This window comes from Papaver somniferum, chromosome 6 (assembly GCF_003573695.1).
Source record: "Papaver somniferum cultivar HN1 chromosome 6, ASM357369v1, whole genome shotgun sequence".
Lineage (NCBI taxonomy): Eukaryota > Viridiplantae > Streptophyta > Magnoliopsida > Ranunculales > Papaveraceae > Papaver > Papaver somniferum.
The window spans coordinates 147,389,084-147,461,172 of record NC_039363.1 but is presented as its reverse complement, the minus strand read 5'-3'; the positions used below and the strand labels follow the sequence as shown (position 1 = coordinate 147,461,172).

General features: G+C 39.3%; 3 protein-coding genes across 5 annotated transcripts; 1 reads left to right on the top strand and 2 right to left on the bottom strand.

Annotated features, from left to right (window-relative positions):
- The first annotated feature begins 33,289 nt into the window (after nucleotides 1-33,289).
- Nucleotides 33,290-52,163, top strand: LOC113289729 (callose synthase 7-like). Its single transcript, XM_026539088.1, has 42 exons — nucleotides 33,290-33,521; nucleotides 34,292-34,392; nucleotides 35,710-35,822; nucleotides 35,948-36,035; nucleotides 36,140-36,250; nucleotides 36,344-36,502; nucleotides 36,989-37,078; nucleotides 37,196-37,287; nucleotides 37,392-37,515; nucleotides 38,403-38,537; nucleotides 38,636-38,712; nucleotides 38,795-38,882; nucleotides 39,517-39,642; nucleotides 39,730-39,847; nucleotides 39,939-40,267; nucleotides 40,369-40,421; nucleotides 40,510-40,570; nucleotides 40,926-41,007; nucleotides 41,094-41,143; nucleotides 41,840-41,926; nucleotides 42,073-42,177; nucleotides 42,280-42,374; nucleotides 42,467-42,548; nucleotides 42,632-42,795; nucleotides 42,954-43,077; nucleotides 43,180-43,283; nucleotides 43,364-43,448; nucleotides 43,585-43,736; nucleotides 44,767-44,876; nucleotides 44,955-45,074; nucleotides 45,180-45,248; nucleotides 45,459-45,651; nucleotides 45,923-46,034; nucleotides 47,669-47,791; nucleotides 47,869-47,987; nucleotides 48,117-48,200; nucleotides 48,793-48,905; nucleotides 48,981-49,210; nucleotides 50,138-50,935; nucleotides 51,052-51,102; nucleotides 51,251-51,436; nucleotides 51,764-52,163. The coding sequence occupies exons 1-42, from the start codon at nucleotides 33,290-33,292 to the stop codon at nucleotides 52,001-52,003; spliced, it is 5,775 nt and encodes a 1,924-aa protein (XP_026394873.1). The 3' UTR covers nucleotides 52,004-52,163.
- A 617-nt stretch (nucleotides 52,164-52,780) lies between these two features.
- LOC113289730 (60S ribosomal protein L18a-like protein) lies at nucleotides 52,781-54,770 on the bottom strand. The gene is made up of 4 exons (XM_026539089.1): nucleotides 54,383-54,770; nucleotides 54,122-54,203; nucleotides 53,894-54,008; nucleotides 52,781-53,101 (listed from the first exon to the last, which is right to left on the bottom strand). The coding sequence occupies exons 1-4, from the start codon at nucleotides 54,594-54,596 to the stop codon at nucleotides 53,054-53,056; spliced, it is 459 nt and encodes a 152-aa protein (XP_026394874.1). The 5' UTR covers nucleotides 54,597-54,770; the 3' UTR covers nucleotides 52,781-53,053.
- Nucleotides 54,771-61,424: 6,654 nt separating this feature from the next.
- LOC113289727 lies at nucleotides 61,425-64,156 on the bottom strand. Of its 3 annotated transcripts, none has more exons than XM_026539087.1 (3): nucleotides 63,835-64,155; nucleotides 62,483-63,010; nucleotides 61,425-61,441 (listed from the first exon to the last, which is right to left on the bottom strand). In XM_026539087.1, the coding sequence occupies exon 2, from the start codon at nucleotides 62,830-62,832 to the stop codon at nucleotides 62,485-62,487; it is 348 nt and encodes a 115-aa protein (XP_026394872.1). In that variant the 5' UTR covers nucleotides 62,833-63,010; nucleotides 63,835-64,155; the 3' UTR covers nucleotides 61,425-61,441; nucleotides 62,483-62,484. The 3 variants fall into 3 exon arrangements, with proteins under 3 accessions (XP_026394872.1, XP_026394870.1, XP_026394871.1); XM_026539085.1 differs by lacking the exon at nucleotides 61,425-61,441 and adding an exon at nucleotides 63,099-63,224 and having other exon boundaries at nucleotides 62,142-63,010; nucleotides 63,835-64,156; XM_026539086.1 differs by lacking the exon at nucleotides 61,425-61,441 and adding an exon at nucleotides 62,142-62,400.
- Nucleotides 64,157-72,089: the final 7,933 nt, after the last annotated feature.

Genomic DNA, 72,089 nt, shown 5'->3' with positions numbered 1-72,089 from the left:
AACGAAGGTGTGCGACGACCAACGACCACCCTTCCACCTTAGAGGAAAATCTTAGCCGTCCAAGGTAGCCAACCAACGCATTGTAACCTTTGGCCCAAAACCCTAGTTTTGGCCACGCCAAACCGTGCCACGGCATGCCATGCTACATGTGCCAATGGCATGCCAACCACCTTGGCGCATCATACCATGCCGGCCTTCCCTATGCGGCTACCAAAACGAAGGCGTGCGACGATCAACGGCTACACTTCCACCTTAGATGCAAATCTTAGCCATCCAAGGTTACCAACTAACGCATGACAACTTTTGTCCCTAGTTTGGTCGCGCCTAAACAAAGCCAAAACTATAACTTTTGGTCGCGCCTAAACCAGGCCATATTAAAGCCATACTGAGCATGCTTTCATGCCACTGGCTACCAAACGAAGGGTTGCAATAATCAACGACTACCTTTCCTCTTAGATGCAAAATCTCGACCGTCGAAGGTAACCACTGAGCCGGCAAGTCTCCCAAGCTCAACTTGCCAGACAACAACAACATGCTACTTGTTTTCCACGAAAACACTCGAGACATCAACACATGTCACAAACTGGGGGATGCTCATGGGGTATTGGTTTGGCGGTTTACATCGTGCTGCGTACACTACGCCCGTTATAAGACAGTGTCATAAGGATGAGGCGGTTAGTAAATACAGAGGGTAATTGTGAAACGCTTTCTTTTATGGAATATCAATTCTAAGCGTTACCGGTTACCACCTCCTCCCATTTACTCATCCGTTTTCCATTTCTTAATGAGACCAGAGTACGTTTCACTTCGGCTTGTATAAATAAGTCTTACCTATTTCCACCGAACAACAAGTTCAGGTCAGGAAGATACAACACTCAGAAAATATTTGCTAGCTTTCCATATGTTAGCTTCCCACTTTCTGATACAAGTCGTGAAACAACTACTCTTCCAGAATCAACTATTCTGGTCTTAATACTCTCTTCGCTTCCCTCCCCAAAACCAACCCTTGTCCTTCACTTTGTGACCGAAGCAAGTCTGGAACGGCCATTTCTTGGTTTAGACCGGATTTGTACAGATTGATCTCTCGAATCTAAAGTACTCACTTGCAGTACATTGTTTAGGGTTTAAACTCGTTTCTCACCCACACACCCGAAATTACCAAAATCAGCAGAAATCGTTTTCACCTTCAAACAATTGGCGACCACAGTGAGAGATTGATATTTCGGTTACGATGTCAACTTTCAATCCTCGATCTCATATTTCGACCCAGATGTCAGGACGGTAGAATCAAACGATCCTCTCAGGAATCGACGACTCAGCTACCAGACAGCCCGGTTACCAGTCATGACACGGCAAGGGGCGACTGGGGACTTCCCAGAGGTCAAAATCAAACGATCCGCCTAGGGATCGACGACTCGATTACCAAGTGACTCGGGGACAACTGGGGACTTTTCATAATCGCGGTGCTTCCCACAAAACCTGGACTTGCACCTGACTCATTTTTCGTTAGCAGATCCAAAAAATAGAGTAAGTCCTGCCTAGACAAAATACATGGTTAATATTTCAAGATTTCACAGGAATGATAAAACCGATAGCCATGTTATGTTTCATCCCATGTCATCTACCGACACGCAATGTTCACGTTTCCACATCTTCCCTGGGATGTTTGTGTTACTTACAATCATAACCAAAACATCATTATTCTAAAACAGTTCATTCCAAATAATAATACAAAACCCTCAGGGGTAATACTTGTCTATCAACCCAAATCCAGAAAATCAAAACCGTAAACTAGGCGTTTCATTTGCCTTTCAAAAAAAAAAAACTGAGATAAGAAGTTCAGAAGACAGAAATGCATTCAAGGAAAGTTTTTCAACAACAGCTTGCTCTTCTTAGCGAAATCCTCCTTCATACTTAGGAGAGCCTCCCGTTTCAACTTCAACTTCCTGGACAACTTTTCGACTTCCGCTTCCTGCTGTTTGACCGTATCTGCAGAAGGACCTTCGGTTGTTTCGACCAGCAAATTTTCAACCTCAGAGAAACCCTCGACGAACCAGGAAGCATTGAACTCGAAATTTATGCACATGTCACGATGGAACCTCTAGCTTGAGATTACATCCTCAGAAACGGTACATCCAGTCACGTTGCACATGTCGTCAATTGAAGACAACGCTTCCTCCACACGCTTAACCAATGCAAATCGCCTAGTAATTTTCTTGGTCGTGGCGATATGTATGTAGCTCTCCCTATCTTAATATACAGCGCCGCATATTTGGCTGGCACGCTAAATCCCCCGACCAACACATGATCCGGATGAGGAACCAGGTATGGAGGGTTGAAGGTGGTGCCCGCGACTGCATCAGCGACCGGCAAGGGATTCCTAACGACAATTGCACCTGCGGCCATTGGGGTGCACTCCATTGTCTGAGTCACAACGACGTCTTCACCTCGATCAACCTCCATTTCAAGGTCGCCCAGTGCAGCTGCCAGAGTTGGAGACAAAGTTGTATCTCCACCAACCTCCGTCTCGGGTTCATCTTCAGAAACGGCTTCCCCCTGTGATATTACGTATTAGATGCTTTTCCAAAGAGAAGAAAGAAAGAAGGAAGAAGGAAAAACATGTAGATGACTCACTGATCCGCTTTCAGACCGGCCAGAAGAAGATTCAGCGCTACTGTTGGAAGAACTATTCTCGTCATCACTAGACTCTGAACTTTCTCCCTTCTTGGATTCCCCCTCACCACAGACAGGTTCAGCACCGCAACTTCCTTCCTCGAGAAACGTTGTTTTCTGCTACTAGCAAATTTGGTAAAGGCGTTCACGCTGCTGAGACCCTGGGTAAGACACGAAGACATACGCTTAGAAAAGAGACGAGGATATACACAATCCAATTAAAATCAAAGAGAAAATCATACATACTCGCATATTAGACGAACTAAAAGTCGGAAAAGCCGTCGAATCTGACTGGGAACCATCTGCACGGCTTTTAGACCTTCTCTCCTTCATTTGGGGACTGTCCGCGTCCAGGCTAACGGATTTTTGCTTGGTTGAAGAAGGATCCCTCAGCAATGGGTGCTCCATTAAAACCGCAGGAGAAGGCTTACCGTGACGATTTTCTACCACATCATTCACAAACCCATGAACAGCAAGAAACTCATCCTGCCAGTATATGTTATATTTGGAGGTTGTTGATGGATTTCGTTCCACGAGCAAAAAAGGGAGGATTTTACCCGACACAAGAACACTAGCATCGAGAACAGTTGGCAACGAGTTTTCTGGAACCACTGGATGACGAACGAGCGAGACCCCTTGGTCAATACCCATATGCCGAGCCGCCCTATCGATATTGTAAGAGACTGTTTTACAAGATCCCTGAAAGAATGACGGCACATGACCAGGCGTGCAGCTTCGCATGAACACCATCTCTCCAACACTCATATCCTCTTTATCACAAGACAAGGACATGCTCGGAGCAGGAGCAAAGGTATTGATCTGAGTTATGGACGCATGCACTAGAGACCATGGGTGAAAGTTTATCGTGTGCGAGTTGTTAAGGAATCCAACCAGGTTTGAACCAACCTTTGGGCGCATATTCGACCAACGCAGTATCCTAGAGCCACCCCAAGACTCGGGAAGTAAGGCCAACGTTTTTGGAGCATACTTTTCGAAGTGCTCCCACAACCACGCTTGGAGAAAGGCTGCATGAATATACGAATCCACTTTCATGTAGCCATTTGAAGCGCACATGTCCGCGACCAGCTGATCCAAGTGTGTGTACAGAGAACCAAGAAACAAGACGCCAATAGGGAGAACGACACCTTTTGCCAATTTTATGGCAAACTTGATAAGTTCCCGTCTTATATCTTTCTTACTAGAGCCGTCATCTAAAATATCCCTGGATAACCAAAGAGCCAAGAACGCCGCGACATGAAGCGTATTATTCTTCTGATTTGGCTCCAACTCATCAGGAAACCACTGAGATACCCACCATCCATAGAAGCACCTCGTCTCGTTTTCTTTCTGGAGAAAACCTTTTGATTTCGCAACCAGAGCGGCGCGCATTTCTTCTTCATCTGCAGACAATTTGACATCGAGGTTTCCTATTACGGGAAGGTTCGGCAGTACGGCCACGCTCTATAAGGAAATAGTCATTTCACCCCTCCTGCATATGGTCGTGTGAGTGTCCGGACACCATCTGGAAATAAAGGCAACCAAGCCTGAAATATCTTTCCTAATTTGAAGCACTGCGGAGCCGCGACAACATCAATAATCTGCGCCTTGGTCAAACTGGCTTTTACACATTCCTGGCTCATCATCAATCGCATCCATTGCTCAAAGGGACGCAACGGACTCACACAGATTTCAAAGTCGATGGGAGAAGCAGAATACTCTTTCCTCTGAAGACAAAACCTTATTACACCTCCTAGACGAACCGACCGGGCCTCTCCTTCACTTTACAGACCAGTCAGAAGAATCGTCACATACTTATGATGATTCTTCCTAATTGTGGCGGATGTTGTAAAGAACTCATCGTCTATGTTTGGCTTGGAATTGCCAACATCTTTCGGTACGGCAGAAAGTGACATCCTAACGAAAATTCTCTCACGCTACTTTCACCTTCGAAATAACTACAATGGAACAATATGAAGAGAAATTATTACGATAAGCGCATGGAAATTATTTTATCAGACATAGGAGATCCATCCTGAACTTAAGCCAATTTGTTGCAAAGTTATAATACGCGTAGACAAAGAAACGAGGACTGATAGACCATGCATCACCACCTCATGCCATGGACGTACCCCGCAGCGGGAAGTTGGCGCCCGACCGAGAAGGCGCGCCCCACTATAGGAACCATGCACACGGCCACACGAGGAAAAAGGAGAAAACCCTAGAAGCTAGGTTTTCACGGGAAGGGAATGACAGTTACTAGCTCATGCATGCCTACTTTGCACAGTAATTGGGGAGGCCAACATTACTACGGTATTCACACCTAAATGTTACTATAAGTTCATGCAAAGCATATCTACGGCTATGATTCATACTAACACAGAAGAACAATATTTCTACAAGTTCATGAAAAGGTACGACTACGGCTAGGGTTTGCACTAACACGAGAAAACAAGAAAAACAAGTTAAAAAGGAAGTGCTGGAAGACATACCTGGGATTCGCTCGTCCGCTTTACTACTACCACACGGCCAGAATAAAAAAAAACAAAATACAAAAAGGTGTGAAATAAAAGGAGAGGCCGACCCCTTTTATAGGCGTAATACTTAGGAGTTTGAATAAGGAAAGGACTTCATATCTGAGTCAAGTAAGGAAAAGAGGCAATCGGGCCCGTAGAGACAAATCACCACCGTGCCAAGACGTCCGTGCATGCCTTGCCAAGCTGTCCGCGCCATTTCCTTGGCCCCACCATGCCAAGTCGTCTGCACCATTGCCTTGGACCCCACCATGCCAAGCCGTCCGAGCCATTTCCTTGGCCCCACCATGCAAAGCCGTCCCCGCCATTTTCCTTGGCCCCACCATGCAAATCCGTCTGCGCCATTGCCTTGGCCCCACCATGCCAAGTTTTCCGCGCCATGCCTGCCTCACCGAGCCGTGTCATTCCTTGCACCACCGTTCCGCGCCATGACTTGCCGAGCCAACACCAACAACTCGCCAAGTTAGCGTCACGATGTTCCCTACCCCGACCAAGGTGATACATGGCCAGACTAAGCCGACAATCTTCACCTCACCACTTCGCGGTCTACACTACAAATATAATCTATGCAAGGCCGCCATACACGAGGATCATGAACTCTTCATACCTCTCGTAAAAGGTTAGTCGGACCTTCCTGACCATCATTTCACGACTTTTCGTTTCGATTTTGTCATGGCCTGTTACCATCTTATGCCTACCTCGCAACAATGCTCCCGTTCTGAGCTAAGCAGGGGACTTAATGTTGATGGTGGTTTTTAGCTTAGGGTTAAAATCGTAAAACCTCACATCTGACATGACGTCACTATGACCATTAGAAAATTTATCGAATCGATCAACATGCCTACGTAAGAATTACCAGGGTACCTTTTTTTATGTGTCGTGTTCCACGGAAGAACCCTTAACATTGACCGACATCATCTATGCCAAACCCTAATTCACATGCTACCGCGCCAAGGCATGCCAACCATTCAGCCGCACCATTGTGCCAATGGCATGCCATGCCAGCCACGTCTACAGCGCCAAGGCATGCCAACCATGTCAGCGCACCACTGTGCCAATGGCATGCCATGCCAGCCACGTCTATCGCTCCAAGGCATGCCAACCATGTCATCCGCACCACTGTGCCAATGGCATGCCATGCCAGCCACTCTACCGCGCCAAGGCATGCCAACCATGCCAGCCGCACCACTGTGCCAATGACATGCCAATGACATGCCATGCCAGCCACGTCTACCGCGCCAAGGCATGCTAACCATGCCAGCCGCACCATTGTGTAAATGGCATGCCATGCCAGCCATTTCTACCGCGCCAAGGCATGCCAACCATGCCAGCCGCACCACTGTGCCAATGGCATGCCATGCCAGCCACGTCTACCGCGCAAAGGCATGCCAACCATGCCAGCCGCACCACTGTGCCAATGGCATGCCATGCCAGCCACGTCTACCGCGCCAAGGCATGCCAACCATGCCAGCCGCACCACTGTTCCAATGGCATGCCATGCCAGCCACGCCGCACCATACCATTCCGGCCGTCCCTATGCGGCTACCAAAACGAAGGCGTCCGACGATCAACGGCCACCCTTCCACCTTAGATGCAAATCTTAGCCGTCCAAGGTCGCCAACCAACGCATGGTAACCTTTGTCCCAAAATCCTAGTTTTGGTCACGCCAAACCGCGCCAAGGCATACCATGCCGCATGTGCCAATGGCATGCCAACCACCTTGCCGCACCATACCATGCCGGCCTTCTCTATGCGGCTACAAAAATGAAGGCGTCCGACGATCAATGGCCACCCTTCCACCTTAGATGCAAATATTAGCCGTCCAAGGTCGCCAATCAACGGATGGTAACCTTTGGCCCAAAACCCTAGTTTTGGCCACGCCAAACCGTGCCAAGGCATGCCATGCCACATGTGCCAATGGCATGCCAACCACCTCGCCGCGCCATACCATGCCGGCCTTCCCTATGCGGCTACCAAAACGAAGGCGTGCGACGATCAACGGCCACCCTTCCACCTTAGATGCAAATCTTAGCCGTCCGAGGTCGCCAACCAACACATGGTAACCTTTGGCCCAAAACCCTAGTTTTGGCTACGCCAAGGCATGCCATGCCACATGTGCCAATGGCATGCCAACCGCCTTGCCACACCATACCATGCCGACCTTCCCTATGCGATTACCAAAACGAATGCGTGCGACGATCAACGGCCACCCTTCCAACTTAGATGCAAATCTTAGCCGTCCAAGGTCGCCAACCAACGGATGGTAACCTTTGGACCAAAACCCTAGTTTTGGCCACGCCAAACCGTGCCAAGGCATGCCATGCCACATGTGCCAATGGCATGCCAACCACCTCGCCACGCCATACCATGCCAGCCTTCCCTATGCGGCTACCAAAACGAACGCGTGCGACGATCAACGGACACCCTTCCACCTTAGATGCAAATCTTAGCCGTCCAACGTGGCCAACCAACGCATGGTAACCTTTGGCCCAAAACCCTAGTTTTGGCAAAGCCAAACCGTGCCAAGGCATGCCATGCCGCATGTGCCAATTTGCATGCCAACCACCTCGCCGCGTCATACCATGCCGGCCTACCCTATGAGGTTACCAAAACAAAGGCTTGCGACGATCAACGGCCACGCTTCCACCTTAGATGCAAATCTTAGCCGTCCGAGGTCGCCAACCAACACATGATAACCTTTTGCCCAAAACCTTAGTTTTGGCCACGCCAAACTGTGCCAAGGCATGCCATGCCACATGTGCCAATGGCATGCCAACCACCTTGCCGACCTTCCATATGCGGTTACCAAAACGAAGGCGTGCGACAATCAACGGCCACCCTTCCACCTTAGATGTAAATCTTAGCCGTCCAAGGTCACCAACCAATGCATGGTAACCTTTGGCCCAAAACCCTAGTTTTGGCCATGCCATGCCACATGTGCCAAGGCATGCCAACCACCTTGCCGCACCATACCATGCCGGCCTTCCCTATGCGGCTACCAAAACGAAGGCGTGCGACGACCAACGACCACCCTTCCACCTTAGAGGCAAATCTTAGCCGTCCAAGGTCACCAACCAACGCATGGTAACCTTTGGCCCAAAACCCTAGTTTTATCCACGCCAAACTGTGTCAAGGCATGCCATGCCACATGTGCCAATGGCATGCCAACCACCTTGCCGCACCATACCATGCTGGCCTTCCCTATGCGGCTACCAAAAGGAAGGCGTGCGAAGGTCAACGACCACCCTTCCACCTTAGATGCAAATCTTAGCCGTCCAAGGTTACCAGCTAACGCATGGCAACTTTTGGCCCTAGTTTGGTCGCGCCTAAACAAAGCCAAAACCCTAACTTTTGGCCGCGGCTAAACCAGGCCATATTAAAGCCATACCGAGCATGCTTTCATGCCACTGGCTACCAAACGAAGGGTTGTAATAATCAACGGCTACCTTTCCTTTTAAGATGCAAAATCTCGACCGTCGAAGGTCACCACCGAGCCGGCAAGTCTCCCAAGCTCAACTTGCCAGACGACAACAACATGCTACATGTTTTCCACGAAAACACTCGAGACATCAACACATGTCACAAAATGGGGGATGCTCATGGGGTATTGATTTTGCGGTTTACAGCGTGCGGCGTATACGCCCGTTATAAGACAGTGTCATAAGGATGATGCGGTTAGTAAATACAGTGGGTAATGGTGAAACGCTTTATTTTATGGAGCATCAATTCCAGGCGTTACCGGTTACCACCTCCTCTCATTTACTCATCCGTTTTCCATTTCTTAATGAGACCAGAGTACGTTTCACTTCGACTTGTATAAATAGGTCTTACCTATTTCCACCGAACAACAAGTTCAGGTCAGGAGGATACAACACTCAGAAAATATTTGCTAGCTTTCCATATGTTAGCTTTCCATTTTCCGAAACAAGTCGTGAAACAACTACTCTTCCAGAATCAACTATTATGGTCTCAACACTCTCTTTGCTTCCCTCCCCAAAACCAACCCTTCTCCTTCACTTTGTGACCGAAGCAAGTCTGGAACGACCATTTCTTGGTTTAGGCCGGATTTGTACAGATTGATATCTCGAATCTAAAGTACTCCCTTGCAGTACATTGTTTAGGGTTTAAACTAGTTTCTCACCCACACACCCGAAATTACCAAAATCAGCAGAAATCGTTTTCACCCTCAAACACCTGTGTATTTCTTTCGATTTGGACACTCATTTGCAAAATGGCCAAAACCTTTACACTTAAAGCACTGAGGCATATCCTCGTCATCAGTTTCATCAATATCCTTATTTTTAGGAGGAACACGATTATGAGGTTTATCTGACGACTTGGATTTATCTCTGGAAAACCGTTTACTTCTCTTCAAAAGAAGATCCCTAAACTGTCTTGTGATCAACGAGACTGACTTGTCAAGATCTTCATCTGATGAATCATCCTCAGAAAGATCATCTTCAGAGATATAAACACTTTTACTTTTATCAAGTAATGTAGTGTTCTTTAGTGCTTTGAAAGCAATATCCTTACTAGACTTGGACGTATGCTCATGATCAAAGATCTTTAGCTTCCCAACCAGATTATTTCTGGAAAGCGTTGCGAGATTATTTCCTTCAACGATGGAATGCTTCTTAGAATCGTATCTGGATGGTAGCGATCTGAGAATTTTCATCATAATGTCCTTTTCAGGAATAGTCTTACCCAATGCAAAAGATGCATTCACAATTTCAGACACTTTGTGATTCAACTTATCAAACGTTTCTTCATCTTCCATACAAAGGTTTTCCCAATCATAACTAAGGTTTTGAATCCTAACTTCTTTCTCATTGGTATTTCCTTCAAATACGGTTTCTAAGATACCCAGGATTCTTTAGACTTAGTGCACATAGTCACATGATGCTGAAGATATGGGGTAATGGCATGAATAATAGCATTTAAGCCGTCAGAATTATGCTATGCAGCAAGAATTTCTTCTAGACTATATCTACATATATCCTTCGGTATAAGTACATCGCTTTCTATATTAACCGGAGGATCATAGCCATTAACAATACGTACCCATGTTTGAAAATCACGAGCTTGAAGAAAAGCACGCATAGTTATTTTCCACCATAAGTAGTTTGAGCCATCGAAGACTGGTGCTACGTTTATGGAGATAAAATTCCTGTCCATAGAGTCAGATCGCTACAAACACAGACTTGTAAGGTCTTTAAACGTGTTTGCCTGCTCTGATACCAATTGAAAAAGCAGGGGTACAACAACCACACCCAATATTTCGATTAGAAATCTGTATGGACTAACTCCAATATACTTTTAAGAGAATCAACTAGACTCAATCTTAATAAAGTATATCAAAGAGTTATATCTCTCTTTCTCGATTCAATTCCTACTCAAGCAAATAGAATTCTGCGAGTCTAATTGAATACAAGAGAAATCACTTGAACGGTACCAAAAACCAATGTTCAAGTATCAATCAATTACAATCAACAACCAAAGGTCGGATTTCCCAATTGATTGATTCAAACGCACAACTTGTGATATTTCAATTATATAACAAAATATAATGCGGAAAATAAATAACACATACACCAGAAGTTTTTTTAACGAGGAAACTGTAAATGAAGAAAAACCCCGGGACCTAGTCCAGATTGAACACACACTGTATTAAGCCGCTACAGACACTAGCCTATTATAAACTAACTTCCGTCTGGACTGTAGTTGAACCCCAATCAATCTCAAACTGATCCAAGGTACAGTTATGTTCCTACGTCTCTGATCCTAGCAGGATACTACGCACTTGATTCCCTTAGCTGATCTCACCCACAACTAAGAGTTGTTACGACCCAAAGTTGAATACTTTAATAAACAAATCTGTATCACACAGAAAAGTCTACGGTAATAGATAAATCTGTCTCCTATAGAAATACCTACGAGTTTTGTTCCGTCTTTTGATAAATCAAGATGAACAGGAACCAATCGACAAACCAGACTTATATTCCCGAAGAACAGCTCAGTATTATCAATCACCTCACAATTATCTTAATCGACGCGGAGAAAGAAGATATTTTGGATTCACAAATGATGAGATGAAGATGTTTGTGATAACTTTTATACCTTGCCTATCGGAGATATCAATCTCAAGCCAATCGTTACGATTGTACTCAATACGATAGAAACAGGAAGATCAGATCACACAACTATAAGAAAGTAGTATCGGTCTGCCTTCACAATCCCAATGAAGTCTTCAATTCGTTAACCTACAGGGTATCGGTAGAAACCTAAGGTTAAAGGAGAATCGACTCTAGCTTATACAACTAGTATCACACAAGAGGTGTGGGGATTAGGTTTCCCAGTTGCTAGAATTCTCCTTTATATAGTCTTTCAAATCAGGGTTTGCAATCAATGTTAGCTTAGTAACAAAGCATTCAATATTCACCATTAGATGAAAACCTGATTAGATTCAAGCTAATATCTTTCAACTGTTAGATCGAAAACTTAGCTTGTTACACACAAATGAAATGCACGTTTTAGGTTTGTATAACCTTAACCAAATATGTACATTCGTTGGTTCAACAGTAGTTAACCAAATGGTTAGCCGTATGATCACTTTCATATCAACCATATTCTTCTTTACCTTAACTAGTTCAAATGACTCAAATGAACTAGTTAGAGAGTTGTTCAATTACTTAGATCTTATAGAAGTATACAAGACACAATCGAAGCAAAAACGATTTGATTCACCGGAATCGATTCATGAACTTTATATCCACGGTTTGCAAACTTGCATTTCTTAGTTAATATAAGTATAAGTTCACGAATAATCGTTTTTAGAAAATAACCAACTGTTGATGGTGATTTTTAGTTCAGGTCTAAATTTGTAAAACCCTGCATTTAATGTGTCGCTAATCTACAAAGAAACAGAGCCATGTAAAAGTTATGAGTGTCCAACTTCTTCATCGGCGCATTTATTGAGCCACATACATTCACATGAAATTTACCCAGAATGGTGCATGTAGCAACAATCCCAGATATTATGTAAATTTTGGCATCTTGCCTGTATTATTCAATTTATATAAGTTTCTTTGAATGCTTTCTGTGCTATGTTCCCCGGATGAACCCTTAATATTGATATGGCATGACAATTTGTGTTCACTCGCAGCAGAGTAGCACGAATTTCCAAGTATCAAGGCTAAGGTCCTTGCATAAAGTATTCAATCGGAAATCATACTGCTCTCTGGCAATGAACTTAAAGAACTCTGTGTCAACACATAGAATTCAATCAATTATGTGATAATTCACAAGATTCAGATATTACCCTGACGAATTTGCAAAAATTAGGGCCTTGAGCAGGATAATAGACCTTGCCTGTCAAAATTAAGCCTAGACGAACTAGGAAATTAATCCGCCATGGATTAGTAGGTGCAAAGTCCTGCCCAAAATCAGAAAACAAGGAATAAAGGAGCCTCGGAATAGGGGAAGCAAAAAAAGGAGGTGTTTCCATGCCACAGGCCAGCCGACACCACTTGTGGCTGGGCCCATACTTGTCGTCCCTATTTCCCATCGACCAATCAGGTCGTTTTAAATCCGCTACACGCACACTAAAAGTGTGGCCACACTCATACTTGGCCGACCCCTCTTTTAATCGACCAATCAGGTCGCTCTAAACCTGCCACAGTATTAAAAGAGGCAAGGTTGCGCCAGATGATTACAATGCCAAATTGGCTTTCCAAAAGTCGCGCCAATATGCTAATTGGCATGCCAAACGTGCCGTTCCGCTCCGGTATGCTAGTGACATGTCGAACGTTCCATGCCTCGCCAAAACGCTAATTGGCATGCCAAACATGCCGAACGTGCCACTTTGCCACAGAAGCATGCCGAACGTGGCAACGTACCATAAATAGCGCGCCAACGTGCTAACCCACCTCTTGTTCATGGCCAAACGCCATAACATATTCCAATTAGGGTATTCCAAACACGGCTCTGCCTTGGCGGCATTGGTCGAAACCTTAATTTCCAGTTGCGGCCCAATTACGCCACTTTGGCCCTACAACATGCCACAAGCCATGTGGGACCTGCCAAACCCTAGAAACAACACCATTTTATAACCACCTGTGGATATCCTTGCGCCTGTGGTTATTTTCATATTATGGCCTGCCATAATTCCTTTAATGGGGACATGACACCGATTGCATAAAGTGCCTCCATGCCGTGGCCATGCCACACGGGCTAATTAGGGTTTCAATATGCCAAAACCTAATTTAGCTAAAGTTGTCACGCCAACTAGGTCAAGTAATTCTCCTAAGGCCTTAAGTTTGATTTAACAACATGGCCAATGTTACCGGAGCCATATTTGGTCTAACGCCAATATGCCAAAAGAGCTGCCATGGCTACGCCAGGCGCCACTGTGCCACAGCTACGCCAGGCGCCACTATGCCATTGGCATGCCGCCATGTGCCAATAACGCCACCGTGCTACCATCAGGCGCTAACAAAATGTGGCCATAATCCACGGCCACCCTTTCTCATGAGTTACGATCTCAGCCGTCCAAATTTGCCACAAAATTGACAGGCCTGTGGCAAGTTTTGGGCGACCAACTAAGACAAGCCAAATAGCGTCACATACTAGTCTCCTATGGAAATTCTCCTGACTTTGACTTGCCACACATAGCAACCTACTACATTTTTTTCATGAAAACACTCGAGACATCAAACATGTCACAAACTGGGGGATATTCATCAGGGTATTGGTCTGGCGGTTTACAGCGTGCGGCGTGCAACACGCCCATTATAAGAAAGTGTCAGAAAGCAGGGAAGTTAGTGGCAGTAAGAAGTAGTGGGTGTAAACTAACCAGTTTCCTCGATGGTAGGAACGTGGTCTCTAGCATTTACACATAATCCCACTTCTACATTACTCAATCACTCCCACTTTCTACGACATCAGGGTGCATTCAATATGACTTGTATAAATAGGTTTTACCTATTTCCACAAAACAATAAGTTTTGGGGGAGAACAACAACACAGTATCCATAAAAATACCAAAGAACTGATAGCTTTCATTCCGCAAGCCAGTTCCAAATTCTGATACAAGTCATAAAATAACCACACTTTCAGAATTAACCATTTTGGTCTTGTTGATGGTGGATTTTCGACAAGGGTCAAAATCGTAAAATCATGATACTATGTTTCTGACCCGGCTTCAGGAACGCATGTGACGATCCATATTTTACGATCCGTGAATCGTTTTCACGATCTCTGATCGAGTACCTCTCAGAGCCAAGATGAATATGATTCTCGAAAGACCTCCCACTTGCTGAGCGATCGATATTGTGCATTTCATCGCGTCCCTCTATGTAGAAGAAAGATTGGGCGGTCCTCCATACATAATTGTTTGTTGAGAGGACAAAACGCCTTCAGGACGTCGGTGACACTCGTTGTTCCCTAACTACATAGAGGTACCTGCCTCTACATAGAGGAACGATTGGGAGGTTCTCCGTAAGATTGAGAGCAATACGCCTTCAGGACGTCGGTGATACTCACTGTTCCCTGACTATGTAGAGAGACGTGTATAGACCTAGGCGGTTCTCCGTAAGATTGAGAGCAATAACGTCTTCAGGACTTCGGCAACACTTGCTGTCTCACTGACTATACACAAGAGATTAAATTCTACTGTGACATTCACCACTGAATTCCTAGAAGATAATCTATCTTATCTCAATACTCCTATTTCATGATCAAGATGGTAATAGATAAATGTATTACTCCGATTTCATGATCGAATCCACGGCTGATCTCATGAACTGGTAATAGATATTACTCCAATTTCATTGTCGAACCCACGACTGGTCTCATGAAATGGTAATATCACCACTTATTTTATTACTCCGATTTCATGGTCGAATCCACGGCTGATCCTATGAATTGATGATAGAAAACTACTCATATTTATTACTCATTTTCATGAATTATTCACCACTGAATTTCATAAATTAGTAATAAATACTCAGCAACCGGGCATCTGGACCATCACTGAGTAAGCCCCACAAAAATGGTGCGGGTGTACTCGACAATGATGCACGACTGAGCACCCGGATACACGAACGAGTGTCCAAAAATATGAAATAGTGAGGAATCCTTCGCAAAACAGGAGAAAATAATAAATATTAATAAAATAATAAGATGCGCCCAAGACCGGGCCCACCAGCCGGCAGGTCGGCCGTGCCCTAGCCATGGTCGGTCCGTGCCTCTCCCATTATTTTCCTTATTTTTTATTATTTCGTGAACTCACGGAAACTCCTTGGTTTTAGCAACTTTCCTTGTTTTTGCAAAACCCGTGAATTCTCCATAATTTCGTGGATTCACGAAATAATATTATAAAATAAGGAGAGGTGTGCGGGACCAGATAACCTAACCGGTCGGCCATGCCTAAGCCGTGTCCGATCTCACACCTCACAATCCTTAGCTTTTTATAATTATTATTCCTTAATCTCACGAAACTCCCCCGTTTCAACAAAAACTCGTGGATTCTCCATAACTTCAAGGATTCATGAAAAATAATAAAATAGGGAAAGGTGTGCGGGACCGGGTAACCTAGCCTGCCGACCATGCCCTAGACATGGTCGGTCCCACACCTTGCAATCCCTAATCTTGCATAATTATTATTTTCCTCAATTCATGAAACACCTGGGTTTGAGCAAAATTCATGATTTCTCCATATTTTCTCAAATATTGCTCAAATCACGAAAAACCAAAAGCCAACATAGTCGCACGACTGGCTAGCCTCTCACGGCAAATTTAAATATTAAAACACTTTTATTTTAATATTTTCAAAATATTGATGAATTGAGCATACATGCTCATTCCAACAAAAATCGAGAATTCTCAGTCAAGATGAAACTCTTCTGAAAATTCACTATGTTGCTCGAACGCGCATCAGAAAATACTGAAACTCTCAGTATGGAAACACGGACACCACGGAAACACGTGCATGCCTCCATGACCGACCAGAGTCATTCCTAGGGCTTGCACAAAGCCGGTCCCACATGTTTTCATAATTCTGACCTAATTTGCTCAATTGCTCATACTGGGCCCGAACTCTCTCCAACCAACTGGAGAATCCTTCAAATGACCAATAACTGGTCCGGTGACCACCAAGAGCCGGTCCCATGCTCTCTTGGTCGGTACTCATCTCTCATACCTAGGTTTTGTCACCTAATGTTGAATCCAACAATATTTCAATAAATGATGAAACCTGCATTTAATCATCGTTCTTTCACCAACTCTCAAACTGAGAACCCTGGTGCGTGCTTACTCGAGCACCGGGCATCACATGGACACTCATCATCCCATGTAGTCGGTCCCTCTTAACTCATGACCAGTTTTCAGCAATTCACCAATTGTTGAAGGATTGATCAAAAATTAGGGTTTCGAACAAACGCTCCACGAATCACCATTCTGAGCAAGTTCAAACACAAAATTATGTTGATTCAACAATAAACATCCAAATTAATAATATTCGGTAATTCACCAATATTTTTGATTAATATTTTATTAGGTCACGACACCAGTAAATAATTCTTTGAATTGAGCAATACTTGCTCAGTTTCTCGAATATTGATCCAACCATCAATATTCGGTAATTCATCAATAGTTTATCGAATTGAGCAACACTTGCTCAATTGCACGTCAAATTACCAATATTCAGTATTTTGTTGAATTGAGCAACACTTGCTCAGTTGCACACCAAAATTATCGAATTCGTCGAATTGAGCAATACCTGCTCAGTTGCTCGAAAAACTCTCGATATTCGGCAATTCGTCGAATTGAGCAATACTTGCTCAGTTGCTCGACAAACTCTCAATATTCGGCAATTCGTCGAGTTGAGCAATACTTTCCCAGTCGCTCTAGTCAGTAATTCATTGACATCTCAGAGAACTACATGTTCAATCTACGAATCACTGAGCATTCACCACTTATGCTCGATTCAACAAAACTAGACTCACAATCTAAATCAGTCAACAACTGACCAACTAATACACGTCTGCCTTGTAGACTCCACGATTCGTGAAATATCAATCACGTCACAAATGGGGAGATTTCACTTAGGGTTTGGTCTGGCGGTCTACCACATGTGGATTCATCCACAACGATAAATGTGCGTAAGTCGTGTAAACGGTTGAAGGAGTTAGCAAAGTAGTGGGTACATGATCAGTCAAGTCTCCGCACGACATGGAACTGACTTTACCACGATCTCCCACTTTCCCACTCTTTCACTCAAGAAACCGTCACACTTACAGGATCAGTGGTACATCATTCTTGCAATATAAATAAGTCTAAATCGAGGACATCATGATATCATCAATCATCGATTATCATCATTATCCGTCAACAACTCGATATAAACTTATTCACAGAACTCAACTTCAGCAGTTCAGCAATATTGCAGAAACCTTCAACACACCCAAAATCCTTGATCATCACTGGTCCCACACAACTCTCAGCTTCCCTCCTACAGATCAACCCATCTCCCTCTTTGTGACCGAATTGACTCTGGAACGTACATTGTTTTGGTTTAGGACGGAGTCATACAGATTGATTTCCCGAATCTAAGCACCCCCTTTTCAGCGGTGCATCTGTGTGAGGTTCAACAGTTCGCTCGGTTGAGGAGTCTCGACAGCACGCTCGACTATCCACTTTCCTAGAAAACCAGCGAACCGTTTTTCAGCATCCACAGATTGGCGGCCACAGTGGGAGATTAATCTCTCGGTTGCAATCTCACATTCTCACAAAATGGCTGGTCTTAGGTCTGGGTTAGTGACAAATGCAAACGAGGCTAGCACTAGCAACAATAACAATGATGGTATTCCAGAAACCATTCCTGCTTCCAACGATGGTGGTACCACTCCTCTTCAAATAAACGTTGAAAATCATCCTCTCTTCGGCCGACATCCCGAAGAGGTCAGAGAAAACCGATCTCATGAAGGTTCAGGAAGTTCTCGCTAAAAATCAGTCTGACATGGCTGCAACGCAGAAAGAGTTGTGCAATTATCTCAAAACTCTCACTGACAAGATGTCAGAGAAGATTCAGGATAAAGGAAAAGCCGAGGAAACATCTGATCTTGAAGTTGTTCCAGTCCACACAGTTGACGATGATGAAGCCCACAAAGCTGCGGAAAACCCACCAACAAAGGAGTCTGCCGGTTTCATCACTCGTGAAGATCTAGAGTGATTCATGAAGAATCGAGGAAAGGGCAAGGCACCATCTGTCCATCGTCATCAACCTCCCTATTCCTCTGCTGTACAGGGGATTTCTCTCCCGAAGGGCTATACTTCGCCAACGTTCACACTTTACAATGGAACGGGGAACGCCCGATATCATGTTTCTCGGTTCCTGGAGGCATTAGGAGAACACGAACACAATGATGTCGTCCGACTGAAGGAGTTCTCAAAGTCTCTGACCGGCCGAGCATATACTTGGTACAACAACATCGCACCAAGGAGCATCGCTAATTGGGGAGAAATGGTTAATGCCTTCTACAGGAAATACTTTTTAGTTTCAGAAAAGATTACTCTTTCTGACTTAGGGAGAATGGCTCAGAAAAACACCGAACATCCGAACGAATATGTTAAGAGGTTCAGAATTCAATCTTTGGATTGTCATGATCCTAATGTTACTGAACAACAATTGGTGGACTTGTGCATCAACGGGATGATCCCTGTCTACAGAGCCTTGCTGGAAAATCTCTGGTTCCAAACTTTCTCAGAACTCCATGAAGCGGCTAAGCGATCAGCAACTACTGCTCCATCCTTACTGGAAAGAACAAAAACTGTCAAAACCGAGGAGCCGCGAGACACTCGAAGTAACATCAGACGCCTAGTCAATAAACAATACAATGTTCAACCTTCCATGCATGTTGCTGAAGGAGGCAAAAGGAAAGCTGAGGCGCAACAACATAAGAATGCTCCTCCAGCATCCCATCCTGCAAAAGCACCAAGGAAGGACAACCAGGCTAGAAATGCACAACCACCGGCTCAGCATCAGCAGAACGACCAAGAAGAGCCATATTTCCCTTTTCCCATTGAAGAGGTGATCGAGTTATTGGAAGTCTGGATACAAGACGGTGTGATCAAACTACCTCCCGTCAGAAGAGAGCCAACAGAAGAAGAAGTGGAAAATCCATGCTACTGTCGCTTCCATAGATATGTCAGTCATCCAACAAGTGAATGCAGAACTCTGAAGCGCATATTCAAAGAAAAGGATGATTCAGGGGAATTGGGGACTGAATGAGTGCACATAAATCCTCTCCCTATCAGAACGTTTGCACTCTCCGAGCAACCGGTAAAGGAAGCAGTTCAATCCTTAATTGAGCATGTCTGCGAGCTGCTGTACTTGTCAAAGGCTCAATGAGATGACATATTTATTGCACTAAACCACATTGTGTCAGGGAAACGACTAATAATTCAGGAGACGCTCCCTGAACCTCCAGCAACAGACAAAGAGATGTATGACTGGGGACTTCTCACTACAGTCCACCTCAAGGGAAATGAATTCAAGCAAGCGTTGGTCGACGTTGGCACTGATGTTAACATCATCCCCTTGAAAACCCTCAGAGCCGCTGGCATCACTCGACAAGAAGCAACTCATGCTCCTATCTCAGTCAGAGACCATGAAGGAATCTCCAGAGATGCTTACGGTTACATCATTCTCAAGATAAGGAATGATTTAATCTGGACAGAAACTAAATTCTTCATAATTAAGGAGGATCCAGGATATGACATGGTCCTTGGGCGAGCATGGATTCATGATGGAAAATTTGCTGCGATATCATCATCTTCAACTGCGCGTTTCTCCATTGAAGAAAGCTCTGACTCGGAAGATGATCAACCGTTCGAGCATTTGGGAAAAGTCGAAGCCTTGATGGAAATCACACAAAAACCTGAGGAAAGCGCCTACGAATCCGTCAGAAGGTTTCGCAATCAGGCAAGTCTCATTCCCCCTGATGCGTATGTATTACCAACTTTCAAATATGCTGCCCTAGTCCGGGGGCTGAGTTCCGCTCAAAACCTAGCTATCACCAAACGTTATGAGTGGTTAGTTTCGCCTCAGCAATACCTCACTAAGTGGTTAGATGCAGAACTTCTCAAAATTAAGCACTCCACCAACACGGTCATCTCCAGAATAATGGTCGAGTTTGATAAACAGTATTCTAGATGCTTCCCTTTGCGCCAGTGTCCACATGTACCACAACCATGGAATTCCACTTCTCAGGGAATCCCAAATCAGCAATAGATACTCAAGGAACGTACAACCAAGCCTAACAAATTCCAGGAAGGAGATTTAGTTCTTAAGGCAGCTAAACGTGATCACCATTCTGCAAGGAGCTCCAATTGGGAAGGACCTTTTATGGTTGCAAGATCCATAATTGGAGGACACTACAAGCTAATCAACATGGATGGCAGGACCATACCAGTAACTCATGAGAATTGGCTCAAAGCTTTTGATGTCTGAGGTATTCGGCAATTCAGACGTTCCCTACCAGACACAGAAATATTTGGTTTGCTTTTAGGATTTTCTTTCACATGTATTTTCGATTCCTCCAAAACGTTTGCAATACTCGCATCCAGTATTTGAATTCAGCAATTTATCAAAGTTCTTTATTTAAGAAAAAATCTCTATCAGATCCAAAACCGAAAAGAAAATCCTCAATCACTCACCAATCAAGAAATCAAAACCAAAACCGAAATTTAAAAGCCTCACATCTCTCAGAAGTTCCAAAGTTCGAGACACTATGGAAAGAAAACTAAAGAAAGTCGGCGAAATATGATTTATGCTTTTCTGCATCCTCCAAGACTTGCAAAGTTGCTCTCTCCGACTCCAGCTTCCTGGTCAACTCAGCAACTTCAGCCATCTTCTTCATCACGACCTCACTGGTGAAAGGTGTGTTTTCTTATACTACTTCCTTGATAGCATCAACCTTTTGACGAAGCCACTTCAGATTAAAGTTAGATTCTTCATCATTCTTCAAGTTGTACTCCCAATCAAAGAGTACATCTCGAGTAACAATACTTCTGGCCCTGGAGTGTCTTACTAAACGGAGGAGTAAAAGCAATCACTGCATGAAGATATTTATGCACTATCACGCGGTTCTCCGTCACTAGATCAGCATCAGCAGCCATAGAAACAGCTTCTGTCCGAGTAATTCTTCCATTCTCAACTCGGGTTCCACCTTCTCGGGCATAACTGGAGTTTCAGTCACCTCTGCAGCATCAACCGCAAGCATTTCATGGTCTTGAGGTGCAGGGATGCGTGTCTCATAATCAACAACCCCAGGATTGCTCAATTCATCATTGTTGGTTCTATCATTCCCAAATTCAGCATTTGGCACCTAATGCGAAGATTACATGGGATTAGAGCGTCTTAAACATGGAAACCCAACACAATCATAAAACCCAGCATGTAAGTAAACTATCACTATCTAAGTTCAATACTATGCATCCAAGACATGAGCAAATAGTGTAGAAGTCATGAAACATGTTTTCAAACAAGCACATCTGAAAAAATTCTGCACTGCCCTATATGAAATGATGAACTGGGAGCAATTGGTAAGGAATCTAAGGTTTAGTCATATACCATTCTCTTCGTATGAATGTTATCTACAACATATCAAAATTTCGTAATAATCGGATGGATGAGAAATGATATGTAGCCAAAACATCAGACAACATGCAATCTGAAAAAGTTCTGAAGGTCTCCTGGAAGTTCACTATTTCGCCCTTTTCAGGCCCTAAACATGCTCAAAGTTCAAAAATATTCTTTAAAAATCTTGGGAATTTCCTGGGATTGAATATATATATGTAGACCGCGAAAATCCGACTTCAGACGAGGATTCTACGGCGTTTCTAGTAAAATCTAAAGTCTGAAATTTTCTAGTGACGTATTTCGGAAAAGTTATCAATAAATCTACATGGATTCTCATTCATTCCTTCACAAATCAAAGATTTCATACTTCTATGAAGAAATTACTGGATATGTACTTACTGGAGGAGTCTCTAAATCATTTGAAGGCTCGGCAATGTCGGAATCTACATTGGAAACTCCACTATCTTCATTCGGTTCGGGATTTCGGGAATCCTCCATATTCTCATGTCCCAAAGAAGAAGAGAACGATTCGTCAATATGCTGCTTATCTACAATGCTTTCCTCCTGGGTACATCGACAACAATTATTATTATTTCATTCAATGAGATGCCACGATCACCTGCACGAAAGAGATACTTACATCGACTTCTTAGTCAGTGCTGGATTCCTGAATTGTTTGTCCGGGAACAAGTTGAAGACCGTCATGGAGCAAAAGTCTGAAAATAAATAACAAACCTTGGTCTCGTGATCCTAATTGCACGGGGGAAAGTCATGGCACAAGAAGTGCTAACAACTCACCAAAGAAACGGCTGGGGACTGCACGTCATCCTGTAGTCCTTACTGCTGGGTTCTCCGCTCCCGTAGACTTTCTTCCATTTCCGTGGAGTCTACATTGATTCGGGATCTCACTATTCGATCATCCCGCGGTAAATCTAATGAAATAACCAGAAGTAAAACTCAGTATGAAGGATCTCTCACCATCACTCAGAGGTCCCAGAAGTACCATTTCTTAAAGTTGCATTCGTAGAGATGTCATCTCTGGAAACACCATCTTTGGAATTATCATCATGGGAGTCGGTCATTCTTGCAAAGTGGCTACTTCGGCACATTGTTCATACAAAGCGCGGGATTCAACAAAACAATGAATCATGGAATAAAGGTGCTCACAACAGCATCTACAAAAATAGTAACTATCCAACTCTTACCTATTTACAATTTCACTAGCTGTAGTGATTACAATCTCGAGAATTTGTTCACTCCTTCAAACCTGCAAAGACGAACAAAATTCGTTATTCACAACCATAACGTGATTTTCATAACACTGTGAAGAATTCATGAAACTTCCATCATGTGAACAATTCACATTATTTTCACCGTGTGAGCGACTCCCACCGAGTGAACACTCATTGGTTTTGTGCATACACTACCATATCACAAAATCCATGCAAACAATATTTCATCAAAATTTGTTTACTTCTAGCAATTGCTGAAAATCAAAAACTTAATTTCACATAAGTTTTCACTGTGTGAACATTCACTGGTTTTTCAAAAATTGGACAGACGTCCATTCTACAATTGTGAAAACTCACATACATATATTATTTCACCATGTATAATTATTTACTTTCAACAGTTATTCAAAATCAAAACATCGACTTTACAAAAATATATTTTAACGTGAAACTCACGTAAATTTGAATATATATATATATATATATATATTGCTCCCTCGCGCGAGCATTCGTATTTGAAACGAGTATATTTGCAAAAATTTATGAAAGCTCACATATCGAAAATAAAAAATTTCATGAAAGCTCATCAACAAATTTTTTATTATTAACAGACGCACGTCTATTAAAAAAACATTTTTCTCTTGTACGAGCATCCACCTTTGAAATGAGAGTTTATTCCCTTTTGTGAAATCTCACATATTTAAAAAAAAAATGGCTTTCGTGAAAGCGCGTAGACAAAATTTTTATCACTATATTTTGTTTGTTTCTTAACTACGAACGACGCACGTCTGTTCCTAAAACAGGGATTTCTTTTTGGGCTCGGTCCCGTAAACATTAAACCGACCAAAACAGGATACTCGATCGTCCAAATCAGAAGTGCCTCATCTCTCCGTGACCACAAGATGACACTGCGTCACACCATCAGGATCCTCACCTGAGCATTTGCTTGTACATGACACCATTGGAGTAAATAGGGGTTTTGAAAATACCTTTGTACGACTGAGTTCCTCTGCTCATCTCGTAGAAAATCACCATCTAATGCTTACTGCGGCACATGACTGTCCCTCACTAAGCAGGGGACTTAATGTTGAGGGTGGATTTTCGACAAGGGTCAAAATCGTAAAATCATGATACTGCATGTTTCTGACCCGGCTTCAGGAATGCATGTGACAATCCATATTTTACGATCCGTGAACCGTTTTCACGATCTCTGATCGAGTACTTCTCAGATCCATGATGAATATGATTATCGAAAGGCCTCCCAATTGCTGCATTCGATGATGTGCATTTCATCGCGTCCCTCTATGTAGAAGAAAGATTGGGCGGTCCTCCATACATAATTGTTTGTTGAGAGAACAAAACGCCTTCAGGACGTCGGTGACACTCGTTATTCCCTGACTACATAGAGGTACCTGCCTCTACATAGAAGAACGATTGGGCGGTTCTCCATAAGATTGAGAGCAATACGCCTTCAGGACGTCGGTGATACTCACTGTTACCTGACTATGTAGAGAGACGTGTATAGACCCATGCGGTTCTCCGTAAGATTGAGAGCAATAACATCTTCAGGACTTCGGCAACACTTGATGTTTCATTGACTATACGCAAGAGATTAAATTCTACCGTGATCCTTAGCTTTTTATAATTATTATTCCTAATCTCACGAAACTCCTCCGTTTCAACAAAAACTCGTGGATTCTCCATAACTTCAAGGATTCTCCATAACTTCAAGGATTCATGAAAAATAATAAAATAGGGAAAGGTGTGCGGGACCGGGCAACCTAGACGGCCGGCCATCCCTAGACATGGTCGGTCCCACAACTTGCAATCCCTAATCTTGCATACTTATTATTTTTCTCAATTCATGAAACTCCTGGGAGCAAAATTCATGATTTCTCCATATTTTCTCAAATATTGCTCAAATCACGAAAAACCAAAAGCCAACATAGTCGCACGACTGGCTAGCCTCTCACGGCAAATTTAAATATTAAAACACTTTTATTTTAATATTTTCAAAATATTGATGAATTGAGCATACATGCTCATTCCAACAAAAATCGAGAATTCTCAGTCAAGATGAAACTCTTCTGAAAATTCACTATGTTGCTCGAACGCGCATCAGAAAATACTGAAACTCTCAGTATGGAAACACGGACACCACGGAAACACGTGCATGCCTCCATGACCGACCAGAGTCATTCCTAGGGCTTGCACAAAGCCGGTCCCACATGTTTTCATAATTCTGACCTAATTTGCTCAATTGCTCATACTGGGCCCGAACTCTCTCCAACCAACTGGAGAATCCTTCAAATGACCAATAACTGGTCCGGTGACCACCAAGAGCCGGTCCCATGCTCTCTTGGTCGGTCCTCATCTCTCATACCTAGGTTTTGTCACCTAATGCTGAATCCAACAATATTTCAATAAATGATGAAACCTGCATTTAATCATCGTTCTTTCACCAACTCTCAAACTGAGAACCCTGGTGCGTGCTCACTCGAGCACCGGGCATCACATGGACACTCATCATCCCATGTAGTCGGTCCCTCTTAACTCATGACCAGTTTTCAGCAATTCACCAATTGTTGAAGGATTGATCAAAAATTAGGGTTTCGAACAAACGCTCCACGAATCACCATTCTGAGCAAGTTCAAACACAAAATTATGTTGATTCAACAATAAACATCCAAATTAATAATATTCGGTAATTCACCAATATTTTTGATTAATATTTTATTAGGTCACGACACCAGTAAATAATTCTTTGAATTGAGCAATACTTGCTCAGTTTCTCGAATATTGATCCAACCATCAATATTCGGTAATTCATCAATAGTTTATCGAATTGAGCAACACTTGCTCAATTGCACGTCAAATTACCAATATTCAGTATTTTGTTGAATTGAGCAACACTTGCTCAGTTGCACACCAAAATTATCGAATTCGTCGAATCGAGCAATACCTGCTCAGTTGCTCGAAAAACTCTCGATATTCGGCAATTCGTCGAATTGAGCAATACTTGCTCAGTTGCTCGACAAACTCTCAATATTCGGCAATTCGTCGAGTTGAGCAATACTTGCCCAGTCGCTCTAGTCAGTAATTCATTGACATCTCAGAGAACTACATGTTCAATCTATGAATCCCTGAGCATTCACCACTTATGCTTGATTCAACAAAACTAGACTCATAGTCTAAATCAGTCAACAACTGACCAACTAATACACGTTTGCCTTGCAGAATCCACGATTCTTGAAATATCAATCACGTCACAAATGGGGGGATATCACTTAGGGTTTTGGTCTGGCGGTCTACGGCACGTGGATTCATCCACAACGATAAATGTGCGTAAGTCGTGTAAACGGTTGAAGGGGTTAGCAAAGTAGTGGGTGCACGATCAGTCAAGTCTCCGCACGACATGAAACTGACTTTACCACGATCTCCCACTTTCCCACTCTTTCACTCAAGAAACCGTCACACTTACAGGATCAGTGGTCCATCATTCTTGCAATATAAATAAGTCTAAATCGAGGACATCAGGATATCATCAATCATCGATTATCATCATTATCCGTCAACAAATCGATATAAACTTATTCACAGAACTCAACTTCAGCAGTTCAACAATATTGCAGAAACCTTCAACACACCCATAATCCTTGATCATCATTGATCCCACACAACCCTCAGCTTCCCTCCTACAGATCAACCCATCTCCCTCTTTGCGACCGAATTGACTCTGGAATGGTCATTGTCTTGGTTTAGGCCAGAGTCATACAGATTGATTTCCCGAATCTAAGCACCCCATTTGCAGCGGTGCATCTGTGTGAGGTTCAACAGTTTGCTCGGTTGAGGAGTCTCGGCCGCACGCTCGACTCTCCACTTTCCTAGAAAACCAGCGAACCGCTTTTCCCCATCCACAGGTCTCAACACCTTCTTCGCTTCCCTCCCTAAGACCAACCCTTCTCCTTCACTTTGTGACCGAAGCAAGACTGGAACGGTCATTTCTTGGTTTAGGCCAAGATTGTACATATTGATCTCTCGAATCTAAAGTACTCCTGTGCAGTGCATTTGTTTTAGGTATAGATTCGTTTCTCATCCACACACCCAAATTTACCAAAACCAGCAGAAATAATTTTTTACCCATAAACACCAACCTAAGTACGTGGATTTAAGTACCCGGAATAAATTTGTAAATAGTTCGCAAACTCCATCAGATTTTCTCGGGAAGAGAACCTCTGACAATACGCAGACTGGGTTCCGGTTTCCTGAGTAGCAAAGTACAGGGACTTTGGTTCAAGGAATAAGGAATTATACATGTATGTGTTTCCACACAATGCTTATATATAACAATGCTTATATATAACAATGGTTATATAATTTAAACTCTCATTTCAATCATTGAAACATTCTTAGAGGACATTATATAGTTGTTATTCACAAACCATTTTTCGTCAAAGACATTTTCAATTGATTGAAACATAATATTACTTTTGTCACTAGGTAAAGATGAACTTGGCCAAAGCGAAAGCTTACCAACACATATTTCGAGAAATAAATAAGCGAGATAAACTCGGCTCGAAATAGCAAATATGTATAATCAAAGTCTATATAGCAAAACGACTTTTGTCTCAAGATAAGAGATAGAGTAGATAGACTTGAGTGATATATAAGTTATAGTATCCACATACCTTTTAGTCGATGAAGTTCCACCAGTTCCTTGAGTAGTTATTCGTCTTGTATGATGATCACCATGGAGTTCTTGAGCTCGACTACACTTTCTATCCTAGTCTGAGACTTAGCTATGGTAGACTAGAAATCAAGACTTATTGTTTTGATCACTAACATTGACAAACATGCTTGAGATAGCAACGCATGCGAGTTCGACCGAGCATCGCTCTAACAAGACCCATTTATAGAGCCTAAACCCGAACCACAACTAGATATAATGGTCTTAAACAAAACACTGGATAAGGTTGTGCTCGATTTGTTCATTCTCTTGGCATGTTTCTGTTTCCTTTTACTTGTGTCAGCTCTATTTGGATTTAATGACCCACAGTTGTCCCGGCTGTTACTTTATGATTTTGTGAGGTGACTAATACTTTCTTAGTCTGGCTGAATGCTTTAAACTTAGCACTTTTTGGGAGGTAATCCATGCTCATGCGACATGGTAATATCCTTTCGTAACTCTTTATCTTCAAGTGGTAACAATTTCTCGTTGTTTATGTTTTTAATTCTATCTTTAGAACATTGAGGACAATGTTAGATTTAATTTTGGGGGTATGGGAGAAACTTTTTAGTTGTAAAACTCCAGAGCCTAGAAACTTGTGCCAATTCAGGATAACACTAAGCAATCTAAGTGGATGGAAACATATTGGTTGTAGGAGTTGAGGGATCCAAACTAAGAGTCTATTCGTAAAAGGACAAAGCTCAGGTGTTAGAAATAACATGGTAGTTTCACCGTATCCCGGAGTCGTCGCATCACTTTTTGTTTTTATTTTTGCAAACTTTTTGTTTATCTAAGTGGTGGGGCACTAGTAACGCCTTGATTTCTGCTTAGATGAAGTAGAGTGATTGAGTTACTATTAAAAAAAAGAAATAAATACCAGACCAATCGGAATAAATAAAAAAATAAAAAAAATGATTATTATTGTTTAATAAAATCGACCACTAGGACCCTTATATATAGCAACTGAGTTGATTTAGAATTAGGATTATCGTTCGCTGGGGCCCTTGTATATACTAGTTGTGTTGATATTAGAGTTTAGACCAGTATCTAAATCCATTATGATTCACAGGATTTATCTTGGTGTTGACGATCAAACATATATTATGGGAAATACCGTTCACCTTAGTCAACTTCCGGAAATTGATGTCCATATATAGTGCGACTATATGAGTAGAACTCTATTGCTTATATATGAATTTTAGTACACTTGGGGTGCAAACTCGTGTACACCAATTGGATTCACAATCAGGGCACTTCCTCATGTAGTCAATGAGAGTATGCCAACTAATAAGATTGTTTAGTGTCGTTCCTAGATTCTTCACAGGTAGCTAAGGTTTGGAGTAAAGATTTTGTGGGTACAACTCTTGTAAACCCTCCCGAGACTCTGACGCCACTAAAGCCACCTAGGGGTTCAAAGGCTTGTTGCACACCCTAAGCGCAATCGCGATGTCTATGACTGTGAGTTGGGATTTTTATTTTCTAGATTAGATTTGCTTAAGGACTACCAAATAATAAGTTTGGGGGTATTTGATGGATACATTTATGTGTCTATTTTGATCTCGATTCTATATATTGATAGTGCTCATTTTGTAATTATTATGGTATTTTATATCTTTGTAGGTTTTTTGAAGAAATAAATTTTTGTGCAAAAATTGGCTCGAAAAGTGGTACTTGAACCTCCAGAGAAAATTACTAAAGGCACCCAAGGATTGTGTAAAAGTTACCCGGAAGAGTTGATAAAGGTACCCCGGAATTTTAACATTTACACCCAAAAATTATTATTTACACCCCAAGGAAAGTGCTAAAGGGACTCCAACTGACGATAGGGGAGACCATCTTCTTCCCAAATTTGAATTTTAAAATTGGCAGGAAAAATTGGTGTAAACTGGCAGAATTTCTGTTGGAGATTTGGACGACTTTTAAGGAGATTCAATCGATGATTTTCATGGGCTGGACTTGTTATAGATATACAATGCTGGTATAGGTGTTTGATTGAGCTGAAATTGGCTGGAGAATCGGGATTTTAGAAAACAAAGGTGTAAGCTTTCACGGGTCCCTGTTTGGTTTGGTTTTGAAAATTATGTGAGATTTAAGGGAAGGTAAACTTTCCTAAGATTCATATATATATCTGATAGAGAGTTTGAAAAGAATTTAACGGCTAAAAAACGCGTAAATCCATTAGCATAGAGATTATTTCCATGACTTGCACGGAAAGAAAAAGAAGAAAATTAATCAGATTTATAGAGTTGTTGAGGTGTATAAATAGGTTGCGGGAGTCCCAGAGGAGGCTATGCAACTTTAGAAGAAGTTTGGGGAAGTTTAGAAGACCACAAAGGGAGAAAACACGAGTTGCAGGAAATCGGGTTCTGCTATTGTTGCTGAAGAACAAAAAAAAACATTTAACGCTTCAAAACAGTCATTTATGAAACCCATTAACGTTATATATTCTTTCAAATATTGTTGCGTTGTGATACAAAACTTATATCGTTTGCTTATGTAACAGTGAGTTTGCAACACTTATATCCATTGCAAATCTCTGTATTAGCACTTTTACCTCTTTTTAAACACCTTTGAGCTATGAACCATTATTTTGAGCAATTGATTAATATGAGGAGTTAAACCCCTTAGCTAAGGCGACGGAGGAAGCCATTGTTCCAAGAAAAGTGGTATATTTCTATTTTAATTAATTTTTGCAGTTTCTTTTATGATTATGTGCCTTGAATAAAAATTGATTAAAAGGTTATTATTGAGTAGTTGCGATTTCTTTTTGATAGAGCATGCTTAGCCTAGAGTTTTTGATGTTTCCTGCTTTAGATACACAATTGTTTCTTTGAAAATCTACTTTTTGAAACATATTGTAATCACTCTAAACGTAAAGAATTGCATGAATATTAATTAAATTGAACCACTTATTTGGTTAATGGTGGAATCATTATTCTCAATGCTTTTTATAATCTTGATAACAACTTTGTCTTGAGTTTATAGTTTAATTTAAGTCCAAAAAATTAACCTTCATAAGTCTGAGAATAAAATCTTTTCTTATCACTATAAAAACTACATCATTATACAAACCATCGAACCATGGTTCATGGACGCTATTGTCTAATCAGTGTATAAGGAATAACCGCATACATATTTTGATTTGTGATAATGAACTATTGGCAAATTACGAACATTGTCGTGCAAGAAAATTCAGTTTTTCCTGGATCGACCAATCGACCCAGCCAGCCCAACTGGTTCCTTATCCTTAAAAGAAAGGAAAATGAAAGATTATCGAACCTTTATTTACTGGGAGTCCTATATTACTTTTACTTTGTACTACAATATGGTTAACCCACAAATTATCTTGCTAGGCGAAAACCAAACCTGCTACATTCACCTCAAAACTCCTTAATCAATTTCCCTGCTAAAGAAACACCCATTCCATGGAGTTGCCTTCAATAAAAATAAATCGAGGTACATATTATTTTACTTAATATAACCTTTCCTATTCAGGGAAAAAAAAACAGAAAAAACAAATGGAAATAAAAAGAAAAAGGTGATAACATGATTTGGAGTTTTCTTACAACGTCTTGAAAAGTTACAAGGAGATGTCTTCTTTTTTGTTCACAAATCTACTTGTTCATCACTGTGTGACTCGGAACAATCTATTATCTAGCTGTCATGGTTGAGTTTTGTTATCTAATCCTTGCATCAAAGTTAATAAGAAAATAATTTGGATTTTACGGATAGATCGGTTTTTCCGATTTTTGATAAAAGTTGAGATTCGCTTGAAGTCGTGTCCATATCTCAAACCATAAAGATTGCTCTATTGTGTAAAGTTATATCATCAGTTCCAATACTGAAGGCAAGTTTTGCAAGGTCTGGTTAATGTGTAAAACCGTTGAAATAGGTTTCTATAGTTGTTCAATTAACAAAACAACATGACTTTGGAATATTAATCTAGTATATTTTTGTAAGAATTTTTTTATCTTCATATATATATATATTTATTGTATATTCAAGAATTTTATATCTTTCTGAAAATACATTTTGTTGCTTTCAAAAAAAAATTCGTCTTTTGTTGTTGATGTTTTTTTCTTGTCTTTTCTTAGAGGCTTCCACCATGTTTGTTTACTTCTGACTCATCTGAGTTGTCTGGATCTGACTGAAATCACTTGACTCATCTGGATCCGACTCAATATATTTGTTTTGAGTCAGATATGACTCAACTGACTCAAAAATATGTGAGTCAATGGTTTGGTTCCATGAGTCAGGGGTATTTTGTTACATGACTCAAACGAGTCTGACTCAGGGGTTCGGTTTGGTTCAGAGGTTGAGTCAGATTTGACTCAAAATAGAAAACAAACGTCTGTTTGTTGACTCAGAGCGAGTCAGGGTTAACTCAGTCCCAGACGTTGAGTCAGCTGCAAACAAACAAGGTCTAGGTCTCTTCTGTCTTTCTCTTCATAGAGGGTTTCATTAAAAAAACTTTCTGTAATTCATTCACAAAATGTTCACATTTTTGTAGTTCACTTACAAAATGGTCTTTTTCCATCCGACTTAACACTTTTGAATAAAACGGTATTATCTTTTCCGAATTGGTTAAGGTGGTGGTGATAAAGCGGTGGTGGTGGTGAAAGCTTAAGAATCTCCGCTAAACCTAAAGGGGAAGCGGTGAACCCTTTGGGTGAATGCGGTCTAGCGAATCTGAATGCGCTGTAACGGTATATAAGCGGCGCCACCATCACCTACAAATATTGCCGTCGTCAAAAAAACTATAATGAAGGCAAAAATTAAAATTGTGTATGGAAGGATAAATAGGAAAGACACGTAGGTAATTTCATTACCATATTTAACTGTGAGTCACCACTTAACTCTCTTCTTGACGGAAGTGTGATCATTTTGTTCATAATTTGTGGTAGGAGGATGTTTTTGTGAATCTGGTCACGTAAGACTGTTTTGTACATTTTCCAAAAAGAAAATAGATATTAAGAAAAATTAGGGTGCCCAAGCTGGAGTCAGAGGTGCTCGTGATAATTAGCGTTCTTCCCGAAGGAAATGGTTTTGACCCTTTTGGCACTTTGAAAGAATGTTTCACCGACCGCGTTTCCCCTCCTCCATATTCTTCAGAGTGTTCTCTTTCTCTCATCTCCATTGATTAATACACCCTAGAAACAAAAGCAAAAGCAGGAAGAATTTCTGTGTCCACATTTGCCTTTAATTAAAGAAGGAAAAGTATAATCCCAAATCAAAACCCAAAAAGAAGCAAAATTTAGGGTTCTCTTTCTCTTTTCCCTGAGTCTGTTTTAGTAATACTACACAAGACTCTCTACTCTCATTCCTTACTTGCCTATATGGAGAAACCCTATTAAAAGCATAATTACATTACCCCACATTTTCAACACATCACTCACCAAAGTATCTCCCTCACTTTCTCTCCTTTCATATAAATTTACACAACAAAAATGGTTTCAAATCAGAAGAATTTGATGTTTTGCCTAAGAAGATGGCAAGTACTAGTGGAACTAAGAATGACATGCAACAGCCTCGTCTTCCTCCCCGTGGGAAAACGTTATCAAGGAGGATGACTAGAGCTGGTACTATGTTTGATGATAATAATGAGGAGGATTCTACTGCAATTGATAGTGAGCTTGTTCCGTCTTCTCTTGTATCGATTACTCCTATTCTTCGTGTCGCCAATGAAATTGAACCTGAGAATCCTAGAGTTGCCTACCTCTGTAAGCTCCTAATTTTTACTTCTACTACATTTACTACTATTTTTACACTGGACATTGAATTGAAATGCTTACATCTTACTTTGCTACATAATCATTAGCAATATCATTCATTTGATTGAATTTTGTTTGCCACATTCACATGGGTAGTAATGATTCTTGACTGTGATGTTGATTGTTATACCACTTCAAGAACAGTTGCACCGGTTTCTGTTTCTTCGCTCTTGCAGAGATTGAAAATCTATTTAAACTGGAAGGTGAAAACCTAAATAAACTGAAACAATTTTTTTATTTATTTGTTAAGTCAAAATACTGAAATAAATAAACTAAATAAATATCTCAACAAAGAGGCTTCTAAAACATACAGTAGTTGTAACTTGTAAGGATGTGAAATGTAAAATAAGGATATGAATTCAAAAGATGGGAGGAAAAAAAATGTAGCTTCATTATGGCAAAAGATATGTCCAAAAGAAGAAAATTAAAGACTTCCTGTAGTGTCTCTTAATATGTTTTGGTTGCGACCATCCTTTACTAAAACTATCGAGCGATCTACATTTTGTTTAACCAAAATATATTAGACATAATAAATGACTTATGGGATAATCGTATTCGGTGGATCAAGGTGCTCTATCAGAATTTATTGCAAACACATGATGGTCACAATCTATTTGCCATTTTGATCTCCTTTTCACTGTATTTTGTTTTTGTCTCTTCAACCAGAAATTTGTATTTACCACCTTTTTCTTTTCTTTCTGGTTGATGCATTCTATAAGGTCGCTTCCACGCATTTGAGAAGGCTCACAGATTGGATCCTAAATCAACCGGGCGTGGTGTTCGTCAGTTCAAAACCTATCTGTTACATAGGCTAGAAAAGGTGAACTTGATTACTTGATTTTTTCTCTTTTTACATCGTGAAGATGTCATGTTTTTCTTCTGTAGTGGTTAGTTAATCTGTACCTTTTTTTTGTTGGTTTGCATATTTGATTTTTCTTTCTTGGTGTGCTTATGTTATATAAATTTCATTGATCTCTAGTGGTCCTTGTTAGCCAACCAACTTTTTAAAATTCTTATGCACTTGTTAATCATCTGAAACTATTTTTAATTCACAGCTAGGTTTAGGCTTTTAGTGTAACCTATGGTTGAAACGATATCCCCAAGTCTGCTTCAGAGGTTATCAAGCCACTCTATGTATCCAAATCATCCAAGTTTCCTAACCTTATACAAGCCCATGGTCTTCGTGTGAATCATAAAACCTTAAATGTGTGTCATGGAAATATTATTTGTTTGAAGTTTTTGGTTTCCTACATAGCTTGAAAATAAATCTCCAGTTGGGTAGACCTAGGAAAGGAAAGAAGATATAATGCATACTGAGCATCATTACAAAACCGTTTAATTCGGTTTTCAAGGAAAATTTCATCTGACTTTGGTCTTTGTTCGAGGGATTTGATCGAATTGGGAATGTGAGTCACGATCAATGGGTGTGCAGAATTGGAGTGTCAGCACTTAGCAGATGTAACCTAGACTACGCCAGCATATGTCCTTTTTGTTTTAACTTGGTAAGGTTGTGTTTTATTGGTCCAATCTGACCCAGGTTGGATATGTAAAACTTCCTTGGTGTTTGTTTCCCCAAAATAGGAAATGTTGGTCCATAAGGATTGGGTATTGATGACAAGGAATTTTCGACTCGAACGTGAGCCAGGAAATATTACCATCATCTTGTTCCTGTTAGATGATCCACTATCGTTTATAAACATGTTGGATAATTGAAGCATGGTACATTCAGAGCAAGCCTAAGCTCTATCTTCTGCTTTTACTTTTTCACTCATTTTTATTTTTCGGCTCTGTTTTACCTGCTTCAACTTGGCTTCTTATCATGTCATTACATATTTCCGTTCTGTTATTCATGCCGTACTTAGCCTCGTTTGTTGTGTCTGAAGTGGCGTGCTTTTAATCTCTGCATTTAAGAGAGGTTTGACGGTGTATATCATGACGTTAAAGGTTATCAGGTTTTGGACGGCAAATACTTTAATATAGCATAATTGATAAAGTTAATTACATCTAAGCAATCTTATGTATATATGTAGAGTGTATATTTTGTATATTTATGTATATTTGGAGTTAGTCACAGGCTTGAGATTTGTAGCAGCAAATATTTAACGAACCATGATTTTATAATTTCTTTTGGTGGTAGGAAGAGGAGGAAACAAAACCTCAACTTTCGAGAGGTGATCCAGGTGAAATCCAGAAGTTCTATAAGATGTATTACGAAGAAAAAGTTAGACAAGACCCACTCAAAAAGAAACCGTGAGGCTTGGCTTTTGCAATTCTTTTAATTCTTGGTTTAGTTGTTGCTGAATATTAAGAAAACGTACGAAGTCTATGAGAATTATCTTTTACTACACCGTTTTTATTATCTCAATGTCATGCAGTGAGGAAATGGCTAAAATATATCAGATTGCATCAGTATTGTATGACGTGCTGAAAACTGTGGTACCCTCCGATAAAGTTTATGAGGAGGTTTGATATTTCTTATATTTCTGTTTTCCTTTATCAAGTCAATTGTATTTTTGCACTTGGAAAGAACTTAGGTATTAAAATGATAAAGACTATAATATTTGCAGATAAATAGATATGCTCAAGAAGTTGAGAGGAAAAAGGAGAACTATGTGCACTTTAATATTCTTCCCTTGTATGCGGTTGGGACTACTCCAGCAATAATGGAACTTCCTGAGGTTGTACAATGTTGCATATGACATTTCTTGATTTTGCAGGCTGCTTTTTTCTCACCTGATTGCATTATGTCTCTTGGTGTCTGCAAATCATAGATAAAAGCTGCACTTCGTGCTCTACGCAAAGTGGATAATCTTCCCAAACCAAGAATACCATCAACTGGTACTGCTCAACACAACAATGTCATGACTGAGGACGCAGATACATCTATCCATGATTTGCTAGACTGGCTTTGGTTAGTTTTCGGGTTTCAGGTAATTTATAGTCTGAGCTCTCCATTCATTTCATATTGATTTATAGCTCGGTTAACTTCAACGGTTCGTTCCAAACAAGGTAGACTAAAAGTACATGGTTTCTTAGCTGCATGAATTGTAAGCGGTGAAGAGTATAGTGCGATTGTCATTATTGAGGTTTTCTTTACCTAAACTTGATTTCATTGGGTAACTTCCAAAATAATCATTGCCTCTACTTAGTAGAAAGATTTTGGCTAAATCTGATTTGGTTGTCCAAGTGTTAGGTCCCACCGAAATGCACATGAAAATATTATGTGTACGACCTTTAACTCTAGGTGATTATCTGTTTGATCTACTTCAAGGGGAATACTCCTAACTTGCTACCATATATCTGTATTAATTAATATTTACTGAATGGAAGGACCTTTTGAATGATCAAAATAATATGCAGTGTGACTGACTAAATGTGTTTTTTTTTTCTTCTTTTTTTTTTTTTGCTGTTTTAAGAAAGGAAATATAGCAAATCAGAGGGAACACTTAATTTTGCTACTTGCAAATGTTGACATTAGGAATAGGCAGGAAGAAAACTATACACAGGTATTTCATTTTCTCGTTCAGTTACTGCTCCGTCACCTTTGTGTTTACTCGTTAAGCCGCAACTCCCATCTTTGCATTTTTGAAAGGCAGAACGGTTAATCTCGGTACATATTGCAGGTGGATAGTAAGAGCGTAAAGCATTTAATGGATAAGTTTTTTAAAAACTATCGCTCCTGGTGTGCATATTTGCGTTGTGAAACGCACCTCAAGTAAGCAAACTTACTGGCAAGCTCAATTCAACTTTATTATTTATCTGGATTTACCACTTGAGGATAAGTACCACACTTGATAAAATTCTTATTATTGGCTTCAGGTTCCCAGTTAATGGTGATAGACAGCAGATGGAGCTTCTCTATATTGGACTTTATCTTCTCATATGGGGAGAAGCTTCAAATGTTCGATTCATGCCAGAATGCATCTGTTATATCTTTCATCATGTATGCAACCTTCTTCCTTCTATTTCTAGTCTACTTGATTTGTCTGAGTTGCACTGGAAATGGGATAGCTAGGTCTGCTTGCGTATAGATGTCAAAGATGTGTTTGGAAAGGGCAATATATCGCTCAATTTGTGTCTGATGGCCTTTCTGGCCAGTCATTGCTTTTTGTAGCGCTGGTCTCTGACCCCTTCAAGTGTTATCTGAGGATTCAAAGCCGAGGTTTCGAATTCGAGACTTCTCACTGTGGATGGGTGGGGGGGTTTGATGCAGGAGCCATGCTGAGTGAAGCCCAACTCAATGAGTGGACCCTTATGCTTTGAACCAAAGGGATACAATTGAGGCCCATTATCACATCTTTTTGGAGATATAATCTTGTATCCCTTCACTAACATGGTTACACATGATTTAATACAAAAAAAACAAAAACAAAAACAAAGGGACGGTGATCGGTTAAGTTACCCTATAACATATTAGTAAACAGTTGCTCAAGCATAGAGACAATTTGAAACTGAGAAGGAGTAAAGATGGAATTTTAGTCAACAAGGAATGAAACTTTTACACATGAGAGCTATTTACGGACCAATGCGTGATACACATCAAAATTTCGCATGATTAAAATGGTTTTCTCGAATAATAGGAGGTAAAGAGTTGTGTGCATAGGGAAGCCTTTAGCATCAACTAGTTACCTGAATCAGTGTTTTGCTATCTCTATATAAGCAGTTTTGAATTGCTACCTGATTTTGTATTATCCTTGTACGGTTCTGGATCCTGCCTCATATATGTAAAGAGATTGCATAATCTGATTTAATAGAATTCAGTGTTTTTTTTTTTTTTTTTTTTTGAGATCTATATTAGTGATGTCCTGTTTGCTGTTTTACATTAACAAGATGGCGGATGAGCTCTACGGGATTTTATATAGCAATGCCCATTCTGCCAGTGGAGAAGCAATGCGACCTGCATACCAGGGTGAAGAATCATTTTTGGAAAAAGTGATAACGCCTATTTACCAGGTTATGCGCAAGGTAAACTATTTGTTCATGCTTCATTTCAGTTTTTCCATTTCATTTGGCTGGACATGTGATGTTGGTATGGAAAATGCAATCCTTGCTTGGTCCAATAGGAAACGAGGAGGAACAAAGGAGGCACAGCTAGCCATTCAAAGTGGAGAAATTATGATGATCTAAATGAATATTTTTGGTAAGATACTACGGGTTATTTTACAGATAGTTAATTACATGATACAGTTGAGTAGCATTGATATACTTTGGTCCTTGGGCAGGTCAAAAAAATGTTTTAAGTTGAGGTGGCCGATGGATCTTGAGTCAGAGTTTTTTATTCATACGGAGAAGAAAGATCCTAAGCTCCAGGTTTGAAAGTTGTAGAGTCTTTCTGTTGATTACGCTTTTAGTTTTGGAAGAATTTCAAGTAGTATAGAGGATCATCTTTAATGTGTAGATACTCAGATGAGTTGCTTTGAGCTTGATCAATTTCTTTGATGTAGATCATCTCTTTAAAAGCAATTTATCTTTAAACATGATCTAATATAAATATGCACATTGTATGATTAAGAACAAAAACAAAGGCTAATAGTGCTCTGCTGATGATTGAACCTTTTAAGATGTCTGAAATCCAACAAAATAGTAAACCGTCCCCTTGTGACCCAAGGGAATTCTGTGGGATACAACAAAAGTTGAATCCAAATAAGCTTAACATGAAAATCTTCTAGGAGAACTATATACTTTTGATCATTTACCAAAAATAACCCTCAGATACATTTACATTATAAATTACAATTCAGACATCAACCGGTAACACAAAAACATTAGGGTTCAATACATAATATGTGTTTTATGGAACCCTATCCAAAAGGGGCACCATACCATTTAACATTTGTGCTCATTAGTTAGCTGAATATAAATCCTTTCAGGATAACCTAGTCGTTAAACTAGGATTTGGTTACTTATCGCGACAGAGTAACTTCTCTATGATACACTATTTCAGCAACGACCAAACCAAGTTACTGCTGGAGAGAGGAAGCCGAAGACAAATTTTGTTGAAGTTCGGACTTTTTGGCATCTTTTTAGAAGTTTTGACCGGATGTGGATATTTTTCATTTTGGCTCTCCAGGTATTGTCAATCTTAAGCCGTGGTATTATTTCCCTTTAATTGTCCAGCATGGCTGGTAAAATCCTATCCGTTTTGGCTGGTTTTTAGGCTATGGTTATCATTGCATGGAGTCCTTCTGGATCTCCTATAGCTCTTTTTGAAGAAGACGTATTCAAAAGTGTGTTGAGTATTTTTGTAACGTGGGCTTTACTCAGTTTCCTGCAAGGTACAAAAGCTTAATCACCTTTCATTTGCTGTTTTAAGGTGTTGCTTTAATGTATCAAATTGTTTTAATACACTCTAAGACTATGCTGCAGTGACTCTGGATGTAATTCTTAGTTGGAAGGCTTGGGGAAGTTTGAAATTTACCCAAATTCTTCGTTACTTGTTGAAATTTGCGGTTGCGGCAGTTTGGGTAGTTGTCCTTCCTATAGGGTATACCAGCTCTGTCCAAAATCCCTCGGGTCTGGTCAAATATTTCAGCAACTGGGTAAATTGGCAAAACCAGTCATTTTATAGCTACGCTATTGTAATTTTTGTGATGCCCAATATCTTGGCTGCTCTAGTATTTTTTCTTCCACCTCTTCGAAGACATATGGAGCGTTCAAACTGGCGAATTGTTGTGCTCCTTATGTGGTGGGCTCAGGTAAGCATTTATATCATGGTTTTCTTTCATCACTGAAGTCTACTTTCTTTGCAGACCTTTATCACCGAACAACATGTCTAATCTGTTTAACTATATTACAGCCAAAACTTTTTTTGGGAAGAGGCATGCACGAAGATATGTTCTCTCTTCTAAAGTAAGAAAATCTGATATTTGGTTCTAGAAAAATATAAGTACAAGCTTCTTTCACATTTCACTAACGGGATCATGTCTCGTGCATTCAGGTATACAATGTTTTGGATACTTCTGTTAATCAGCAAGTTAGCGTTTAGCTATTACGTGGAGGTAAGTTTACTATCCATATGAGCATTATTTTTCTTTCTGTTTGACGTGCAGCAATAGGCTCTTTTCCTCACCATCCATACTATGAATCCCTGAGGGTGTCGAGTAACTTGTTTTTCTCGTTTTTCCCTGAAATCCTTCTAACTTTTCAACACTATATATATATTCAATCATTCATGCTTGTCATAATACTGATCATTGATTAAAGTAAACAATTATTGTACTTTCTTTACGACATTTGACAGTCAGAAGTCTTAGTATCTAGGTGAGCTTTTTCAGTTGTAACCTTAAACATCGTGAAGTTTACTTATTTTATGCATTTAAGCGAAAATCAAACAAAATTTTGGGTCCCTTGTAGATATTGCCATTAGTTGGGCCAACAAAGTTGATCATGGGCATCCATATTGGCAACTATGAGTGGCACGAGTTTTTCCCAAATGGTAAGATATGGTATATGTTGCTATTGGACGTTGCTTATTTATCGTGACTTGTGCGTGTACTAACTGGTAAGCTAAAATTGATGCAGTCAAGTACAACATTGGTGTTGTTATTTCCATATGGGCTCCCATTATCTTGGTAAGCAGATTTGAATGAATTGATTATTGTTAAAGATTGCATTCGTCATCTCCGTATTGTCTTCTTTATATATCATTGCATACACAAAGATTAGGATGTTATTTGAATCGCTAAATAATTCTAATGTAAGAAGCTGGATCAAAACATGTATTAGTGTTAGTTATAATTCCTCCATCAGCTTATCTAGTATCAATAGTTTATCATGGTCTTATTTCATCCGTCTATAGATTATGCATGCAAGTACAGCTGGTGTATGACTTGGATCTGAATCCGTTAACTTTGATTTTTAATCCAACAAGATCAGGGTTACCACTTCTTTAAAACTAAAAGAACTTCTCTTCATCAATCAACGAATGACAGGGGTCAATCGAAAAGATTGAAACACTGGGAAATACACTTAAAAAACATTCACATGTAACTATGTAAGATTAAAAACCAAAATTGCTAAAAAAATATAATTAGAAATCCATGTGCGCTGAACTGATATGCTGCAATCTTTATAAAATTGATGTGTATATTCATTTGACTTGTCATTCCTTTTTCAGAAGTTGAATTTGACCTGTTATTGAGTACCAAAAAAACAACAGAATATTATAGAGGATGTAACTGTTGACTCCTGGATTTGGAGCAAATCACTTGGTGCTCTTCGTCCCCATCAAGACTTATTGTGATACTTAACCCTTTCTTGCTCTGTAGGTGTATTTCATGGATACTCAAATTTGGTATGCTATTTTCTCCACCATATTTGGTGGTATTCATGGTGCATTCAGCCACTTGGGAGAGGTTAGGCGTTATCACGTGTCTGTAGATTTATCTGTTTAATGCATTTGATATCCAGTTTTAGTCCGATAAATAGCTCAGAAAACAGGCACCACATAATAATTTCTTCCTTGTTTCTCACTATCAGTTGCTTCTCCTTGGCTTTCTAGATACGGACCCTTGGGATGTTGAGATCCAGATTTGAATCTGTGCCCAGTGCTTTCAGTAAACGTCTTGTACCAACTTCAAAGGAAGAATCCAAGAAGGACCAGATGGTAATCTGTAAATACTTGTTAATGTCAATGTATTACAAATTGTCGTAATGAAATAAGACTAACTTGTTATTTCTTGGTGGAATTTGGGCCATATACTAACAGGATGGGACATGGGAAAGGAAGAACATTGCCAAATTCTCTCAATTTTGGAATGAGTTCATCAGTTGCATGCGGGCTGAGGACTTAATCAGCAATAAGTATAGACTAGCGCATGCTTACTGATTAACTTATTCAACTATAGTTATTGATTCCAATTGGTCATCACTTTTATCTTCTTTTTATCATCCAGGGAAAAGGATCTGCTTCTTGTGCCTTATTCTTCTAATGATGTTTCTGTTGTCCAGTGGCCTCCTTTTTTGCTTGCAAGCAAGGTATAATACCATTTTTATTTTTTTTCATTTTCTAGATTTTGATATGTGTTCTGCCTTTGACCCTACATGTTGTCTGCTGATAGATACCCATTGCCTTGGACATGGCAAAAGATTTCAAGGGCAGGAATGACATGGATTTGTTTAGAAAGATCAAGAACGATGAGTACATGCATTCAGCAGTAATTGAATGTTATGAAACATTCAGAGATATACTGTATGGTCTTCTGGAGGATGATGAAGATGAGATGTAAGTAGAACTTGTATCTATATTCTCGACTCCGTTGATAGACAATTTTACTGCACCATTATGCCAATTTCTGGATGTTCTTAACTTTCCTTTGTCATTTTACTTCATAATTTCTCAAAGGCATGAATGATAAAACTTGTTTCATGCTTTATGTTTAGGCTTATTAGACACATATGTCGAGAAGTAGATGCAAGTTTAGAACGGCGCTGTTTCTTGAAAGACTTCCGTATGAGCGAGCTTCCTCAGCTCAGCAATAAGTTGGAGAAACTTCTAAATCTTTTGGTGAGATGTCTTGCTTTTATCTTCCTTTTTAGCTGGGAAGACTGCTTTCGATGCAACTAATTGGCTGTTGCACTTGTAAACTTAAGATCGTTATGTTGACAGAAAGGTGATCATGAAGATATCGAAAACTACAAAGCACAGATAGTTAATGTCCTTCAGGATATTATGGAGATAATAACTCAGGATGTGATGACTTCTGCACTTGTGTAAGACTATAATTGATTCTTTCTTCTTGCTTCAAAAGTATTGGTTTAATGTTCACACTTTGCAATGATTCTACTTGTAGCCTTGCTGATGATCATGGGAAGAAAAAACAAAAATTTCAAAATTTAAATCTCAACCTTATGCGAAATAGATCATGGATGGAGAAGGTAGTAGTATTAATCAAATGCTATATACTCTTTTGTTTTATTGCTAATTAGTTCTGCAGGCTGTGAGGTTTTATTTGCATTTCTTATTTTAGTGCCAGCATGACGAGAGGTAGGTATTATTCTGCATTTCTTGTAGGTCGTGAGGCTTCATTTGCTGTTAACTGTTAAGGAATCAGCAATAAATGTGCCAATGAATTTGGAAGCTCGCCGCCGCATCACTTACTTCAGTAACTCTTTGTTTATGAATATGCCGACTGCTCCCAAAGTCCGTAACACGCTATCCTTCAGGTTTGATACCCTTGAGCAAAATTTTCGCCATCAAATCTCATCTATACCATTTTTTACTTATTTGTTATCTTTGGTGATTAAACCTTATTAACTCTGCCCTGTATGGTTAGATACAAATTTCTGCTGTTGGTTCTGTTTGGCTTTTTATATATACTGATATAGTTCCTTCTTAGAAAATGTACAGTTTCTCTTTAGTGGTATCTGTTATGTAAAGAAGAAACACAAAGCACTTTTTTCTTAAACTAAAGGCTCTGGTATGCTTAATGTTGAACTAATACATAGACTCAAAAGTCATAGCACTTCGGCATATCTCAGGGTCATGTGTTCTGTGATTTTTGACTTGCTTTCTCTGTGCTTAAACTATTAAGGTTTCCATGTAGAAACTTAATTACTTGTCTGTTGAGAATTCCGATAGAAAGAGGCTTCTTGGCTACGTATAAGTTCACGGATTTTGGTTAAAACGATAGTTAGGCACCTGCGGGAAGTATGCATTCTGGAGTGAATTTGACCCATAGAATAACTCCACCATGGAGTCAAATGTACATTAAATTCATGCCTGTCTCCAGCAATTACTGGATGGGGGTGTTGATTGCCGGATGTGGCTGTTTAAAACATCCAGCAACTATCCTGCATTTTCGAAATCCAACTACTGATGGATATATGAATTTCCATAGTAGCTGAACATGAACTTGATCTATCAATTGGATTCCGTTGGGGATGCCCCAAGTCCTGGACCTAGAATTGATCAACAAACTCAATCATAGTCAAGCAAGGTGGTAATATGTTTGTATAACTAGTAGAAAGATTTGAGTCATTTCCATCGTGTACATGTTTTTCTGTTTCTAACTGTTATCTATGTAAGAGTTCGTGCCCTGTTGTCACCAGTCTTTCAGACTCTAGGTTTAGAGAAGTTGTTTAAGTTACATGCCTGTGGAAATTCCCTTAATACTTGTATTAAATAAATACATGTCTTATTATAATTGAGCTGTTCCTTGACCGTGTTATTCTGATGCATCTCTTTACCGTTCAGTGTTTTGACTCCGTACTACAAAGAAGATGTTCTTTATTCAGAGGAGGAACTGAACAAGGAAAACGAAGACGGGATATCAACTTTATTTTACCTTCAGAAAATATATCCTGGTAAGTGTTGCGAAGTTATTTCAACCAATTTTCTGCGCTAATTATTTCCCTTAATATTTATCTTATGAATACGAATAGATGAATGGAACAACTTTCTTGAACGAACTAATGATGTGAAGGATGAAAATGGTGGAAAAGAAAAGGTGGAATTAATTCGCAAATGGGTATCTTACAGGGGGCAAACTCTTTTCAGGACAGGTTAAGTGTTAAGATAATAAGAAAACAAGTAGCTTATCTCTTTGTGGTACTGTATTCGTTATTTATATTTACCATTGCTTCCTTCTTTTTTTCTGCATTTTACAGTGAGAGGGATGATGTACTATAGACAGGCACTAGAACTTCAATGCTTCCTCGATATGGCAGGAGATCTTGGTACTTGGCTTTTAAATTTCATTTGATGCGATTTCTTATAACCAATCCATATTTGAGTTGCAACCGGCACAAACAATATGTACAACTTTTGATGTAAAAAGAAACGAAAATTGGATAATTACAGTCTCCATGTAATATCCTCAGATAATTTCTTTGTAGCTGTTCTTTCGGATATCAATAAATCATCAGCTCTTTAAAATTTTGTTGCAGCCATTTTTGGTGGATATCGAACAGTCAATATAGATCATCACGACGATGAGATGGCTTTTGCTGCTCGTTCACAAGCTGTAGCTGATATGAAGTTCACCTATGTCGTTTCTTGTCAGGTCTATGGGGCCCAGAAGAAGTCTGGTGAACTTCGAGATCGAAGTTGTTACCAGAACATTCTAAACCTCATGCTAATGTAAGCTATATGACTTATATTATGACCCATTGATCTAACTCTTCGTCTTATAGTTTGGATTGTCCCAAATAAAATTTAGTTGACTCGGGTGATCTAGAAAGTTCTGGTGAATAATGTAGGCCAGACACATTTGAGGTTTGGTCCAATTCCGATGCAGGTGTGACTTGTTTGAATGGTATCTGGAAAGTCATAGGTGACCCTGACTGATTATGCCGTGTCCCCTGGACCCATTCAACCTTATTGATGCATACCTAACTTTTATTGTCTACAGGTATAAGTCCCTGCGTGTTGCTTACATTGATGACAGAGAGGAGATGCTAAATGGAAAGTCTGAAAGGGTTTACTACTCTGTTCTCGTTAAAGGAGGAGACAAATTAGACGAGGTACGGAATTTCCAAAAAACTGAATATTTGATATGGCTGTGCAGCAGAGTCTAGAGAATCATGATTCTGGTTTTAAGTTTCACTTCAGTGTAGCAGAGCTAATGGGCTAATGCTCAATCATTATAAAATTACATTATCGATGCTGATACTGACTAGAGTAATACGCTGTAAAGCTAATGAGTTTTGTTTGCATTTTAGTGTGCACTTTTGGTTTTCTTTTTACCATTTATTACTGGATGTTGTTTAATAGTAGATATGAGTTAATGAAGGTTCTGGTAATTCTTACTGAGATATCAGATTAAGTGAATGACATTGTGATAATCTATTATAAGGTTTCATTAATTTTAGGTTATATTAGCAGTCACTGATGCATTTTGAGGTGAATAAAAATAAACCATTTAGAAAGTAAGGAAGCTTGCTAGATAAAAGTTTCCATGTTTTTAGAAGTATACTGAAAAATGCTAGGGATAGCAAAAGGGCAGAACAACGTAAAAACCTGTGTAGAAAATTCCATTTCATCTAGTTTGGATCCTCAAGAAACCGTGTGTTTGTAGATTATGGTGGACTTTTGAGATCAATAAGAAGTCAGGTCCTGTATTTAGAAGTAAATAAATTCTAAGGTCGTATTGATGAAAATTTGTGGTGGATCTCAAAATTAAGGGTTCCCGGACTTCTAACGCCAATGTTGTCCAGGTAACCATTTGCACATGAAAACCAGTTTAAGCAGTATGATTATTCACTATTGTAATGCATGAAAGGATAGAGCTAACATCTGTGCAAATCTTGTGTGTAGGTTTTGATATCAACTTAGCAAAATGTCTAACCCTCACTTCATTTTCGTATTCTCTTGCTAGTCTTTAATTTTCATTTCGTAATCTGAAAATCAATCATCATGTTGGGAAGTAGTGGCACAATAATGGTTTGGCAACATTTATTCCCTTTATTTTGATACTCTTGTTTTATTAAGCTTTTGTACCTTATTTGGGGCCTGCATAGGTATTAATCTAGGGTTGATTTTCAGTATTGTGGTTGCAAATCATAACTCGTTCATTCATCCAGTTTTGGAGTTTGGAGAGCAATGGTGGCTGAACTAGCCAACTTACATATCAACTTGTATAGATCCAAGTGCTGAATTTAACCATATAGATCTTATTAGCGAGTGACAGGTTAATCAACTTTGTCGCCCTCAGAAATTGTTTTATTGCCTCAACACCACTGTGAAACTCCTATAAAATAGATGCATCAGGAGTAATGGAGGTTAAGAGTTCTAAAAAAATGTGGAATTTTTTGTGAAAATATTATATGGTGAGGATATCATGATGTACAGTAATCCCCTTGCTCATCCCTATCAGTAGGTCCACATGCCTGTGTGGCTTAGTAGTAAGATCATTCGGCATATACATATTTGTGAATATATAAATAAATTTTGGGTATGCACCTAAGATTTGTTGCAGGCACACTGTCAAAGCCTCATTTATCAAATTATTAGATGGAAAGTTTGATTTATAATCAACCTTTGAACCTGAATGGGGAAGGCACTAACTAAAGCATGAGACAATTTATATGTTGGATGTGCGATTACATGGAAAAACAGTGTGTATCCTACACTATTGATTAGGTCTTTGCACTGCTAGGAAATATACCGAATCAAGCTACCAGGTCCCCCAACAGATATTGGTGAAGGGAAGCCTGAAAACCAAAACCATGCTATTATTTTCACTCGTGGAGAAGCTCTTCAGACCATAGACATGAATCAGGTACCATTAATTTGCCTGTTCTTAGAAAATGAGGTATTTGTTATTAAGTTTTAATCTCTCTCTCCATAATATTTCAGGATAACTACCTTGAAGAAGCATTCAAAATGAGAAACGTTTTGGAGGAGTTCCTGAAATCACGTCGTGGTGAGCGCAAACCAACGATATTGGGTCTCCGGGAGCATATTTTTACTGGAAGGTTTGTCGATTGTCGAATATAATTATCAGTGTATTTTTTAGTTTCATTACTTTTTTGCTTATCACTGCGAGTAATATTTGTTGACTGAACAACACTAATGATGATATACTTTTGTTTTGTGTCTTCTAGTGTTTCATCGCTTGCTTGGTTCATGTCCAATCAGGAAATGAGTTTTGTTACCATTGGACAGCGTATTCTGGCAAATCCTCTTCGGTTAGTATATCCTTCCCTATCTGTCAAAGAGGAAGATTTATATGATCTACAATACTACAAATTTATTTTGGTTACTTCTTGAGTTGAAATGTTGATTTGTGTCAGCATAAGTGAATGTGTGAGAATACTGTTCTGTTTTAATTATCTTTTAGGTTTTATCTTATAAACTAAATTTAAAATGTGTGAATTTTATGTATTTTGAGCTAAGAAACCAGAAATTCGTCTCCCTGTTTTTCCCTTTAAAATCATGCATCGCAAGTTTATTAGGATCAACAACATGGTATGACTGCCCGATACCGCAAATATATGTGTAGTTTCTAGTCATCCTCATCCACATATTCATCAAGTTGCTAGAGGAAAAAGTAACATAAATGGAAGAAAAAAAGCTAGACTGCTTGAAATATGCGTTGTGGATGAACTTGGATCTCGACTCTTAACTTGGATATAAGTCAGTTTCAAAGAAAAAAGATGCCACAATAGTTATCTGGAATTACTCTAGGGGTGGAAAAGCATGGGTTGAATTGCCATATCTCCAAGGTGCTACTTCAAAGTCGTCAATTACTCTCTGACTGTTATCCGTGTTTTTGATCAGGGTTCGTTTCCACTATGGCCACCCTGATGTGTTTGACAGAATTTTTCACTTGACTAGGGGTGGGGTTAGTAAAGCATCAAAAGTTATTAATTTGAGCGAGGATATATTCTCAGGTAAAGTCAGGTGCCATTGAGCTGTCATTTGTTCAAATTTACCTATCAAATTTTTTGATAGATAAACGTTTACAGGGTTTAATTCAACTCTACGCGGGGGATATGTTACTCATCATGAATACATTCAAGTAGGAAAAGGACGTGATGTGGGAATGAATCAAATTTCACAGTTTGAGGCTAAGGTTGCTAATGGTAATGGAGAGCAAACTCTGAGCCGGGACATTTATCGTCTAGGACGCCGGTTTGACTTCTTTAGAATGTTATCGTTCTACTTCACCACAGTTGGTTTCTACTTCAGTAGTATGGTATGTGCTTAATATTTTCTACGAGGTATCGTCTATTTTTGATTGGCTTACCTTGCACATCAAATGCTCGCCTTTCTTTGTCCTATTTTCATTATGGAAGAGGAATATATCTTGGTATGTGCACGTAGTATCTTCTGTGACTGTAAAAGATGCAAAGTAGGTGGAGTTTTGTCAAAAGTGAAAGAACAGATAAAAGACCACCAAAAAAGAATATAATGTATATAGCATTTGTTAATTTTTTTAGTTTTGACCATGTGTTTGATGACAGGCGATCCGTGCATTTGAAATTGTGAGCCTTATCATGTTGCAACTCAGACTTAGGGTTGAGACCGCATTTCACATGGCTGCAGCTTTATGGGTACCACATTTCTTGTACAGGGGGTTGTCTGGTATCTGATTAATTATGAGAGGGTTGGCCTAGTATAGGGTTCAGGTTGGGTCACAAATTTATTTGACCTCAAAGCACCCATTTTTAATGGGGGGTCACAAATTTATTGCTGGTTGGCCTTGTTTCCAAGTATCGCACTAGGGGTGGTCAAAATTTTATTTTGCAAGTTATAGAGGTAGGAGATGGTGTATTTGGGTGGGTCGGTGGGTGGATGAATGGTAAACATGAAGGTGATTGCTGGGTATGTCACCCTCAATTGCGTGTCACACATTAAATGACTTGCAAACCAAAATTAGAAACAGTTAAATGGTAAAGCCAAAGTGCATTTGTCACTGGCTATTTAGATCAAAAGAGGAGCATATAAGGATTTTTTTTTCCAAGTATTAAAACAACTATAATATAGAAGCATCGAATATTTTACGAGAATTTGGAAATGATCGTGTCAGTTCATTTCATTCGTCAGTTATGTTCTTACCCCTCGAAAATGTTGTTCTTTTGGGAAATCTCGGTGGTTCACATCAACATCTTCTGATTTTCAGGTTACAGTGCTTACTGTTTATGTATTTTTATATGGGCGTCTATATTTGGTTTTAAGTGGTCTGGAAAAAGGGATTCTTGATGATCCAAGTATCCGAGAAAGTAAAGCTCTTGAAGCAGCTTTGGCTACCCAGTCTGTCTTTCAGCTAGGTTTGTTGCTTGTATTGCCAATGGTGATGGAGATTGGCCTAGAGAGGGGATTCCGAACTGCGATTGGTGAATTTATAATCATGCAGCTACAGTTAGCATCTGTGTTCTTTACCTTCCAGCTAGGCACAAAAGCTCACTATTTTGGAAGGACAATTTTGCATGGTGGTGCAAAGTATAGAGCTACAGGACGTGGGTTTGTTGTATTTCATGCAAAGTTTGCAGACAACTACAGATTCTACTCAAGAAGCCATTTTGTGAAAGGGCTGGAGTTAATGATATTGCTCGTCGTGTACGAAGCCTATGGAAATTCATATAGAAGTTCAAGTCTTTATTTTTTCATCACCTTCTCCATGTGGTTCTTGGTAGGTTCATGGTTATTTGCTCCGTTCGTGTTCAATCCCTCTTGTTTCGAATGGCAGAAGACAGTTGATGATTGGGGAGACTGGAAAAGGTGGATGGGTAACCGGGGTGGAATTGGTATCCAACCTGATAGAAGCTGGGAATCCTGGTGGGATGGCGAGCAAGAGCATCTCAAACACACAAACATTCGAGGTCGGTTGCTTGAAATACTGTTGGCTCTGCGCTTTTTGATCTACCAATACGGAATCGTTTACCACCTCAATATATCCCATCATAACAAGAATGTGCTGGTATTGATATTTTTCCATTACTTTTATCTTTTTGTTCTACTTCACTTTTTTTTGTTTCTTTACTTGAAACCTCAAAATTAGCGCCAAGCTTTACTACAATCCATTTCTTCTTTCAGGTGTATGGACTTTCGTGGGTTGTAATGGCAACTGTTCTTTTAGTTTTAAAGGTATGTTCATCTTGTTAGCTCTAAATATCTCAGAATCTCGACATGAAGAGTCTATACATGCATTTATATGCTCTTTCTTAGTGTCTGGCTGCTCAGGACTTCTTTTTAGTTAGTTAACTTGGTTTTGTCTCCGACTTGTTAAATTTAGATGGTATCAATGGGTAGACGAAGATTTGGTACCGATTTTCAGCTGATGTTCAGAATTCTCAAAGGACTTCTTTTCCTGGGTTTCGTGTCTGTCATGGCTGTTCTGTTCGTTGTTTGTGGCCTAACAATATCGGACCTGTTTGCTGGGCTACTTGGTTTCATGCCCACAGGGTGGTCCATTCTTCTCGTAAGTACCATCATTTCTCGACTCTTATATAGTTATATATTTATCCATACCATGCTTTTGTTGGTACCTAGAGCCGTAAACGTCATTTGAAGTTGCTATCCACTTTGACAAAAATAAGTTGAACTGATTTTTAGTTTCTAATTGTTGTGAAAATTTGTTTTTGTCAAATCCATCGTGTGTTTGAGCCCTGTCTGGTTAATGTTGTGAGGTTGCTTTGAATGATGTGTAGACTAATAAATATACAAATTTTGAAAAAAAAAATGTTGCCAGAGAGTATTGTGTTCATATGCTGACAACTAAGGCTATATTCTAAACTACTTTCTGTAGATTGGGCAAGCATGCAAGCCGATGTTGAAGGGCATTGGATTTTGGGAGTCCATAAAAGGGCTAGCAAGAGCATACGAGTATGTGATGGGGATGCTAATTTTCATGCCTATAGTCATATTGTCATGGTTCCCGTTCGTTTCTGAGTTTCAGACTCGGTTGCTATTTAACCAAGCATTTAGTAGAGGTCTACAGATCTCTATGATTCTTGCTGGGAAGAAGGAGAGAACAAATCCCAACTGACTGCTCAACTAGCCATACTTGTATGTTCTTGCTCGTGTGGAGTCTCGTAACATCTGAGTCAGAAAAAGAAACTGTTGGACCTTTGGAGACATTCGTTCTGGATATTTACATTTATTTTACCAAACTTCTCTTAGGTGGATGTCTATGTATCATACACACCTGTAGTATTATTTTTAGCATCAAGTTGAAATAAATACGTTTACATCTAGGAGCTCACGTTTAAAGCTTTGTAGGTTCCCTGACATTCTAATCAATTAAAATGTTATATCAAGGTGTTACACATGTCAATGATGAGTATCTGAATAAACAGCTGCATCATTCAAATGTGAAGCTTTGAAGGTGTGAAAATCTCTGCTCTAAAAAGTCTGTTGGGCGTCGCTGAATATATTTCTTATTCCAAGGAAAACTCACGTATTTGTATCCTCGGCAAATTTTTGATTTGGACCTTCGGTTGGAAGTGAAAACCCCTTAGCACTATGTATCTTGGCACCCTATTGGGACAATGTGAAGATGACTACACCTTCGGAGTTCATGTTCTGTAAAGTGTAAATAGTGATTTAAACATTTTTAAGCAACTTAAATTTTAAACAGCAAGTTAAAGTTTTTCTTTGTTTTGGCATTCAAATTTAGTGCGAACGAGCACCACCAACCTAAGCAGAGAATCACCTTTTGTGAGTCTCCAATGGACTTTGCATCTCTCTTCTCAATGCGTATGGAGTTTCTCACAGTTAACATTTCCAGTCGACTGAATTGGGTGATAAAATAAGATCACTAACCTTGCCTGCTAAGAATTGAACTTCATGACTAGTAAAATATGTTTTGTATACTTTATACTACAAACAAATATGGATGACTTTAGATACTTAAAAATTCATGGTTGCAAGGCAGTATCTTTCTAGTAAACATCTACTAGCATCACAAGCTTAGCAACTCAATTAAATAGATAACACCACCTGCATTATGTCATACACACATATACATCTGCATCACAGTTCATACAACTCCAACCTCCTCTATCAAGGGATTGCCAGGACGCAGGAAAGGAGTCGATCAATAACTAGAAGCTCCAATAATAATGGCAACAGCAGATAGAATAGCCTGTGCACCATATACAAAATGCAACTATAGATTAGAACATGAGCAAAGTTGGTGTAGGAGAAACAAGTCAATGATTTGCATATTATAGGGAGCAAAGAGATGGACGGAAATAACAACTTCAACGTTTTAGCAGCAACAAACAAAAGTTGCTGGTACAATTTCATGGTAAAGATAATGGGTATTTCGAAATCTCAAATTTCACATGTTTGACATGAGTATATGTCCTTATCAAACAATACATACTTCTTCCTACAATTACCAGCCAATCACATGAGATTTCATATGCATAAACTTTCCATGCAACCGACCACAGAGAAAAGGAAAACAGTAAAATCCATAGTAACAAACAAGTCTGAGAAAGCCTAATAATTGGTTTTTCAGAGCATGGGTCACTGGTTACATTGTGAAGTCCACTTGGTACCGATTAATTTGAAATCTCTAAATGACCACATGAGAAAGGTTGGTAAGGACATAACAAAGTGAGTTCGTCTTGATAAAAAAAGAACAAATGATGTGGCTCCAGCAGATTGCAATGGTCCAAACATAACCATTTAGCCGAAGTCCAAACTGAGAGGCTACATCTGAAAAACTATGTATTTTTCAAATACTTGCCTCCTAACCCCAAGCATACATACTTAGATCAGTAGTAAAATGTGTACTCACTGCCACACACTAGTGGAGTTAGAGAAAAGAACACATTTTAACCTAATAAACCATTATAGAGATGTTTAATGCAATACCCAAACTCCCTCAGCAAAGTTAAAAGGAATGGTGACAATGGAATATACTTACAGCAACTGTGCACGCAATCAGCCCTGGTTTCTCTCTATGATCAATTCTGACACAAAGCAGAATGAAAGCACCAAAATACCAAGGAATAGCAGCAATAAAGAAACCAATTATGAACCTATAGAAAACAGAAAAACTATGTCAGAATCAAATAACCAGCACAGACAAAATTCAAATGCACCAAAGAAACATACTCCTATTAGATTGAATTAAGCAATTTTGTGAACTTACAGAAACCAACCAACCCCGCAACCACATATAGGAAGACGACGATGTCGATGTTCATTCACAGGTGTTCCTTCAACAACATAACCTTCAGCACCATCAAGAAAAACGAATGACCAACACAGTAAAAGATGAAATTCCTTAAAAAAAATGGTGAATTTATTTTTGTTTATCAGATCAAAACTATAGATGCATCAAACAAAAGAATGAAAACCCAAATAAATAAATAAAAATTCGAGAGAGAGTTGAACTTCTCTTGATGAGTACCTGGAATACCCTGGTAACCATGAGGGTAGTAAGGAGATGCCCCAGTAAGACCTGGAGGTGGAACAGGCTGAGGGTAACCAATTGAAGGCTGTTGGGGATAAGGAGGAAGTCCTTGGAAAGTACCATAGTGAGGTGGTGCTGATGGCGGTGACTGTTGATCACCACTACCACCACTATAGAGACCTTTGCTCTTTCCTTCTTCCCCAGTTGACATCTTTGTTTGTGAGATTAAGGAATGAATTGATAAGGGTTTTCAGAAATTGAACAGTATATTTCTTCCCTTCCTTCCCCAATTGACTTGCGATTTCGTAGCAGAGAAGAGATAGACGGAAAATTATTGCTTCCGTTTATTATTGTTGTTATTACAGTTTGATAGAGAAGCCTACATTATTATATTAATATCTACTATTCCAGCTGGAACAATAAATTGAAGGATGGTGTTAGATAGCAACTTCACTCTTACTGTTTACCAACTCACACAATCCACACATAGGTTGTTTGGATACAAGAAGCAAAAGTATTTCTATTTCTGGATCCCGAAATCAGAAGTAAAAAAAAAAGATTGTTTCATAAAAAGAATTGTTATTCTTTATTTCTAAAAGTCATTTTTAAATTTTATTCTCAACGTATTTCTGAGTTTTTGCTTCCGTAAGTCAAAATGCTAATTTCAATTATGTATCCAACCAGGCTTACACTAAGATCTATGACAACATGTCACAGCTAGTCCAAAGCAAAATAAATGAGGAGAGAGAAGCTTTGAGGTGGGGCGATTTTTATTGGTGGTGAGATCTAACGGTTTTTGGGTTTTGTGCTTTTTTCTCCGCCGTCAGGTGGTACGGAGACGACGGCTTCACCACTCTTTCTGCCGCTATCATCCATCTCTCAGGAGGTAGTTGGCTCTTCTATGAGAGGTTTACATGGATCGACTATTTCTTCACTTTTCTGGAGCTACCGGTGCTACTTCTGTGGTAGATTCACTTCCAGTAACACCAACGGAGTCTTGGTCTAGATTCTTCCTTCTTTTTTTTTCTGGTAAAGAAGAACGTTTCTCAGGATGCTTCTATGAAGTTCGTTCCTACTAATCCGGTTAATGGAGAACGGTTGGTCTCTGTAAGGGTGCTAATCTTGATACTAAAATCAAGAGATGCGAAAACTTGGCGGTTGGTGTTTTTGTTGGTAAATGTCAAGCTTATTCTCTGGTGAAAAGGTTGTTGAACATGTATGGAAGCTGAAAGGTAATTTTACTCTTACAATCCATGGGAAATCTGCGTTTATCTTTGATTTTGATAATGATGAGGATAGATCTACTGCTCTTGAGCATGGATATTTATATATTTCAAATCAATTGTTTCTGGTACAACCTTGGCATCCAGATATTGAGAGTGAAATTGTTGAATTGAAATCAGTACCTATTTGGGTTAATCTTAGAAAGGTTCCTTTACACTTTTGAGATGATGATGGATTGAGTAGTATTGTTAGTTATTTGGGAATACCTATTATGATGGATAATCAAACCTTAACTAGATCAAGGATGAGTTATGCTCGTATCTGTGTCGAAGTTGATGTTATGTTTGATTACCCTACTTCTATTCCAGCTGTGGTTGATGGTGTGAAGAGATTTTCTGTGGATGTTGAATATTCTTGGAAGCCTCATAAGTGTACTCATCGCCAAGTTTTTGGTCATACTCAAAATGATTGTTCTAAGTTTAAATTGGAGAAAGAAATGGCTGCTGCTATTTCTATTGAGAAACGAAAACAACAAGTCAAGGAAGTCTGGGTAGTAAAGAAGTCTAAAGTTTTTAAGAGAGCTATAGATCCTTCTACAGAAGATGAAGTTATTATTACTGATACTAGTGAATCAGATTCTCTTGTAGCTATGAGTGATGATGAAAATCCCAGTCCTATGGAGAATTTGGTGAGCAAGTTTCTTTACAAACCAATAACCAATTTCAAGTGTTAAACTCTTCTAGAGTTTTGATGGATATAACTCATAATTTGAATGGTTCTGTGGGTGAAGTCAATAATTCTAAAGGCTCAAGTTCAAACGGTGGTACTGATTTCTCTCATGGTTCCACAGTAAGGTCCCATTTTAATAATATCCCTCTACTTCAAATTTTATTGCTCCAGGGATGCAGGTTAGAGCTATTCATCCTAAAAAGGTCAGTAGGTTGAAGAAACCTAATATTCCACCAGTTAAAGATGTTTAAAGATGCTACTTGGAATATAAGAGTGTTGAATGATACTTTTAAACAAATGGAAGTAGGTAGGTTAATTATAGATAATAAGTTGTCTATTTGGGGCTTATTAGAAACTCATGTTAAGAATAATAAAGATAGTATTAGAAATAAAATTCACAATGAATGGAGATTTTTAGATAATTATATGAATAATGAAGCTGGTGGAGTTTGGGTTGGTTGGAACCCTATGGAGGTTTCTATCATCGCTTTACATACTTCTTCTCATGAAGTTTTTCTTGATGTTTCTTCTGTTAGTGGGATTAATTTTGTGTTAACTGTTGTTTATGCTTTCAATGATCCTGCTCAGAGAGTTTCTTTGTGGAATGAATTATATGCCTTTGCTAACTTTAATGACAGACCTTGGATGGTCATGGGAGATTTTAATTTTATTCTCTATTCTCATGACAAAATTGGACGGGCTGAGGTTACTTCTAGTCAAATGAATGATTTTCAAAATTGTGTTAATACTGCTTGTCTGTTTGATCTTCATTATTCTGGCTGCTTCTTCACTTGGTGGAATCAACAACAAGATCCTGGGAGAATTGATTCTAAATTGGATAGAGTGCTTGTTAACTTGGAGTGGATCAATATTTTTGAGGATTCTAAAGCTGATTTCTTAACTCAAGGTATTTCTGATCATTCTCCAGCTGTTGCAATGGTTTTTGAGAAAATAAAGCATGATCCTCCTCCCTTTAGATTTACAATTTTATTACTGAAGAACCTGACTTTATGGAGTTAGTTAAAAATAGTTGGCAACATAAAGTTCAGGGTAATCCTATATTTGTTCTTGTTACTAAATTAAGAAGACTTAAAAAGTCCTTATTCAATGGAATAAAGAAAGATTCCGGTATATGTCTGCTAAAGTTTTAAAAACTAAACAGGAAATGCAGAATGTACAAAAGCAAGTTCAAGATTTCCTTTATGCCCTCAGCTTGCTAGGAGTGAAAGAGTTGTTTGTTCATAAGTATGCCACTCTAGTTAAATATGAAGAATCCATGCTTAAACAGAAATCTAGAGTGCAGTGGTTGGATCTTGGGGACTCTAATTCTTCTTTTTTCTTTAATTCTGTCAAAGAAAGAAGATCCAAGAATAATATTTTAACTTTAACTTCTATTTCTGGTGAAGTTCTTGATGAAGATGAACCTATTGCTAGAGAGCACGTTGATTTTTATTCTGAGTTACTTGATGAGCATGACACTAAGACTAGTAATGGTAATCTTATTGATAATTTGAATTTCAATTCTCTGGTTAATCTTTCAGCTGCTGCGGATCTTATTAAAGAAGTTACTAGAGATGAAATTGTTATTGCTCTTTCTTCTATTGGTTCTAACAAAGCTCCAGGGTCTGGTGGCTTTTCAATTCATTTCTTCAAGCATTGTTGGTCCATTGTTGGAGATGACTTTGTTGCTTCTATTCAAAATTTCTTTGCTAAGTCTAGAATGTTAAAGGAGGTTAATAGCACTTTCTTAACCATGGTTGCTAAATGTGATAATCCTTCTAGACCTATTGCCCGTTGTAATGTAATTTATAAATGCGTAGCTAAAATCATCTCTATTAGGATGAAGAGAATATTACAAGAATTAATTAGTGCAAATCAATCTGCTTTTGTCTCTGGAAGATAAATTCATCTATACAATATTTTGGTAGCTCATGAAGTGATGAGAAATTATCATAGGACTTCTGGTACTTCTAGATGCTCTCTGAAGATTGATCTTAAGAAGGCTTATGATACTGTGAGCTGGAAAGCATTTATTGACACTATGGAGAAGATGGGTTTCCTGATCAGTTTTTATAATGGATCTTTCTTTGTATGTCTACTGCTAAATATTTCATTCTTATTAATGGCTCTCCCCATGGTTTCTTTGGTACTTCTAGGGGTTGAAGACAAGGATGCCCTTTATCCCCTTATTTATTTGTTATTATTATGGAAGTCTTCAACAATATTCTTCTTCAATATGTGAATCAAGGAAAATATGGATTTTATCCTAGGTGTGCTCTAACTAAACTTACTCATTTATGCTTTGATGATGATGTTCTGGTTTTTTTCAAAGGAAATATTGAAGCTGCTACAGTTCTTAAAACTTGTTTAGATGACTTCAGTAGTTTTTCTGGACTTCAAGTGAATAATCATAAGACTTCTCTTTATGCTTTTGCCACAGTCCTTCTTTGCTCTCTGATATCACTGTTTGTCTCAATTGTACATCTAGTGAGCTTCCTGTCAGGTACCCTGGTTTGCCTTTACTTTCTACAAGACTCTCTTATGCTGATTGTTTACCTCTTATCTCTAAAATGAGATCTAGAATTAAGTCTTGGAAAGCAAAGCACTTATCTTTTCCTGGTAGAGTAAGACTTATTAAACTTGTGCTTATTGGAATGGTTCAATTTTGGCTATCCTGCTTCATCCTCCCCCAAAGAGCTCTGTTTGAATTAGCTAGCATTTTTAAAAGGTTTCTTTGGTCTGGATCTGACTTAGGCAAGAAGCACAATCCTATAAGCTGGAGTACAATTTGCTTACCTCTTGAAGAAAAAGGTCTTGGTATTAAGGACCTTGCTGCTTCAAATATTGCTTGTAATTTGAGACATATTTGGGATCTTGTTACTGATAAGAATTCTATTTGGACTAAATAGGTCAAGGATAATTTGATTAAAAATAAGAAATTCTGGGATATGAAGACACCTCAAGATTCTTATTGGTGCTGGAGAAGAGTTCTTGAACATAGGCCTATTGCTAGGAAGCTTCTTGGTACTGTGATTGGAGATGGTACTAATACTTTATTTCTTCAAGATAATTGGCATCCAAAAGGTAAATTATCAGAGTGGGTTGATCCTGAGATCATAACTCAATACTTCTCTAACAATACTGCTTTAGTGTCTGATTTTGTGGTTGATGGTGTTTGGGAGTTTCCTTGCCCTTGCTCTGACCAAGCTCTCACCACTTTTCATCAAATTTCTTATGTGGATATTAATGTTACTGAAAAAGATCTTGTTATTTGGAGATCTTGTACTTCAGGGCAGTTTACTATGAAAGGTACTTACAAGGCTATTTCTCCTCATGGTGATCCTATTTTTTGGCACTTTATTGTTTGGTTCAAGTTGCATATTCCTAGACATTCCTTCATTGCTTGGGTGGCTCTTCATGGAAGACTGAAGACTAGAGATAAGCTTGTTAGATGGGGGATCAGTGACAATGATAAATGTGTTCTGTGTGACAATGGAAGAGAATCTGAAGCTCATCTATTTCATGAATGCCCTTTTTCTGTTCATATATGGTCCGGTTTGCTTCTTAAAATGAGATATAATAGAGGACCTTCTACTTCTTGGGAGGTTGAGATACAATGGTGTATTACTTTGTTTGGGGGAAGTGACTTGATTAGCTCTATTTAAAAACTTGTTTTTACTGGTTTTATCTACCAGATTTGGAGAGAGAGAGGAATAACATGATCTTTGCTGCTAAAAAACAATCTCCCCATCAGGTCAGTCTTCTCATTGTTAATGATATCCAGCTGAAATTGAGTACTCACCCTAGAAGTATCAGTGACACTCCTGGAATGTTGAGTGCACATTCATCGTCAAAATTTGGAAGCAATGTATTTGGAAGGGTCCTGGGGAAGATGAAGTCATGATTAATACAAATGGTTCACTCAAGGAGACAACTGCTGGTTTTGGAGCTGTGCTGAGAGATCATAAATGAGACGTTATTGATTGTTCTACTGGTGGTTGTGAGCCTATTTCTGGTGGTTGTGAGCCTATTTGGTTTTGGGTTTTTAGCCCCGCTGATTGTATCAAAAAAAATAATATATATATATATATATATATATATATATATATATATATATATATATATATATATATATATATATATATATATATACATGTCATAACTAGCATCATAGAACAAAAATGTTTGTTACGCATGAATGGAAATTCCGTATTCTAGCAATTTAACCAGGTTCTTCTCAAAAATTGAGGTAAACTAGAAGCCGAACTTGAAAGAGATCCAATTCATGAATCTGTCTTGTCACTGGCTTGCGAGTGTGTTAGATACGTCATTCTTGGTACATAACTCTGGGAAGCGAATTGCCTTCATCTTCATGGTCAATTTATCAAGGAGGAAACTTAATTGTAAAAGTAGGAAATACCATATAGTCCTAGGAATAATATATTAGAAAGAGTCTAGTCCAGTTGACTCAGTCATGTGTCTGTTTGGTCCTATTTGTGAAAATATATTATAGTTTGGTCCTAGAAATTATGGTTTGGTCCTAGGGTGATGTCATGGATGATGTAACTGTCATCATGTAGTGGCAGAAATACCCTTTTAGATTAGGACCATATATATAATCAAAAAGTAAGAGAGAAAAAATCATTCTCATATTTACTTTCTCTCTCCTATATTTTCAGATCTAGAATTTCTCTCTTTTTTTCTTTTTATATTTCTTCCTGCTACTATTTGAAGATGTAAACAATTTTTTTGAAGATTTGATCTGCTGCTGCATCTTTTAAAGATGTTGAAGATGAACTCTTCGTTGTTGAAGATGAAGACGACGAAGACGACGTTTGTTTGAAGATTTTTTAGATCTGAACTCGTGTTTGTTTGTTGTTGAAGATGAAGACGGCTTTTGAAGATGACGAATTCAAATCTGCTCATGAAGACGACGATGAACTTGTGTGTCGTTGAAGATGAACTCATCAAAATATGATTCTCCGCTGGTGTTTGTTGTTGAAGATGAACCCTAGAAATATGTTGATGTTGAAGATGAACTCGTCAAACCCTAGAAATCTGCTGCTGCTGTTTGAAGATGAAGATTTATGTGTTTTGTTGCTGCTGCTTAAGATGAAATCGATGAAGATGATGAAGAAAATGAAGATTTATATAGAGTTCATTTCTGGAATGAACTCTGTTTTTATATGGAATGAACTCTGTTTTTTTAGGTTTTTATATGGAGTTCATTCTAGAATGAACTCTGTTTTTTTAGGTTTTTATATGGAGTTCATTTCTGAAATGAACTCTGTTTTTTTTTAGGTTTTTATATGGAGTTCATTTCTCGAATGAACTCTGTTTTTTTTAGGTTTTTATATGGAATTCATTTCTGGAATGAACTCTGTTTCTTTAGGTTTTTTTATATGGAGTTCATTTCTGGAATGAACTCTATTTTTTAAGGTTTTCTAAAAAAATAAGTAGAAATTAACAGAAATTCATTTTGACGAATAAACTTCTACAAGAAAATAAGTAAAAATTAACACAAAAAGATAGTTTTATCTTTTTTATATTTTTAAATAATTGTGGACCAAACAGTAAAGGTGTTTTCCCAAAGGACTAAACAGACATGGCCCACATAAAAAAGGTACCAACCCATATTTTTCCCATTGTAAAAAGGTTATAAGGAACAAATCCATCCTAAACTACATTTTATTGCACTATGCTAATGTGTGCTATTTCTCGGTATATGTAGTACAGTATACTTATTGAATTGGTACTAAAAGAAATTTATTAATTAGCACACAATTGACACGACACGAGAATATGTAGAGAAGCCCAAACCACAAATTTGCATCAAAAAGTATGTTTGAAGTTAAACACCCATCTTTTCTTTAACCGGCCACAACTCTGGAACAGTTTTAAATAGAAGAAAAAGACAACTATAGCAGCCCTTTAAGAGTTTAATGTACAATGTTCCAATGAGAAGAAGAAAACGACTATAAAGAAAATTCCAATGCCGGCATACTCCATATGTGTGACAGTAGTTTGATGAGTTACCTACCTGCTCTTTTTGTGCTTAACATCTGGAGGTATGACAACTATCAAGCAACGAAGAACAATCGAAATCTTGAAAACAGTTTCATGCAAGTGTTTGGTAAAGCTTACCCTTATTTCTCAAGTGACAATTGTGATAATTGTTCTTCAATGGCTTCGTTGTCGATATGGCAAGATTTTCTGCATGATGAAGGTATAAGAATGAGGCCAAGAGACCGTTGCTCCATAGGAGAAGCTGAGGAGCTTCGGATGCTACGATACTCCACTGCATCTTGTAATATAATATTTCCTTGCTTGTCTAAGCAGTGGAAAGCACCATAAAAGAACCGTCCATCATTGATCCCAACAAGCATACGGTGGAACAATAGCTTCCTAACCCGACTAACATTTGTGGACTCGTGAATATTAGAACTTCCTGAACTTTCAAGTGCTCGGGGGGAGAGGTCCAATGGTTGCTCCATAAGTAAGGACAGTACTTTAGGAGTTTTCTACTGTTCTTTCCGCGATTAAAGTATTCGAGTCTAACAACCAGCTCACCAGTGAGCAGGAACAATTGAGATCTTAGAAGTTGGTAACAAAGATTCACCACTATAATTCACTAGCTTGGCAAGTAAACTGAAATCTAGTACCTCCCTCTCGCTGCAAAACAAAACCGAAACAGGTTAGTAGACATTGGAATTGTCAGGCACAAAGATAAGAAATTCTTTTAGCAGCAAATTCCTTTCACCTGATTAAGATTTTTTCTGGAAACGATGACTAACTCTGACAATTGATATTGCCGTCAATGGTAGTTTACGACAGATATCAGAATAGCTAATCGTTGATTACCAATATCAGGGTATTCAGGACCAATCTGGGCAATATAGAATTTTTATAAACCAAGTGAAGCGTGGAAGAAGAGAGATTGGCGATTGCAGTGAAAACCAAAACTACAATCCAGGGAATTTGAGAAACTAAAACACATGTTCCATTCACACTGCTAAATCAACTCTTTCCGTAACGCCCCAATTCATTAGAACACAATCTATCCAGTAGATAGTAATAAAAAACTAGGAAATAGAAAAACACATATACCAAACTGATTGCACCATATAAAAATCAGCAATACATTACTGTATACCACTTATCACCCTCAGCGGAAAAAAAAATTAGGGTTTTTTCAGCACAATGTTGCTTTGATAACCAATGCAAAATCCAAGCCACATTTAGTTTGAGCTGAATTTCAACTCTTAACTTTCTATCAAGGTCACATTTAACTTCACTATCATATAAGATTTGACCATTCAAATGAAGATTTTGAAGTTATAAATAATAATCGCAGCATACTTAGAAATCAACATTAGAACCAGACTCCTTAAGAAACAATTAAATCGCTGAATAGAACTCAGCATCACACAATTTCTCTCTACACTAAAAAGAATGAAATTTTAAAAAAACTTGATCTAGATTGATGAAAAGATTACCTTAAATTTGTATTAGGACCTAGGAGTAGCTTCTATCTGAAACCCAAGATCGTCTCCTTCCACTATCGACGAATCGTGATTAAATCCTAGTTTGTTTGTTTTCTTCCCACGGCTCTCCTAATCGAACTTCTTCTTTTTTTCACTTTTGTCTCGATATTATGAATTTTGAGAACTGGTAAAGTGACCCCGTAACATATACCACGGTCCCAAATAACAGCAGAAGCCATCTATAATCTTAATCTATAGGAAAATCTTCGGAGTTCGATGTTTATGCCGCCCATCACTTGGAATAGATTGGAAAAGCAAGTTTAACAAAGGAAGGAAAAATAGTATCCAAAGCCTAATTCTCTTGGCGATTGGCGCTTTATCTTTGGCCCATATGATATTGTCAGTCACAAAAAAAACCAATCAGGCTTAGAAATAGAACCGACCAATGGAACTGATTGTTATTTTAGCTACAACACGAGAAAGAGATACGCAATTCTCATCTAATGCTACGACATTGTCATAATATTTATTGGAAATAAAGATCAAGAATAAATTGGCCGAAAAGTGATGACCAAAACACCACCTTTTTCACACAAAGATAACCATCAACCAAAGAATCAATCACATACACAGAACTTCAGGATGAGAATAATATTATTTGCCTACACAATCAAAGGAAAATAGTAAGCATGATGGTGAAGCATTTTCAATATCAATATAATGCAACACCAACTATGATTTGATATGGAACTGTTTAACAATCTTTAACCAATAATTTTTAATAGTTAATGCAGGACACTCACTAGACCACTAACTGATGATAAAAATCATAAAGCTCTTCTCAACATCGGATCGGAAAAAGCTCTAGGACCGGATGGACATACAAGTAAGTTCTTCAAAGTTTATTGGAAAACTACAAACCTACAGATCATTGCTTTAGTTCACATTTTTTTTGAAAAAGTTGAATTACATGCATCTTTCAACCTTACAAACATCACCTTGATCTCAAAATCAGAAAACCCAAACAAACCAAATGAACAATTGGAGTGTGCAATGTAGTCTATAAAGTCATCTCAAAATTATTAGTCAACAAACTATGACCTTTGATACAATTCATGATCAACCCATACCAGAGTGCATTCATACCAAATAAAGCAATACATGACAACATTGTCATTGCAACGAAAATTATCCATCATGTCATAACATAAACACTTACAAAGAATCCAAAAGTTTCCTTAAAACTAGACATTCAGAAGGCATATGACAGTCTTGATGGGGGTTTTGTGAGACAATCCTTATGTTCCTTAGAATTTTCAAGAAAGTTCATTGAATGCATCATGCTCTGCATTACTTCTTTCACATACTCTATAAATGTGTAAATAGGACACCACAAGGTTTTATTCAACCAAAGAGAGGGCTCCGACAAGGAGACCCCCTATCACCGTACATTTTCATCCTTTGTGAAGAAATTCTATCATCAAATCAAGTTGGAATACCAGGAGAAACTCAACTGCCTTAGCATTTCCAAAAATACTTAACCAATCCTTCATTTGATATACGCTAATGATCTACTTATTACCTGCTCGACGGACGAAAAAACATGTGACTGCCTCAACAACATTCACACTCTTATTCTACTTCTACTGCCCAGATAATCAACACAGAAAAATCGATTCTTATCCACCATCCAAAAACACCACCAAACATAACAAAATGGCTAGCTAACACCTTCCACATCCTAATAACACACAACCCACCAACATATTTAAGAGTGCAATTTAAACTGGGGAAGGAACACGTCACCAATTTTTTTTCCAACTCCTACAAAAGCTGGAAAGAAAATCTAAAGGATGGATGACCAAATGTCTCAATCAAGTTGGCTGATGGTTATTCATTAGTACCTCTCTAATACCAACAACTAATCATGTGATGCAAACACAACTATTACCACCACATGTTCACAAAAAAATGGACAAGATTGCTAGGATTTTTATTTTTTTTTGGCCATGACAAAACTACAAGGAAACTGCATGTGATAGTTATGAAAACAACTAATTTTCCTATCAGCCATAAGAGATATAAGGAAACACAAAAATATTTTACTTGGAAAGAGAGTGTGGAAGATTCGTGCTTAGCCAACAACAATAACATGTACCGAGCAAAATATCTCCAGAATCAATCGGTCTTCCCCAGCATGCCAAAACCACCAGATTCAACAAGCTCTACTTGGAAAATATACATAAAATGAATTTATTTGTGCAGGAAAACTATATTATCCAGATTTGATATGGGAAATAAACTATGATCAGCGGTAACTTAATTCCCATGCATGCGGACACGTCTAAGGTGCATGAGATACGATAATAACTTGGTCAGTACGTTAACCGAACTCCCACTATTTTGCTTGGAATGTTGAGTTGTTAAACCAGATTTTTACGCCGGCACCACCAAATCGGTCAGATGGATGCACATTCCAAATCCATCAATCTCAAACAAACCAATATGGCCCCACTCAAAATCAGGACATTACACAACAAAAAGTAGATATGCAGTGTTATCAAAAACTCAGTCACCGACTGCCATAAATAACTGACTACCAAACACAACTCCATATTGTTAGAGCATTTCTCGGTCAAACTCACAAATGTTGTTATCTTAAGATTGTTGTCAAATTTAGTTGTCAAAACTATATCTTGATTTCTACTGTACAATTAGTTAAGTATCGGATTAGGATAAAAGATGCAGTTGGGAAACGGACATCACGGCAGTCGTCATTGCGTTCTATCATTTGAAGGCGAAGATCAACCGAATATTTTGGAAAACTTTTTCAACAAAAGGTAAGTGAAAACTGAACCACCTATCTTTCTATCTATGAGATGATGTCACATAACTAATTAGATTATTGCAAGCATATCAAGAATCTCGAGTCAAGTTTATCTTGGTAATTATTTCTCGAAATATGATTAAGCTTAATGAACATTTGTTCATACTTGATGAATTTCGGTTAAGAACAATCTATTGTTCGTAATCTAAATCGTGATTCAAGATTATCATTCAAAAAAAGCCTGAAACAGTGATATGTGTCATTGGTATTAATTTGGAATGTTTCGAATTGGTTTAGAGAGAAATATAAAACTACTGTAAATTCAGATATAAGACGATATACATATCAGTCTTATAAACTGGGAAAACTGTTAAGGTCTGAAGCCGTAATACATATACTCAGTACATGTATCGGAGTAGCTATATGTCGACAACAACTTTTTGGTACGCATATCTCTATGCACACCTTAAAAAGTAGGTGAACTCGGATCAATACGCATACCCATATGCATACTAGAAAAGAACTGTTGGTCCCAGAACCGGTTTGGTATCCATACCGGTATGCATACCATAAAAGTTTTGTGGACTCCGAAACTCGGTTATGTTTTAATGTATCCATACCAGTACGCATACCGAAAAAGTTGTGTGAACTCCAGAACTCGGTTATGTGTTAAGGTATACATACCGATACACGTACCATGATTTACTGTTCACGAATATGTTAAGTATATGCACCTAGAACCCCTACTTACCATGTCGATTACATTCATATGCACATAAAATTATTTTCCCTGAGATAATTAGCATTTGAATAATCTGTAAAAACACCATAAAGATAATTGATCACATAATTGTGACACGAGTTAAGTCTTAAGTGTTATATGAAAATGCTGAAGCTTATAGTTCACTTGGCTAGTTTCGACTAACCATACATGAGCGTGGTCTTTGTACACGGTTTGGTTACGGTTCATCCTAACCAGAGTGTATATCTTGTTATGTTAATCAGATTCAAAAGTTTATCTGACGATGGATATTGTTTGCTTGGTTCCAAAGCTATCTTAATTTAAACCTAAAGCAATCTATGCTTAGAAAGTCTATAAAAGGGTAACCTCAAGCAACTGGGATATTTGAATCCCGCCACTACTTTCTTGGTGTGTATTAGTTGTAAAGTAAAGTCGTACTCTTCCTAAAACCCTTCTAGGGTTTAGTGACTACAAAGACTTCATAGGGATTCATGAAGCAAGGTCCAACTTGTTTGTCTTGATAGCTCGAGTATCCTGATCTTGATTGATTGTTGATCTTGCTCCATCAATCAAGATAGATAGAAATCATCAAAGTTCTCTTCGTCTCAGAATTTGTTGATTCCACAAGTTTAATACTTGTGAGGTGAATGATAATCTAGGATGCACTTCAGGTAGCATAAGTACGGATTTTGAGGTTATCTAGACTTTGTCTATTGCTTTCGATTTCCAGTCTCACCTTGATCTATGATCAAAAAGAAAATCACACATATAGGCTTATCTGTGGGAGGCGGATTGGTTTAAAGTCTTCAATTGAGTTGAAGCAACTCTTAGGCTGTAAAGGGCGTCAGCTAAGGGAATCATTTGCACGGATTCCAACTGGGATTCAAGAGGCCTAAGGAGCGTGACTGTAACTGAATTGATGTGAGGGTTTAATTCGGTCTCAACTACATTCCAGTCAAAAGTTAATTGGTAGTAGGCTAGAGTCTGTACCAGCTTAATACAGTTTGGTGTTCAATATGGACCGGGTTACGAGGTTTTCTGCATTTGCAGTTTCCTCATCAACAAAACTTCTGGTGTCTGTTATTTCTTTTTCCGCATTATATTGTTTATCTTTATATTTGAAATATCATGGGTTGTACGTTAATCAATCAAAGTAGATACATCCATCCTTGTTTATTGGATACCACTTGATTGATACTTGAAAATTGATCTTTGGAATCACTAAGTACTCTCACTCACAAATAAGGTTCACGGACTTGTCTCTGTAAACTTTCTGATTGTGAGAGAAAGAGATATAACACTGAGTATTATTCCTTGATTGAGATTCATTAAGTTGAACTCTCGGAATTATATTTAAGTTTGTCCATACAGGTTTCCTAAGAAAAAGTTGGTGGTGTATTTTGGTACCCCCGCTGTTGATGGTGGTTTTTAGCTTAGGGTTAAATCACTATGATCATTAACACATTTATTGAATCGATCAGCATGCCTATATAAGACTTACTAGGGTACCTTTTTTTTATGTGTCATGTTCCACGGCAGAACCCTTACCATTGACCGACATCATCTATGCCAAACCCTAATTCTCATGCTACCGCGCCAAGGCATGCCAACCATGCCAGCTGCACCACTGTGCCAATAACAAACCATGCCAGCCACATCTCCGTGCCAAGGCATGACAACCATGCCATCCGCACCACTGTTCCAATGGCAAACCATGCCAGCCACATCTTCGCGCCAAGGCATGCAAACCATGCCAGCCGCACCACTGTGCCAATGGCAAACCATGCCAGCCACATCTCCGCGTCAAGGCATGCCAACCATGCCAGCCGCACTACTGTGCCAATGGAAAACCATGCAAGACACATCTGCGCGCCAAGGCATGCCAACCATGCCAGCCGCATCACTGTGCCAATGGAAAACCATGCCAGCCACGTCTACCGCGCCAAGGCACGCCAAACATGCTAGCCGCACCATGCGCCAATGGCATGCCAAACCCTTGGCCCCACCATGCCAAGCCAACCGCACCTTTCCTTGGCCCCAACCATGCTAGCCGCACCATGCGCTAATGGCATGCCAAACCCTTGGCCCCACCATGCCAAGCCAACTGCGCCTTGCCTTGGCCCCAACCATGCTAGACGCACCATGCGCCAATGGCATTCCAAACCCTTGGCCCCACCATGCCAAGCCAACCGTACCTTGCCTTGGCCCCACCATGCCAAGCCGTCTGTACCAAACCCTTGGCCCCACTATGCCAAGCCATCCGCGCCATTGGCCTTGGCCCCACCATGCCGACCTTCCCCATGCGGCTACCAAAACGAAGGCGTGCGACGATCAACGACCATCCTTCCATCCTGGATGCAAATCCTAGCCGTCCAAGGTCGCCAAACAACACATAGTAACCTTTGGCCCAAAACCCTAGTTTTGGCCACGCCAAACCGCGCCAAGGAATGCCATGCCACATGTGCCAATGGCATGCCAACCAACTTGCCGCACCATACCATGCCGACCTTCCCTATACGGCTACCAAAACGAAGGCGTGCGACGATCAACGGACACCCTTCAATCCTAGATGCAAATCCTAGCCGTCCAAGGTCGCCAGACAACGCATGGTAAACTTTGGCCCAAAACCCTAGTTTTGGCCACGCCAAACCGCTCCAAGGCATGCCATGCCACATGTGCCAATGGCATGCCAACCACCTTGCCGCGCCATACCATGCCGGCCTTCCCTATGCGGCTACCAAAACGAAGGCATCCGACGACCAACGAACACCCTTCAATCCTAGATACAAATCCTAGCCGTCCAAGGTCGTCAGACAACGCATGGTAACCTTTGGCCCAAAACCCTAGTTTTGGCCACGCGCGCCAAGGCATGTCATGCCACATGTGCGAATGTCATGCCAACCAACTTTCCGCGCCATACCATGCCGGGATTCCCCATGCGGCTACCAAAACGAAGGCCTGCAACAATCAACCGCCATTTTTTCATCTAAGGTGCAAATCTTAGTCGTCCAAGGTTACCAGCTAACGCATGGAAACCTTTGGCCCTAACTTTTGGCCGCGCCTAAACTAGGCCATATTAAAGCCATGTTGATCATGCTTTCATGCCTTCATGCCACTGGCTACCGAACGAAGGGTTGTAATAACCAACGGCCACCTTTCCTCTTAAGATGCAAAATCTCGACCGTCGAAGGTCACCACCGATCTGGCAAGTTTCCCAAGCTCAACTTGCCAGACAACAACAACGTGCTACATGTTTTCCACGAAAACACTCGAGACATCAATGCATGTCACAAACTGGGGGATGCTCATTGGGTATTGGTTTGGCGGTTTACAGCGTGCGACGTACACTACGCCCGTTATAAGAAAGTGTCATAAGGATGAGGCGGTTAGTAAATACAGGGAGTAATGGTGAAACGCTTTATTTTATGGAACATCAATTCCAAACGTTACCGATTACCACCTCCTCCCATTTACTCACCCGTTTTCCATTTCTTAATGAGACCAGAGTACATTTCACTTCGACTTGTATAAATAGGCATTACCTATTTCCACCGAACAACTAGTTCTTGTCAGGAGCATACAACACTCAGAAAATGTTTTCTAGCTTTCCCATCTGTTAGCTTCCCACTTTCTGATACAAGTCACAAAACAACTACTCTTCCAGAATCAACTATTTTGGTCTCAACACTCTCTTCGCTTCCCTTACCAAACCAACCCTTCTCCTCCACTTTGTGACCGAAGCAAGTCTGGAACGGCCATTTCTTGGTTTAGGCCGGACTTGTACTGATTTATCTCTCGAATCTAAAGTACTCCCTTGCAGTACATTGTTTAGGGTTTAGATTTGTTTCTCACCCACATCACACGAAATTACCGAAACCAGCAGAAACTGTTTTCACCCCCAAACACCCGCCTTTTCACATACAATGTCCATATCTCCAAGAAAATTTGGCAAGCTAAAAATTCGACTTTTCATATGGAAAGTCAATCACAGAGGCTTACCAACCTTTGAGACACTACATGTCACAAACATCATCAACAACAACATTTGCCTGATTTGTAATTTGCACACGGAATCAATCCAACACTGGCTATTTGAATGTGAGAAATCCAAACAAACTTGGAACATCATGTGTTCATATTTAAATAGTAAAAACAGTACATACAACCATAACCCAGCTATAATTATTGGCATATCCAATCCCAAATATAATATGTCAACAGTCAACCTAACAATAAGGTGCTACAAACAACCAACAACAACTACATACAAGAAGAATGTAGAGATTAATAACTACAAACTTGATGAGGGTACCACGAGATTTCGATGAATTCGTACAACTATCCGAGAGGAAAGACAATTTCACAATGTTTTGTTTCACATTATGGAATACATGGTTGTCTAGGAAGGCAAGAGTATACAAAAATAAAATTCAAACTCCACAAAAAACCTTTCAGATTGCCTTAGTGTTAAACCAAGAATACAGGTGGTTCCTCAAGCACAAGCTCAACATACATACATAGACACCTTACCAACACACGAGCAATATGGCTACTCCAAACACAAGAACAATCTGTATTAAATGGAATCCACCAGTAAAAAATTGGCTGAAAATCAAAACGGATGGAGCAAGCAAAGGGCAACTGGGAGGACCGCCAAAAATTGCAGGAGCAGGATGGATTTGAAGGAATTCACAGAGA

Excerpts from the sequence above, each read along its gene's own strand:
- LOC113289727 (XM_026539085.1), bottom strand. The coding sequence starts at position 62,832 with ATGGAGCAACCATTGGACCTCTCCCCCCGAGCACTTGAAAGTTCAGGA.
- LOC113289729 (XM_026539088.1), top strand. The coding sequence starts at position 33,290 with ATGGCAAGTACTAGTGGAACTAAGAATGACATGCAACAGCCTCGTCTT. Across the intron at positions 42,375-42,466 it reads GAGGACTTAATCAGCAATAA|GGAAAAGGATCTGCTTCTTG; the intron begins GTATAGACTAGC and ends TTTATCATCCAG. Across the intron at positions 45,249-45,458 it reads CGATATGGCAGGAGATCTTG|CCATTTTTGGTGGATATCGA; the intron begins GTACTTGGCTTT and ends ATTTTGTTGCAG.
- LOC113289730 (XM_026539089.1), bottom strand. The coding sequence starts at position 54,596 with ATGTCAACTGGGGAAGAAGGAAAGAGCAAAGGTCTCTATAGTGGTGGT. Across the intron at positions 54,204-54,382 it reads TGGTTACCAGGGTATTCCAG|GTTATGTTGTTGAAGGAACA; the intron begins GTACTCATCAAG and ends ATGGTGCTGAAG. Across the intron at positions 53,102-53,893 it reads TGATTGCGTGCACAGTTGCT|GCTATTCTATCTGCTGTTGC; the intron begins GTAAGTATATTC and ends TATGGTGCACAG.